The sequence below is a fragment of the Coregonus clupeaformis genome, unplaced genomic scaffold, assembly GCF_020615455.1.
Source record: "Coregonus clupeaformis isolate EN_2021a unplaced genomic scaffold, ASM2061545v1 scaf2184, whole genome shotgun sequence".
In the NCBI taxonomy this organism is placed as follows: domain Eukaryota; kingdom Metazoa; phylum Chordata; class Actinopteri; order Salmoniformes; family Salmonidae; genus Coregonus; species Coregonus clupeaformis.
This window is the reverse complement of record NW_025535638.1, coordinates 4,306-76,394: the sequence shown is the minus strand read 5'-3', so window position 1 is coordinate 76,394 and position 72,089 is coordinate 4,306. Positions and strand designations below refer to the sequence as shown.

General features: G+C 45.5%; 1 protein-coding gene across 1 annotated transcript; it reads right to left on the bottom strand.

The window, feature by feature from the left end:
- Positions 1-32,849: 32,849 nt before the first annotated feature.
- On the bottom strand, positions 32,850-45,601 carry LOC121545283. The gene is made up of 13 exons (XM_041855708.2): positions 45,475-45,601; positions 41,420-41,625; positions 41,063-41,200; positions 39,894-40,029; positions 38,971-39,679; positions 38,687-38,828; positions 38,010-38,153; positions 37,580-37,638; positions 37,050-37,240; positions 34,619-35,019; positions 34,023-34,122; positions 33,740-33,932; positions 32,850-33,495 (listed from the first exon to the last, which is right to left on the bottom strand). The coding sequence occupies exons 1-13, from the start codon at positions 45,598-45,600 to the stop codon at positions 33,365-33,367; spliced, it is 2,676 nt and encodes an 891-aa protein (XP_041711642.2). The 5' UTR covers position 45,601; the 3' UTR covers positions 32,850-33,364.
- Positions 45,602-72,089: the final 26,488 nt, after the last annotated feature.

Here is a 72,089-nt window from a genome sequence, read left to right as displayed (position 1 = left end):
TTAGTAACTCAGGTTTGCCTGTCGGAGGGAGCCGGGTGTTCTGCCAAAGATAGGTTGCTTAGTAACTCAGGTTTGCCTGTCGGAGGGAGCCGCGGGTGTTCTGCCAAAGATAGGTTGCTCCCCTGCTGATTTTGTATGGTAGGTTTATTTGAACAGTGAGAGACAGAATAACAACAAAAAAATCCAGAAAAACGCATGTCAAAAATGTTATAAATTGATTTGCATTTTAATGAGGGAAATAAGTATTTTACCCCTCTGCAAAACATGACTTAGTACTTGGTGGCAAAACCCTTGTTGGCAATCACAGAGGTCAGACGGTTCTTGTAGTTGGCCACCAGGTTTGCACACATCTCAGGAGGGATTTTGTCCCACTCCTCTTTGCAGATCTTCTCCAAGTCATTAAGGTTTCGAGCCTGACGTTTGGCAACTCGAACCTTCAGCTCCCTCCACAGATTTTCTATGGGATTAAGGTCTAGAGACTGGCTAGGCCACTCCAGGACCTTAATGTGCTTCTTCTTGAGCCACTCCTTTGTTGCCTTGGCCGTGTGTTTTGGGTCATTGTCATGCTGGAATACTCATCCACGACCCATTTTCAATGCCCTGGCTGAGGGAAGGAGGTTCTCACCCAAGATTTGACGGTACATGGCCCCGTCCATTGTCCCTTTGATGCGGTGAAGTTGTCCTGTCCCCTTAGCAGAAAAACACCCCCAAAGCATAATGTTTCCACCTCCATGTTTGACGGTGGGGATGGTGTTCTTGGGGTCATAGGCAGCATTCCTCCTCCTCCTCCAAACACGGCGAGTTGAGTTGATGCCAAAGAGCTCGATTCTGGTCTCATCTGACAACAACACTTTCACCCAGTTCTCCTCTGAATCATTCAGATGTTCATTGGCAAACTTCAGATGGGCCTGTGTGTTACCAAATGTTTTCTTGGTGACTATGGTCCCAGCTGCCTTGACAAGATTGACAAGATCCTCCCGTGTAGTTCTGGGCTGATTCCTCACCGTTCTCATGATCATTGCAACTCCACGAGGTGAGATTTTGCATGGAGCCCCAGGCCGAGGGAGATTGACAGTGCTTTTGTGTTTTTTTCCATTTGCGAATAATCACACCAACTGTTGTCACCTTCTCACCAAGCTGCTTGGCGATGGTCTTGTAGCCCATTCCAGCCTTGTGTAGGTCTACAATCTTGTCCCTGACATCCTTGGAGAGCTCTTTGGTCTTGGCCATGGTGGAGAGTTTGGAATCTGATTGATTGATTGCTTCTGGGGACAGGTGTCTTTTAAACGGTAACAAGCTGAGATTAGGAGCACTCCCTTTAAGAGTGTGCTCCTAATCTCAGCTCAGTTACCTGTATAAAAAGACACCTGGGAGCCAGAAATCATTCTGATTGAGAGGGGGTCAAATACTTATTTCCCTCATTAAAATGCAAATCAATTTATAACATTTTTGACATGCGTTTTTCTGGATTATTTTGTAGTTATTCTGTCTCTCTTTTTGTAGTTATTCTGTCTGCTAAATGACTAAAATGTACAGATTTCCTAGCTTTTCATTCAAAATCTCTCTCTCAAGCCACCAGTTCTGGTTACATTACGTGTTACTTCTGTTAACCCCATCACTGCTAAGAAATGTGTCATCAAACGTGCAACTTCCTTGTTCCATTAGTTCATTTTGCAACAGAGCCTCCCCTTCTCTTATTATCAGCTGATTATCAGTTGTCGTCAAACACGTGGGTCTCGAAACAAGATTCCCTTGCTCAATAGCGCGCAGCAAATCATACTAGATGAAAAGACAAATTGAGTACGAAATCCTGGCATAAAAAAAAAAAAAAAAAAACACTACATTTTCAAAATTTCACATACTATGCAGATTTTTTTTTTTCTTCCAATCTCTGTGTGTTGCTTTCTTTTACTGCTCTGTGGTGCCCCTGTGGTGCCCCTTGTGTGTCAGTTGTCAAAAGTGGTCTCTCTCCTCTTCGTACTAAAGACATGTGACCAAACTGGACACCAAGGCAAGCTCTCTTTTCTACATCACCAAAGGCAAAAAGCTTTGGTCAGACATGCTTTAATGTTCAGCACACCGGTGGATCTAGGCTAAGGCCCTGTGGTAACGGCCTAATGTGGGCTGAACTGATAAGCAGCATGTCTGTTTTCCTAAGCAGCGTGTCTGTCTGCCCAACGTCCATCCATCACTGCAGCACTAAGAGGCCTGAGCGCAGAGCGTGACAACAGCACAGCTGAATGCACCTTTTCATTTCTGGCCTAGCGCCGGGGGAAGAGAGAATATCAGTGAAGATTCTCTTTCTTACGCCTGTCAGCACGGCTTCCTAGAATATGATGAGAGCGTGTGTGTGGTGTGTGTGTGAGGGAAAGAGTGGGAGAACCTATCTGCCCCGAGTGTGTGTGTGTGTGTGTGTGGTGTGTGCATGTCTTTGTGTAGGGTGGCTCTGCCTGCCTGCATATCCTAACTCCCCCTGAGACACCCTCGGAGAGTGGGGGTCACGGCCAGAGTCTACCATTATCAACGGAGACCCTGGAGCCATTAGGATGAAGTGCCTTGCACATCAACTGACTGGGGATTCGAACTAGCGACCTTTCGATTACTTGCCAAGTGCTCTATACCAATATGACAGCTCCCTCCCTTATTCCAGTATGACAGCTCCCTCCCTCCCTCCCTCCAGTATGACAGAGAGAGTAACACTTCAGAGAGCGATCACAAGGACATGAGTGAAAACAGAACAGTCCCCTTAGCAGGCCCGTGTAAACCCAAACAGAACAGTCCCCTTAGCAGGCCTGTGTAAACCCAAACAGAACAGTCCCCTTAGCAGGCCCGTGTAAACCCAAACAGAACAGTCCCCTTAGCAGGCCTGTGTAAACCCAAACAGAACAGTCCCCTTAGCGGGCCTGTGTAAACCCAAACAGAACAGGCTCCTTAGCGGGCCTGTGTAAACCCAAACAGAACAGTCCCCTTAGCGGGCCTGTGTAAACCCAAACAGAACAGTCCCCTTAGCAGGCCTGTGTAAACCCAAACAGAACAGTCCCCTTAGCAGGCCTGTGTAAACCCAAACAGAACAGTCCCCTTAGCAGGCCTGTGTAAACCCAAACAGAACAGTCCCCTTAGCAGGCCTGTGTAAACCCAAACAGAACAGTCCCCTTAGCAGGCCTGTGTAAACCCAAACAGAACAGTCCCCTTAGCAGGCCTGTGTAAACCCAAACAGAACAGTCCCCTTAGCAGGCCTGTGTAAACCCAAACAGTGTAGACCGTAGAGTCATGGAAAACACACACCGCCATATTGGTCCGTGTCTGATGCGTCAGCCAGAGACAGGTGGCGTGGCACAGCCTTGTTTGTTTAAACACACGCAGGTAAACTCACTTTACATCACTTAGATGTTTACACCCCAACAACAACCTATGACTCACACTGACTGACTGACTGGGAGGAGGGAAGAAAGAGAGCGAGAGAGAAATACAAGAAATATATATTTATTGTCACATACACCAGATAGGTGCAGTGAAACCTGTTTTACAGGGTTGTTTTAAATCTGAAATCTTTATTCTTGCCAATTCACCCTCTGAACGGCACACATACACAATCCATGACTCAGGATTTAAAAATCCTTCTCTAACATGTCTCCTCCCCTTCATCTACACTGAAGTGGATTTAACAGGTGACATCAATAAGGGATCATGTCTTTCATCTGGATTCACCTGGTCCGTCTATGGCATGGAAAGAGCAGGTGTTCCTAATGCTTTCGTACACTCCGTGAGAGAGAGAGAGAGTAGCTACCGAATGTCATTTTTGATAAGTTTGCACATTGTGCAAATAGACAAACTTTTGACGCATGCTTGTCTGAAGGAAGAACAGTACTGGCTCTGGAGTAGCGTGTACACACACACACACACACACACACGCACACACACACACACACACACACACACACACACAACCCCTTCTCTATTAAATATGTAGAGCGGAGCGCGTGCATACATCCATTTGAATGAATGGGAGTATCCTCTCGCCCTCTCCGTCTCTGTGTCCGCTGTGCAGATGTACGGTCGGTAACAGAGAGGGGTATGAGGTTACCGCTGGTCGTCTCGTCTGTCAGCTGGTGAGCCCTCTACCAAGGGTTCATGGCACAAATGGGTGAGTCACATTGGTTGAACTGGAATTGCTAGGGGGGCTGGGCCCACGTGGGGGAAAATGTAAGGGAAAATGGCGCAGCAAAGCTTCCAGAAAGACAGTCGCTTTCAAACGAGGGATTTCATGGCTAATGGAGGTGAGACAGTAATTCTGCATGTACTACACACATTGACACATCCAGCCCAAAGCGGGAGATTCAAAAAATACTTAGTAGTCGCCAAAGTTCCGGAGCATGTCTTTAACGAACACTTAGGATGGTAGGGCACTTTTGTAAAACAAGTGCACATATAGAATACAATGTAATGCCAATGGTTTTGATAGCATGCTCCCAACTGCACTCTGCAATCTGAAGCCAATGAACCGTTTCCCCTAAACCACACAACTCCGGGCATTTGCGAGCCAAAGTACCCCAGACAATGGGGCTTCCGGATTTGGGAACACTAGGGCACTTGAGAAGTGCACATTGTAAGAGCGAGGGCACTTGGCTGAAGAGTGTGTTGAGCTGGAGCGTGGCCTATGTCATGTAGCATCTCCTTACTCTGCTATTTACTCTGCTGTTCCATCTGGTAAGAGGCTGCAGCAGCACTGGTCTGGCAGCCTCTACTCTGCTCTCTCTTACTCTGCTCTCTCTCACTCTACTCTCTCCCTCCCTCTCTCAGAGTCACTCAGATTTACATTTACATTACATTTTACATTTTAGTCATTTAGCAGACGCTCTTATCCAGAGCGACTTACAGTTAGTGAGTGCATAATTATTTTATTTTTTTTCATACCCCCCGTGGGAATCAAACCCACAACCCTGGCGTTGCAAACGCCATGCTCTACATCCCTGCCGGCCATTCCCTCCCCTACCCTAGACGACGCTGGGCCAATTATGCGCCGCCCCATGGGTCTCCCGGTCGCGGCCGGCTACCACAGAGCCTGGATTCGAACTGGGATCTCTAGTGGCACAGCTAGCACTGCGATGCAGTGCCTTAGACCACTGCGCCACTCTCTCAGTTTCTCTCCCTCTATCCAAGTCTCTCCAATCTCAGTTTCACTCCTTCAATGTTTTTGTACTTAGCCAGAGTCTGGCATCCTGGGAGATGAGGAGAACATTGGTGGAGCAACTCCCTGTATGTACAATGCCCAGGCAGGGTTGTATTTTCATACGTTGTGTCTATTTGTGGAATAGTGGGTTTAAGGTGGACTGGAACTAATTCTACACGCCATTCCACAGCCCTGTTTGTAAGAGGTGATCTAGATCAGTGGTTCTCAAACCTCTCCTCAGGAACCCCCAGCCGTTACATGTCAATTGTAGCTCAGTTGGATTCCCACGGGGGCCAGTATGAAAAATGTATGCACTCACTAACTGTAAGTCACTCTGGATAAGAGCATCTGCTAAAATGACTAAAATGTAATTGTGAAACGCCTGGGGGTTCCCCGAGGAGAGGTTTGAGAACCACTGATCTAGCCCTTTAAGTATTATAGCTACAGCGATGTGATGCCTGGGCTAGACGGCTCCACTGCTTCAAGGGGCCTTGAGGCCACCACACTGTGCACTGTGGTAAGCCACTCTCGGGTTAAGGAGCTTTACATCAGCCAACACACACACACACACACACTTACTTAATTAATTAGTGGAAAGAAACAAAGTGCAAACAGAGATGGGCCCAGGCTGTGAGTTGAAGTTCTGACGTGTCTCAGAAAAAAAAGCCTGTCGTTTCAGCTACAGAGCGCTATGTTTCAGCTACAGAGAGCTACGTTTCAGCTACAGAGAGCTACGTTTCAGCTACAGAGAGCTATGTTTCAGCTACAGAGAGCTACGTTTCAGCTACAGAGAGCTACGTTTCAGCTACAGAGAGCTACGTTTCAGCTACAGAGAGCTACGTTTCAGCTACAGAGAGCTACGTTTCAGCTACAGAGAGCTACGTTTCAGCTACAGAGAGCTACGTTTCGCTACAGAGGCTACGTTTCAGAGGAGAGGAGTCTCGTTCAACCCATTGCTAAACCCCCATACTAGTCCTTGACTCAGTCCAGTTCGAAACGGTGGATTATCTATCTGGAGGGCAAGGGCCCACTCTAATTTCCACTGATCAGAGCCCATCTGATATCAGAGATTAGCAGAGACCCCAAATCCTTAATCTGGGTTAGGGCAGGGAGGGAGGGCTGCCTAAAGGACACTACTGCTGCCTCATAGGCCTGTGTGATAGAGATGCTTTGTGCTAGGCAGGCAGCAAACAGTGCATTGCAGTAATGTGCAATGTTGACAGAGAGCCTGTGGACTGAGTCAGGAGCAAACATGCCAGTCTCACAGAGTCACAGGGTCCTAAAGGGGACCTGACCCAACCTGCCAAACGGGACCTGACCCAACCTGCCAAACGGGACCTGACCCAACCTGCCAAACGGGACCTGACCCAACCTGCCAAACGGGACCTGACCCAACCTGCCAAATGGGACCTGACCCAACCTGCCAAACGGGACCAGACCCAACCTGCCAAACGGGACCAGACCCAACCTGCCAAACGGGACCAGACCCAACCTGCCAAACGGGACCAGACCCAACCTGCCAGACCGGACCAGACCGTGACCACGAGTGGCCAAACCCAGAGTGGGAGGGACAAATAAGGAAACCGGTGCCAGGCACTGGGTCTCAAAGTCCATGCAGGGAAATTCAGTCTCAAACTTTCAGTCACAGATTTCCAAAACATAAGACTACACAACCATATACAAAACTCACGTCAGGAACTTTGGGTAGATTTTTTGGGGGTACTGTACACGCCCCTCTCAGGGTCCCCTCACGGGCTAGAAGAGCTATCGGTCACCCTGGCTACGCTCCACCAACTCCATACTTCCACCAGTGAAGGGGAAAAAAGGACTGAGTTTTCCCCTTGTCACATTTTCCATGGAACACCGAGTGAGGCTGGATTTATTCACACCAATCAATAGAATACTGCAACATCTCTCTCACTCCTAAACAACTTAAGAAACTCTACAAGATGCTAAAACAAGATGCTGTGGAACATAATAACCCTAAAAGGGACTTTGAAGAGTGGAAAGGAAAGCGAAAAAGGGAGAGAGAAAGAATGTGGGAAGAAAAAAAACGAGTTAGGCAGCGGCACACAAGGAGAAAAATTGAGATATTTTATAGAAGCACTCTAAAACAATACGCCATGGAAACAAATCACATTTGGAGTTGAGTGAGGCAAAGGAGTAGGGGAGGGAAAGAGGGAGAGAAAAGAGGTGGCGAGGGAGAAAAAGGATGGAAGAGTTAAAGGACACAGAGCAAGAGAGACGGGAAGAGAGAGACAATGAGCTATGAAACGACTCACTGCTCTCTGTTTGGTATGGGAATATGGGACTTTACTAAATCTCCATCTTTTAATAAGAGCTTTACTACAGTACTCTACTGGCCCACATCACAAGACCAGTAAGCTGTCCCTGCCTGTCTCTGGCCTCATCACGTGAAGAGGGCTCCTGCTTTCCCTACCCACACAAAGCAGCCACAGTGCCGAAACGTCATTCAGACCTCACCGCCTTCAGTCAGACCTCACCGCCTTCAGTCAGACCTCACCGCCTTCAGTCAGACCTCACCGCCTTCAGTCAGACCTCACCGCCTTCAGTCAGACCTCACCGCCTTCAGTCAGACCTCACCGCCTTCAGTCAGACCTCACCGCCGCCTTCATCGGTCTGTTTCTCTCTCCGTCTGATCATTTATCTTTCTCGTTTTCTTTCTTCATCTTGTCTGTTACCCCTCTTTCTTTCATTCTCCCTGGCTGTCTGTTTCCCCCCCTCTCTCTCCCCCTGGCTGTCTGTTTCCCCCTCTCTCTCCCCCTGGCTGTCTGTTCCCCCTCTCTCTCCCTGGCTGTCTGTTTCCCCCTCTCTCTCTCCCCTGGCCGTCTGTTTCCCCCTCTCTCCCCCTGGCCGTCTGTTTCCCCTCTCTCTCCCCCTGGCTGTCTGTTTCCCCTCTCTCTCCCTGGCTGTCTGTTTCCCCTCTCTCTCCCCCTGGCCGTCTGTTTCCCCCTCTCTCTCCCCCTGGCTGTCTGTTTCCCCCTCTCTCTCCCCCTGGCTGTCTGTTTCCCCCTCTCTCTCCCCCTGGCTGTCTGTTTCCCCCTCTCTCTCCCCCTGGCTGTCTGTTTCCCCCTCTCTCTCCCCCTGGCTGTCTGTTTCCCCCTCTCTCTCCCCCTGGCTGTCTGTTTCCCCCTCTCTCTCCCCCTGGCTGTCTGTTTCCCCCTCTCTCTCCCCCTGGCTGTCTGTTTCCCCCTCTCTCTCCCTGGGTCTCCGTTTCCCTCTCTCCCCCTGGCTGTCTGTTTCCCCCTCTCTCTCCCCCTGGCTGTCTGTTTCCCCCTCTCTCTCCCCCCTGGCTGTCTGTTTCCCCCTCTCTCTCCCCCTGGCTGTCTGTTTCCCCCTCTCTCTCCCCCTGGCTGTCTGTTTCCCCTCTCTCTCCCTGGGTCTCCGTTTCCCTCTCTCCCCCTGGCTGTCTGTTTCCCCTCTCTCTCCCTGGGTCTCCGTTTCCCTCTCTCCCCCTGGCTGTCTGTTTCCCCCTCTCTCTCCTGGGTCTCCGTTTCCCTCTCTCCCCCCTGGCTGTCTGTTTCCCCCTCTCTCTCCCCTGGGTGTCTGTTTCCCCCTCTCTCCCCCTGGGTGTCTGTTTCCCCCCTCTCTCCCCCTGGGTGTCTGTTTCCCCCTCTCTCTCTCCCCCTGGGTGTCTGTTTCCCCCTCTCTCTCCCCCTGGCTGTCTGTTTCCCCCTCTCTCTCCCCCTGGCTGTCTGTTTCCCCCTCTCTCTCCCCCTGGCTGTCTGTTTCCCCCTCTCTCTCCCCCTGGCTGTCTGTTCCCCCCCTCTCTCCCCCTGGCTGTCTGTTTCCCCTCCCTCTCCCCTGGCTGTCTGTTTCCCCTCTCTCTCCCCCTGGCTGTCTGTTTCCCCTCTCCTTCCCCCTGGCTGTCTGTTCCCCCTCTCTCTCCCCCTGGGTGTCTGTTTCCCCCTCTCTCTCCCCCTGGCTGTCTGTTTCCCCCTCTCCTTCCCCCTGGCTGTCTGTTTCCCCCTCTCCTTCCCCCTGGCTGTCTGTTCCCCCTCTCTCTCCCCCTGGCTGTCTGTTTCCCCCTCTCTCTCCCCCTGGCTGTCTGTTTCCCCCTCTCTCTCCCCCTGGCTGTCTGTTTCCCCTCTCTCTCTCCCTGGCTGTCTGTTTCCCCTCTCCTTCCCCCTGGCTGTCTGTTCCCCTCTCTCTCCCCCTGGCTGTCTGTTTCCCCCTTCTCTCTCCCTGGCTGTCTGTTTCCCCCTCTCCTTCCCCCTGGCTGTCTGTTCCCCCTCTCTCTCCCCCCTGGCTGTCTGTTTCCCCCCTCTCTCCCCCTGGCTGTCTGTTTCCCCCCTCTCTCCCTGGCTGTCTGTTTCCCCCTCTCCTTCCCCCTGGCTGTCTGTTCCCCCTCTCTCTCCCCCTGGCTGTCTGTTTCCCCCTCTCTCCCCCTGGCTGTCTGTTTCCCCCTCTCTCTCCCCCTGGCTGTCTGTTTCCCCCTCTCTCTCCCCCTGGCTGTCTGTTTCCCCTCTCCTTCCCCCTGGGTGTCTGTTTCCCCCTCTCTCCCTGGCTGTCTGTTTCCCCCTCTCTCCCCCTGGCTGTCTGTTTCCCCCCCTCTCTCCCCCTGGCTGTCTGTTTCCCCCTCTCTCTCCCCCTGGCTGTCTGTTTCCCCCTCTCTCTCCCCCTGGCTGTCTGTTTCCCCCCTCTCTCTCCCCCTGGCTGTCTGTTTCCCCCCCTCTCTCCCCCTGGGTGTCTGTTTCCCCCTCTCTCTCCCCCTGGGTGTCTGTTTCCCCCTCTCTCTCCCTGGGTGTCCATTTCCCCTCACTCTCCCTGGGTGTCCATTTCCCCCTCACTCTCCCTGGGTGTCCGTTTCCCCTCTCTCTCCTGGGTGTCTGTTTCCCCTCTCTCCCTGGCTGTCTGTTTCCCCTCTCTCTCCCTGGGTGTCTGTTTCCCCCTCTCCTTCCCCCTGGCTGTCTGTTTCCCCTCTCTCTCCCTGGCTGTCTGTTTCCCCTCTCTCTCCCTGGGTGTCTGTTTCCCCTCTCTCTCCCTGGCTGTCTGTTTCCCCTCTCTCTCCCTGGGTGTCCGTTTCCCTCACTCTCCCGCAGATTCTCTCTCTCTCTTTCAGAACCAGACACTATCACTCTTCCTCTAAACTGAAGTCACAAAAGCGACAGCCTGGGGCAACTCTTCTTCCTTCCGCTCTCTCCATCTCTGTACTTGAGTGGTGGTACACCATCCAGCAGAGCACCGCCTTTCTCCCCCCCCCCCCCATACTCCATCCTCTCTTTAAACTTCTGTCTCCTCCTCCCTTGTGTAGAGCCATAGAAACACCAGCAGGCCTCAACAGATTTCATTCACCACACACACACACACACACACAGAGACAGAGAGACAGAGAGACAGAGAGCGTGAGAGTTCACCGAAAAAGAAAGTTCCCCACTTCAACAAAACCACACTGTGCCTCAGATGGTACTGACCGCAACACGGCACAATCAGCCCAATTCCACCATATGGGGCATAACATTAGACTAAAACTGCTGGGGCTGAACACAACAGAACCACGGTGTCAGCAGTCTAAAACAGAAGGGATCAAAAATATATATTAATTTTTTTTTTTTTTTCGTGTGACTGAGTGTGTGTGGTCGTGTGAATGAATGGGCCATCCAGGTCAATGAGGTGAAACAGAACGGCAGTTGTAAATAAACTGGCAGAAATTACACACATCCACAAAGGGGAGAAGACAGTGAAGGGGAGAAGACAGTGAAGGGGAGAAGACAGTGAAGGGGAGAAGACAGTGAAGGGAGAAGACAGTGAAGGGAGAAGACAGTGAAGGGAGAGAAGACAGTGAAGGGGAGAAGACAGTGAAGGGGAGAAGACAGTGAAGGGGGAGAAGACAGTGAAGGGGAGAAGACAGTGAAGGGGAGAAGACAGTGAAGGGGAGAAGACAGTGAAGGGGAGAAGACAGTGAAGGGGAGAAGACAGTGAAGGGAGAAGACAGTGAAGGGAGAAGACAGTGAAGGGGAGAAGACAGTGAAGGGAGAAGACAGTGAAGGGGAGAAGACAGTGAAGGGGAGAAGACAGTGAAGGGAAAGACAGTGAAGGGGAGAAGACAGTGAAGGGGAGAAGACAGTGAAGGGGAGAAGACAGTGAAGGGAGAAGACAGTGAAGGGGAGAAGACAGTGAAGGGGAGAAGACAGTGAAGGGAGAAGACAGTGAAGGGGAGAAGACAGTGAAGGGAGAAGACAGTGAAGGGGAGAAGACAGTGAAGGGGAGAAGACAGTGAAGGGGAGAAGACAGTGAAGGGGAGAAGACAGTGAAGGGAGAAGACAGTGAAGGGAGAAGACAGTGAAGGGAGAAGACAGTGAAGGAGAAGACAGTGAAGGGGGGAAGACAGTGAAGGGAGGACGTGAAGGGGGGTAGACATGGAAGGGGGGGAGAGACAGTGAAGGGAGAGAGACAGTGAAGGAGGGAGGCAGTGGGGGGGAGAAGACAGTGAAGGGGAGAAGACAGGAAGGGGAGAAGACAGTGAAGGGGAGAAGACAGTGAAGGGAGAAGACAGTGAAGGGGAGAAGACAGTGAAGGGAGAAGACAGTGAAGGGAGAAGACAGTGAAGGGGAGAAGGCAGTGAAGGGAGAAGACAGTGAAGGGAGAAGACAGTGAAGGGGAGAAGACAGTGAAGGGAGAAGACAGTGAAGGGGAGAAGACAGTGAAGGGGAGAAGACAGTGAAGGGGAGAAGACAGTGAAGGGAGAAGACAGTGAAGGGAGAAGACAGTGAAGGGGAGAAGGCAGTGAAGGGAGAAGACAGTGAAGGGAGAAGACAGTGAAGGGGAGAAGACAGTGAAGGGAGAAGACAGTGAAGGGGAGAAGACAGTGAAGGGGAGAAGACAGTGAAGGGGAGAAGACAGTGAAGGGGAGAAGACAGTGAAGGGAGAAGACAGTGAAGGGAGAAGACAGTGAAGGGAGAAGACAGTGAAGGGGAGAAGACAGTGAAGGGAGAAGACAGTGAAGGGGAGAAGGCAGTGAAGGGGAGAAGACAGTGAAGGGAGAAGACAGTGAAGGGAGGATATATCTTGAGAGCAGTGTGCTGCCTGCTGTGTCTGACTGGGACAACGTGAGGAGAACAGGTCAAATACACCCTGGTCAAAGAGGGGGGAGACATACCAGTTACCACACCCACACCCACACCCACACCCACACACACACACACACACACACACACACACACACACACACACACACACACACACACACACACACACACACACACACACACACACACACACACACACACACACACACACACACACACACACACACACACACACACACACACACACACACACACACACACACACACACACACACACACACACACACACACACACACACACACACACACACACACACACACACTATACAACATAGAGCTCCATACTAGTGAGCACATTATGCACAGTAACACATCTGAAAGCACATCCCTCACACATGCAGACTACCTAGTGTGGCACCACCACACAGCAGTACAGTTCACTACTGACTGACTGGGGTGGCAGTACAGTTCACTACTGACTGACTGGGTTGACAGTACAGTTCACTACTGACTGACTGGGTTGGCAGTACAGTTCACTACTGACTGACTGGGGTGGCAGTACAGTTCACTACTGACTGACTGGGGTGGCAGTACAGTTCACTACTGACTGACTGGGGTTGGCAGTACAGTTCACTACTGACTGACTGGGGTGGCAGTACAGTTCACTACTGACTGACTGGGGTGGCAGTACAGTTCACTACTGACTGACTGGGGTGGCAGTACAGTTCACTACTGACTGACTGGGGTTGGCAGTACAGTTCACTACTGACTGACTGGGGTGGCAGTACAGTTCACTACTGACTGACTGGGTTGGCAGTACAGTTCACTACTGACTGACTGGGTTGGCAGTACAGTTCACTACTGACTGACTGGGTTGGCAGTACAGTTCACTACTGACTGACTGGGTTGGCAGTACAGTTCACTACTGACTGACTGGGTTGGCAGTACAGTTCACTACTGACTGACTGGGTTGGCAGTACAGTTCACTACTGACTGACTGGGGTGGCAGTACAGTTCACTACTGACTGACTGGGGTGGCAGTACAGTTCACTACTGACTGACTGGGTTGGCAGTACAGTTCACTACTGACTGACTGGGTTGGCAGTACAGTTCACTACTGACTGACTGGGTTGGCAGTACAGTTCACTACTGACTGACTGGGTTGGCAGTACAGTTCACTACTGACTGACTGGGGTGGCAGTACAGTTCACTACTGACTGACTGGGTTGGCAGTACAGTTCACTACTGACTGACTGGGTTGGCAGTACAGTTCACTACTGACTGACTGGGTTGGCAGTACAGTTCACTACTGACTGACTGGGTTGGCAGTACAGTTCACTACTGACTGACTGGGTTGGCAGTACAGTTCACTACTGACTGACTGGGTTGGCAGTACAGTTCACTACTGACTGACTGGGTTGGCAGTACAGTTCACTACTGACTGACTGGGTTGGCAGTACAGTTCACTACTGACTGACTGGGTTGACAGTACAGTTCACTACTGACTGGCTGGGTTGGCAGTACAGTTCACTACTGTGACTGGGTTGACAGTACAGTTCACTACTGACTGACTGACTGGGTTGACAGTACAGTTCACTACTGACTGACTGACTGGGTTGACAGTACAGTTCACTACTGACTGACTGACTGGGTTGACAGTACAGTTCACTACTGACTGACTGACTGGGTTGACAGTACAGTTAATTACTAACTGACAGGGTTGACAGTGAAGTTCACTACTAACTGACTGGGTTGACAGTACAGTTAATTACTAACTGACAGGGTTAAGGGGCTGTGGATGTGTGAGCATGCTGCCCTGGAATGTTTGTGCATTCCACAAGAGGTGCACACTATGGGGGTGGGGGAAAGGGGGAGATCTGAGGGATAGGTGCACTCTATGGGGGTGGGGGAAAGGGGGAGATCTGAGGGAGAGGTGCACTCTATGGGGGTGGGGGAAAGCGGGAGATCTGAGGGAGAGGTGCACTCTATGGAGGTGGGGGAAAGGGGGAGATCTGAGGGAGAGGTGCACTCTATGGGGGTGGGGGAAAGTGGGAGATCTGAGGGAGAGGTGCGTCCCTATTAGCAAGCAGGCTGATAACTTCCAGGTAAAACCACTCCCCACCCACCCAGTGATTCCCAAGACCAGACAGAGAGAGGTCCTTCTCAAAGTCTGCCTCCAGAACCAGTCTGTTTGTCTCTCTACACAGTGCATTGGAGGCACCTGTAATTAGTGCATGTATGGCCTGTTACCCCGGATTACCGTGAGTTAGATAGGTTAGCACCGCAGCAATGTCAATCTGAGGGACAGAGACTACCATCCTGTCTCTCTCACACACACACACGTCACCAGAGTCCCCCCTTTGTAAGTCAGTTATGCAGCCACTGAGTCCGGCCAAATGAAACAGCAACCCCAGGTTCCAACCCCCCCTCCACCCCATTCCATTAGCAAAAGAACTGCATCTCTTTAGAGTTCTGCATTCTAATGACAACTCAAGGCATCATCAATCCATTTCTCCCCCTGATCAAATGGTTAAAACACCCTGCTTTCTCTCCGGTGCACAAGGTGTGAGAGGGGTTAACAGGAAAGCGAGCCATGCGCTCCCAATGAAAAGTGTTCCGCTGTGTGCAGTCAGGCGACAGCTCCAAAAAGATAGGAGCTAAAATTAAATGAGGAAAAAGTTATAAAACTGGGCAAGGTACCGGAAACCAACACCTTTTGATGAGATTGTCATCATATTGTCCAGCTATGGATAATATCCCTTAGATAGCAACTCTTTCCCTCTACTGGATATAATTAATGTGTTAGGCTTACTTCCATTAAACTCCAGCTGTTAAGTATCTGATATCTTCTGGATTAGCGTCGCCCATCGTCTGGTGAGCCCAGAACCGCTTGTTTAATTGAACTCCAGGTCCTTATGCATTATTAACAGAGGACACCCAATCCCCTCAGGGCCTGGTTCAAAACATAAAACCATGAGGATGGGCCCTGCGAGAGGGCCTGAAACCTGAGCCTCCATCATATACACACAGAGACAGCCGGACGGACCGACCAGACGAGTACAAGGCTCAATGGAGAGAAAGTGTGTGTGTGTGTGTGTTTTATTTAACCAGGTAAGCCAGTGGAGAACAAGTTCTCATTTACAACTGCGACCTGGCCAAGATAAAGCAAAGCAGTGCGATAAAAACAACAACACAGAGTTACATATGGGGTAAAACAATACATAAAGTCAAAAAATACAACAGAAAATATATATACAGTGTGTGCAAATGTAGCAAGTTATGGAGGTAAGGCAATAAATAGGCTATAGTGCAAAATAATTACAATTAGTATTAACACTGGAATGATAGATGTGCAAAAGATGATGTGCAAATAGAGATACTGGGGTGCAAATGAACAAAATAAATAACAATATGGGGATGAGGTAGTTGGATGGGCTAATTACAGATGGGCTGTGTACAGGTGCAGTGATCGGTAAGCTGCTCTGACAACTGATGCTTAAAATTAGTGAGGGAGATAAGAGTCTCCAGCTTCAGAGAATCCTCCCATTTCCATTCCAAGATCACTTCAGGGAAGGAATTTCATTTGACAAATGTACTCAGCAGCCAAACCACAGACGTTCTTGAATTTACCAGAGCTATACAGCACACAAACTGAATTCTTCTCTGGTTGTGGTGGTTCCTGTTCATGACCGAACCAGTTCAGATACGCAATTGATATGAAACACTTTAGAACTGCTTTAGGGCATAATTTCAAAACCACACCACGGTTGTGTTTTCCTCCATGGCAGAAACCTTGGCGATTACATACATGTCACCGTCTGCAGGACTACTTCCATTAGGAATACAATGCCCTACATGGGTCTCATTGGTTCATACTCAGAAACCAATCTTCAGCACTCGTTTTATTGGGCCAGCCAGACAGGCCTAGCAGTGTGTATGTGTAATCCGTGAGGTCATCAGCGGCCGTTACAGCGGGAAGAGGAGGATGAATCCCGTCACAGATATTCTAGCACTGCGTGGCACAGTAACGGCCGCTAATCTGACGGACGGACAAGGGCTTTGTGTAACCTTGGAGGGCATCCAGGATGACAACAGAAGGATAAAACTCAAGCGTTTTACACTGGCTGGTTGAGTGACTACAGGGTCCCTGCGGAGTCTCAATCACTAAGGCCATCTGCTGAGGGAAAAGGCCTTTCATCCCATAGCTAAACCCACACACCCTCCAAAACGCAGCTACTGTGGGCTTCTACAGTAGCTTCACTCTCCGCCTGTGGGGGAAGAGCACTGAAGCAAGATAGAATAGTTATCTTTTTACCACAGTCGTCTAGATGATTTAAATGGTATATCAGGCCTTAAAATCATGTGATTTCACCATATTTCTAAAATAACTAATAAAAAACACTGGTTGAGAGAGTGGAGGTTCAGTCTTCGGCAAGACAGAACAGTGTAAACCTAATCCGTGTATCCTGTACATGACCGCCAGCTTCAGCAGCGTCACTATCATCAGTAGCATCAGCTTCAGCAGCGTCACTATCATCAGTAGCATCAGCAGCCTCACTATCATCAGCAGCATCACTAGCATCAGCAGCATCAGCAGCCTCACTATCATCAGTAGCATCAGCAGCCTCACTATCATCAGCAGCATCACTAGCATCAGCAGCATCAGCAGAGCCACTATCTTCAGCAGCACCAGCTTCAGGTCTCTTACCTGGGGCAGGGCGGTGTTAAGCTGCCTCTGCAGCGAGTCCCTCTCGTGGCTGACCTCGTGCAGCTTGCCCTGGGTCAGGCCTAGGTTCTCCTGGGTCTCCCTCAGCGTGTCCAGCAGCCGGTCGCGCTCCTCCAGCATGGACACCATCAGAGACTCAAAGTGTCCCTCCGAGTCTGAATGCAGAGGCGAGCCAGACCCCCGCCGGCCGGCCGAAGGCCCCTCCGACTCGCTGATGGTGGGCATCACCTCGCACATCATCTAGGAGAGAGAAAGGGTAGAAGGAAGAGAGAAGGAGAGAAAATATGTCAGAGAAGGAAGTCGCCAACACATACAAGGACAACGCCACAGGGCTCAATAGTGGCTTGATCCTTACATCAGAGTTGAATGACATCACACATTAGGATAAATTACAACTTCACTAAGCGGCGATCTCCATGGAAAAAACTTTATGGACACTAAACATGAAACAGCAAGGTAATCATGTATTTTCTTCATGCATGCTTGACTGGGGTAATCAAGTTCATCCACAACCAAGAGTATATAAAAACAGTCAGGGTGGGCTGGACACAACAACCTGCCAGCACCGCCATGATGGGCCGCAAGGCTCTGGACCTCACACTTGCGTTAAGTTCAAAATTCTGACAGGTACTGACATTTCTGTGTGGTGCCGTCTCTGGTGTTCTGTGTGACAGTGTTTGCAGAGTTTCTATGGAGTTTGTCTCTCTCAGACTACAAATACACAATTACACAGCCCATCAACAGAAACACACCCCCTGGCCTAGCCAACAAGATAAAGATCAGATGCAACGTGCCGACGGCACTCTCGCCATCTCCCCATCTGCACTCAACACATCAGCACCTTGAGCTAAGCGGCTGTCTGAAGGGTACAGGCAGGCACGCGTGGAGAGAACATTCATTTGCAGTGAGAAAACAGAACACAGCAGGGAAGGCCTACACATGAGAAGAACCTCCTCACACAATCAGGCCTAATATTGCACTAACTGGATACTGCAATGTGCTGATTTAGTAATTAAACTACCTTGTAGGCCCGCTGTAAACCACTGTATTAAACAAGCAAGAGGAGAACTCAGTCAAAGCACCCTTTTCTGCCATCTGTTTGTTAAGCACAATTCCATTGATATAACAATACATCTAATTATAATTATAATAATTCACGCCATTTAGCAGACGCCATTATCCAAAGCAACTTACAGTCATGCTGCACACATTTTACATATGGGTGGCCCTAGCGGGATTCGAACCCACTATCCTGGCGTTGCAAGTGCCATGTTCTAACGACTGAGAAATGGCTTCTTCATCATGGCCCTGGTCCACAGAGTCAGTAGACTGAGAAATGGCTTCTTCATCATGGCCCTGGTCCACAGAGTCAGTAGACTGAGAAATGGCTTCTTCATCAAATCAAAATGCATTGATCACATACACATATTTACATTTACATTTTAGTCATTTAGCAGACGCTCTTATCCAGAGTGCATACATTATTTTATTTTTCATACTGGCCCCCCGTGGGAATCGAACCCACAACCCTGGCGTTGCAAACGCCATGCTCTACCAACTGAGCTACATCCCATTTAGCAGATGTTATTGCGGGTGTAGCAAAATGCTTGTATTCCTTGCTCCAACAATACAGTAATATCTAACAATTCACAAATCTAAAAGTAAAAGAATGGAATTAAGAAATATATATACAGTGGGGAAAAAAAGTATTTAGTCAGCCACCAATTGTGCAAGTTCTCCCACTTAAAAAGATGAGAGAGGCCTGTAATTTTCATCATAGGTACACGTCAACTATGACAGACAAATTGAGAATTTTTTTCTCCAGAAAATCACATTGTAGGATTTTTAATGAATTTATTTGCAAATTATGGTGGAAAATAAGTATTTGGTCACCTACAAACAAGCAAGATTTCTGGCTCTCACAGACCTGTAACTTCTTCTTTAAAAGGCTCCTCTGTCCTCCACTTGTTACCTGTATTAATGGCACCTGTTTGAACTTGTTATCAGTATAAAAGACACCTGTCCACAACCTCAAACAGTCACACTCCAAACTCCACTATGGCCAAGACCAAAGAGCTGTCAAAGGACACCAGAAACAAAATTGTAGACCTGCACCAGGCTGGGAAGACTGAATCTGCAATAGGTAAGCAGCTTGGTTTGAAGAAATCAACTGTGGGAGCAATTATTAGGAAATGGAAGACATACAAGACCACTGATAATCTCCCTCGATCTGGGGCTCCACGCAAGATCTCACCCCGTGGGGTCAAAATGATCACAAGAACGGTGAGCAAAAATCCCAGAACCACACGGGGGGACCTAGTGAATGACCTGCAGAGAGCTGGGACCAAAGTAACAAAGCCTACCATCAGTAACACACTACGCCGCCAGGGACTCAAATCCTGCAGTGCCAGACGTGTCCCCCTGCTTAAGCCAGTACATGTCCAGGCCCGTCTGAAGTTTGCTAGAGTGCATTTGGATGATCCAGAAGAGGATTGGGAGAATTTAATATGGCCAGATGACACCAAAATAGAACTTTTTGGTAAAAACTCAACTTGTCGTGTTTGGAGGACAAAGAATGCTGTGTTGCATCCAAAGAACACCATACCTACTGTGAAGCATGGGGGTGGAAACATCATGCTTTGGGGCTTTTTTTCTGCAAAGGGACCAGGACGACTGATCCGTGTAAAGGAAATAATTAATGGGGTCATGTATCGTGAGATTTTGAGTGAAAACCTCCTTCCATCAGCAAGAGCATTGAAGATGAAACGTGGCTAGGTCTTTCAGCATGACAATGATCCCAAACACACCGCCCGGGCAACGAAGGAGTGGCTTCGTAAGAAGCCTTTTAAGGTCCTGGAGTGGCCTAGCCAGTCTACAGATCTCAACCCCATAGAAAATCTTTGGAGGGAGTTGAAAGTCTGTGTTGCCCAGCGACAGCCCCAAAACATCACTGCTCTAGAGGAGATTTGCATGGAGGAATGGGCCAAAATACCAGCAACAGTGTGTGAAAACCTTGTGAAGACTTACAGAAAACGTTTGACCTGTGTCATTGCCAACAAAGGGTATATAACAAAGTATTGAGAAACTTTTGTTATTGACCAAACACTTATTTTCCACCATAATTTGCTAATAAATTCATTAAAAATCCTACAATGTGATTTTCTGGATTTTTTTTCCTCATTTTGTCTGTCATAGTTGACGTGTACCTATGATGAGAATTACAGGCCTCTCTCATCTTTTTAAGTGGGAGAACTTGCACAATTGGTGGCTGACTAAATACTTTTTTCCCCCACTGTATATCATCATGGCCCTGGTCCACAGAGAGTCAGTATACTGAGTAATGGCTTCTTCATCATGGCCCTGGTCTGCAGAGAGTCAGTATACTGAGTAATGGCTTCTTCATCATGGCCCTGGTCCGCAGAGAGTCAGTATACTGAGTAATATCTTCTTCATCATGGCCCTGGTCCGCAGAGAGTCAGTATACGCTGCTAGAACATGTCATAAGGAGGGGGTCCTTCATGCTTTCCAAGGGCCAATTCCTAACTCGAGATTTGTGCTTGAGGTTTGCACCAAAGCCTGTGGCGTATCAGATGATGAAGCCAGACCACTGAGTGCCCTTCCATTGACCAGACACTAAGAAGACCAATGTACACAAACACATGTAGGCCTAGTCTACACACACAATCACTCTGGATATATGCGTGTGCGTCTGTGTACAGTACACACTAGCATGTGGAATGTTCTAGACCTAGGGAATATGGTTTTCCATTGTAAAGGGCAGGCATAATATGCTGGGGATGCAGGCCTGACTGAGTGGTTGACTTCATCCACTGGCTCCACAACAGGGGGCTCAACACTGGCGATTAGGCTCCGTAAACAGGCCTCCAGATGGGCAAGCCCAGAATCATGTGAGTTAAAAAAAAATTTTTAACTAAAAGGAACTGCAGCTAATGAATTGGAACAAACTGCATTTTTAACTGGGTGGCCGGGGAGGGCTAGGGTTTTCCTTTCTGCTTCCACAGTCTTCAACTCCAAGGCACTTGCTTTCAGAAGCCATTGTGTTCAGTTCAGGGACCTGCGCAGTGCCACTGTACCTTCAATGTCTTTAGGAGCTTGGTTTACAATGCAGGCCCGCCATTGAGCCAAAACCATCCAAATCCCACACATATCTAGGAGATAAATATTCATATTGGCTGCTGCCAAATGTAACCTAATTTCGCCTAGGCAAATGGACAGCAGCGCTGCATAAGGAGGTCAAACCAACAAATCACCACAATGGAGTTTATAAGGGGGAGGGGCCCTGCTGAAGTGCAGGAGACAGATTGACAGATGGTAGCCACACTCTGTGGTGTAGCTACCTCAACATAACAACAACAACAACAACAACAACTGCACCTTCTCTGTGTCCATTATGTCAGTAGGCTTCAAAGTATGGCAGTTCAGTTGTAGATATCTCAACGCAGTGAGGGATAGTAGACCTACATCACCAAGTAACGTTACAGTAGGCTGAAGTCCCTATACGCATCCATTGAACAAAGCGTACACAGAATTCGTACTGGATGGGCTGCTAACATAGACCGCTGCTACATGTAGGCTGAAGTCCAAAGAGAGAGACAATAGGGTCAAAGTCTGGTAACAGAAATGTGTAAACCATTACACCAAGGTCACGGGGAAGGCGTAACGCTAATACCTTCTGTCTGGAATGTGACTGTTTTTGATAAACAAACTATCTGCCAAGGAGCGTGTGTTGGTGCTGTAGGGCCAGTGTAGAGCAGACCTAACTACCGAACTCTTTCAAACTCAAGGCTGAAGGCTAATGGCATACAATAGGAGTACGGGCACCTAGCTAACTAGATCAATCAATTGACAGTTATCGAAAAGGACTACGAGGAACTTACTTTTAGTAAGTCACTGCCAAATGCACTCATTTACAGAGCTGTGAACCAAATGGCCTTAACATATGACATATGCCTGGTAGAAAGTTAGTAAAGCTGGCACAATAAAAAGGTTATACATTGTTGCAAATAAATCAATGGTTAGCTACCTTCGCAAAGTAGGCGAAATTCCTTTGTGATGTCCACTTTTCTTTTTATGTTGCCGAGTTTTCTTCAACTTAATTTCAGGCCAGTTCGTCCAACTAACGCAACGGTACAATTTTATGAATAATCCAAGCCAGTCAAAACATTAAATCCATCGACATGGTGAAAACCATCCAGGCTGAAAGGTCCCCGACCGCGAACAAGAAAGGAATTCCAAAGGCCGCACTGCCAGACTCACATCAGAGGGCAATACTCCAAACCTAGCTAGCTAGTTAACTAACGGTAGTTACTTCTGCATTACACAAGATAAAAGTGGGTCAAACTGATTATTAGTATTTGCACATATAATACACATGCAGTTATTAACTCATTCTAACCTTTGTATACTTTGTTCAAGAAAAAAAAAGTGTAGTTAGCCAGCTAGGAAACACTATTTACAACGAACAAAAGTGGAAACAGATGTAGCTAGATGGCTAGCTAACGTTAGCAATATAATGGCCAGAGCTAGCTAGGTAGCCGGTTATGATAGCTCATTAGACTGCAACTAAAAAGTGAAATGTTACTGTCCAAGAAAATACCAGACAACGCATATTAAGTGTTCATAATCCAACTCCAACAGTGAAATTCAAAAATTAAAATGAAGTCAAAAGAAAAATCTAATATCCAAAGCACATTTTCTCTGGTGTATTTTTTTTGCCAGCTAACGTTAGCTTAGCTTCCCGTCGATGAGCCGCGTCACCACATCACAGCCTGGCAAAGAAGACTGTGCAATCCAAGAGAGGAGATCGCGGAAACTTTAAACTCCTTGGATTGGTCTCGAAACACACTTGATAAATATGTATCCACGGCCAATTTGTCCATGGGTTACCAAAGTATCAAATAAAACAGGTTTCCGTCCGAATGCAAGCTTTTAATCCAGTGTTCTTTGGTCGTCCAGCTCGACAGGAGCTGTCCCTCTCCCGGTCCGCACAGGATTCGCTTCTTGTTGTCTATCGTTTCCTGCTCTCCTGAAGAGGAAAAAAAGCTGTGCGTCCGCACGCTGGTGACGTCCGAACGGTGGAAAGCACGTCGCTAGGGCAAGCTACGGTCCGTGACCGAGGTTGCAACTCATTCAATCAGACGTAAGATTTACAGTATATTATCTTGGTGTGTTTTTAGGTCAATGTGATTAGCCTATGTGTGGTGGAATAATGGCAGCATTTTCCCTCTTGTCACTTGATTTTTCAAATTCATAATGGTAGAGATTTAGTTATGATAGATGCACTTGTCTTTGAAATATCACACACACACACACACACACAGCATTCCAGAGACACTCCACAGGATGTCTTCATTAAAGTCATTATGCCCTCCATGTACAGTATGAGACAAATATTGCCAATTTCAAAGTGAATACTTTAAATGCTTATTATCCTCAGCATCCGGTCTGACCTGAATAATTTAATATAGAGACCTTCTGGAAATTTCCAGTCAATCAAGTGAATAGCCCTTTTGCTTCAGGGACCTGTAATATAGGCAGTAATTAGTCAACATAATCATCCTGAGCTCCCACATCCTCTCCAGATTTTGAGAGCGAGGGGGAAAGAGAGAGGGAGAAGGCAAGAGAGAGAAAATGTGAGGGTGGGTTTTGCCTAAATTAGGTATGGTGCCTCAGGATGGTCCTGTTACACTACAGCAGTAGAATGGCGCTGTTAGACTACATCAGTAGGATGGTCCTGTTAGACTACAGGATGGTCCTGTTAGACTACAGGATGGTCCTGTTAGACTACAGCAGTAGGATGGTCCTGTTAGACTACAGGATGGTCCTGTTAGACTACAGCCGTAGGATGGTCCTGTTAGACTACAGGATGGTCCTGTTAGACTACAGCAGTAGGATGGTCCTGTTAGACTACAGCAGTAGGATGGTCCTGTTAGACTACAGGATGGTCCTGTTAGACTACAGGAGGGTCCTGTTAGACTACAGGATGGTCCTGTTAGACTACAGGATGGTCCTGTTAGACTACAGCAGTAGGATGGTCCTGTTAGACTACAGCAGTAGGATGGTCCTGTTAGACTACAGCAGTAGGATGGTCCTGTTAGACTACAGCAGTAGGATGGTCCTGTTAGACTACAGCAGTAGGATGGTCCTGTTAGACTACAGCAGTAGGATGGTCCTGTTAGACTACAGGATGGTCCTGTTAGACTACAGCAGTAGGATGGTCCTGTTAGACTACAGGATGGTCCTGTTAGACTACAGCAGTAGGATGGTCCTGTTAGACTACAGGATGGTCCTGTTACACTACAGCAGTAGGATGGTCCTGTTAGACTACAGGATGGTCCTGTTAGACTAACAGGATGGTCCTGTTAGACTACAGCTGATGGTCCTGTTAGACTACAGCAGTAGGATGGTCCTGTTAGACTACAGGATGGTCCTGTTAGACTACAGCAGTAGGATGGTCCTGTTAGACTACAGCAGTAGGATGGTCCTGTTAGACTACAGCAGTAGGATGGTCCTGTTAGACTACAGCAGTAGGATGGTCCTGTTAGACTACAGGATGGTCCTGTTAGACTACAGCAGTAGGATGGTCCTGTTAGACTACAGCAGTAGGATGGTCCTGTTAGACTACAGGATGGTCCTGTTAGACTACAGCAGTAGGATGGTCCTGTTAGACTACAGCAGTAGGATGGTCCTGTTAGACTACAGGATGGTCCTGTTAGACTACAGCAGTAGGATGGTCCTGTTAGACTACAGGAAGGTCCTGTTAGACTACAGCAGTAGGATGGTCCTGTTAGACTACAGCAGTAGTATGGTCCTGTTAGACTACAGGATGGTCCTGTTAGACTACAGCAGTAGGATGGTCCTGTTAGACTACAGGATGGTCCTGTTAGACTACAGCAGTAGGATGGTCCTGTTAGACTACAGCAGTAGTATGGTCCTGTTAGACTACAGGATGGTCCTGTTAGACTACAGCAGTAGGATGGTCCTGTTAGACTACAGGATGGTCCTGTTAGACTACAGCAGTAGGATGGTCCTGTTAGACTACAGCAGTAGGATGGTCCTGTTAGACTACAGCAGTAGAATGGTCCTGTTAGACTACAGGATGGTCCTGTTAGACTACAGCAGTAGTATGGTCCTGTTAGACTACAGCAGTAGGATGGTCCTGTTAGACTACAGGATGGTCCTGTTAGACTACAGCAGTAGGATGGTCCTGTTAGACTACAGCAGTAGGATGGTCCTGTTAGACTACAGCAGTAGGATGGTCCTGTTAGACTACAGCCCCAGTAGGATGGTCCTGTTAGACTACAGGATGGTCCTGTTAGACTACAGGATGGTCCTGTTAGACTACAGCAGTAGGATGGTCCTGTTAGACTACAGCAGTAGGATGGTCCTGTTAGACTACAGGATGGTCCTGTTAGACTACAGCAGTAGGATGGTCCTGTTAGACTACAGGATGGTCCTGTTAGACTACAGCAGTAGGATGGTCCTGTTAGACTACAGGATGGTCCTGTTAGACTACAGGATGGTCCTGTTAGACTACAGCAGTAGGATGGTCCTGTTAGACTACAGGATGGTCCTGTTAGACTACAGGATGGTCCTGTTAGACTACAGCAAGATGGTCCTGTTAGACTACAGCAGTAGGATGGTCCTGTTAGACTACAGCAGTAGGATGGTCCTGTTAGACTACAGGATGGTCCTGTTAGACTACAGCAGTAGGATGGTCCTGTTAGACTACAGCAGTAGAGTGGTCCTGTTAGACTACAGCAGTAGGATGGTCCTGTTAGACTACAGGATGGTCCTGTTAGACTACAGCAAGATGGTCCTGTTAGACTACAGCAGTAGGATGGTCCTGTTAGACTACAGGATGGTCTTCTGTTAGACTACAGCAGTAGGATGGTCCTGTTAGACTACAGCAGTAGGATGGTCCTGTTAGACTACAGCGATGGTCCTGTTAGACTACAGGATGGTCCTGTTAGACTACAGCAGTAGGATGGTCCTGTTAGACTACAGATAGGATGGTCCTGTTAGACTACAGGATGGTCCTGTTAGACTACAGCAGTAGGATGGTCCTGTTAGACTACAGAGATGGTCCTGTTAGACTACAGCAGTAGGATGGTCCTGTTAGACTACAGCAGTAGAATGGTCCTGTTAGACTACAGCTAGGATGGTCCTGTTAGACTACAGGATGGTCCTGTTAGACTACAGCAGTAGGATGGTCCTGTTAGATCTACAGCAGTAGGATGGTCCTGTTAGACTACAGGATGGTCCTGTTAGACTACAGCAGTAGGATGGTCCTGTTAGACTACAGGATGGTCCTGTTAGACTACAGGATGGTCCTGTTAGACTACAGCAGTAGAATGGTCCTGTTAGACTACAGCAGTGGGATGGTCCTGTTAGACTACAGGATGGTCCTGTTAGACTACAGCAGGAGTAATGGGACCCAATCCCTTCTCATAATGGTGGTATTGGGGGATGATGGGAACGCTAAACAGACAGTCACACTCTTATAACATAGCAGGGTGTTGTGGAACTGCAAAGTGACATCCATCAGATCTGGTTCCCTGATCATCCATCATCGCTTCCAGTTCCATTTCACATTTTATAGATTTTTTAAAATGTTTTATGTTTGTACTTATATACACAATTCAGCTTTTAGCTGTCATGTATGCAAAATAAAATAAAATAAAACTAAAAATACAGTTGACCGTGTGCTAGACTGTCCTGCCTGTGAACTAAAATGGGTATGGACCATTTATGTTGTGTATGAGGTAACCGGTTAACCGACCCTTTGAGACTTGAGGAAGGTACCCAGCACTCTACCTGTACGGTGACGCTGATGACAGGTCTAATGAGGTGTGTGTCTCTACCATCTTATCAATCACTCTCCCCCTCTACCCATCTCCCCTTATCCTAGTCCTTCTCATTCACTTTGTTCTATCTGCTCCAGGAAAGCCTTGGGGGTAAATGAATGCGCCTGTCTCCCCTCTCGTGTTTCACATAGGCCTACAACCCAACCCCACCCCTGTCTGCCACCCCTGCCTGCCAGTCAGCGACCCCCAGGACAGCCGTGTGTTTCCGTAACTCTTGACCTCTGCGCTTTACCCAGTCCCTTTCCTGCCCATTTCAACACTTTAAAAATAGATGGCCACCAATGACCACCACTTCCTCCCCAAGCTCTGACAGCTGACACACCCTACAGGAATGTGCCATGATCATGGCATGGCCGCCCAACTAGACTGCTGTGGACCAACTGTAAACAGGGCCATAAACTGTGTGTGTGTGTGTGCGCGTGCGCGTGCGTGATTGCTACAAATTAACCTCCTAAAGCCTGTGAAGAAGAGATCGTCCTTGACCTCCAGGCATAGCCTCCTGTAGGGCCTCCTGTAGCTCAGTTGGTAGAGCATGGCGCTTGCAATGCCAGGGTTGTGGGTTCGATTCCCACGGGGGGCCAGTATGAAAAATGTATGCACTCACTAACTGTAAGTCGCTCTGGATAAGAGCGTCTGCTAAATGACTAAAATGTTAAATGTATAGCCGCGGGAAGTACGGGTGCTGAAGGTGCTGCAGCACCCCCTGAGCGTGGATACTGGTCGGGTGAGGTTGTGTTTCTCTAGCGGGAGGTAAGCTTGGCTTCTTATATGGTGTCGAGTAAAGCTTAAACCATGTATTTAGATTGTAGGTAGTTATTGTAGGTTATTGTAGGTAATTATTGTATTCGGCTGAGCCCGGTGAAGCACGAGGCTAGCTAACTCACTACCTGGACCAATAAAGCTAGCTAGCTAGCGGGTAGCTACTGGTAACTATTAGCAACTGTGGATAGTTGTTTCCAATGTTATTTCACGCTTAAGAGTACCTGTAATTATGCCAGCTAGCTACCTACCATTCAGCTGTTTTTCTAACCTCATTATCTGAAGCGTTAACATTAGATAGTTAGTAGCTACTGTACTCGAAATGTAACTAGCTTGTTGCTACCTGGATAGCTAACTAAACAATAGCTGGAATGACCTAGCTGTAATATTTGGAGACGCTTTCTCTCCGTTGGGACAGACGCGAACTGGCTGAATCGATTCAGTGGCTAGCTTTGCACTTAACTGGCTAACAGTAGCTACTAAGGGTAAGTTATAACCTACATTTATTTTTGTTTTGTTTTTACATACTGGTAACCAGAGTCGTTCAAGGGAATTCGGGACATGGGTGACTAGTTAACGTTAGCTTGGCTCTCTGTGTGTTTTGTGCCGTGGGAGGAGGGGTTGGTTCGTTGGCAGAGAGCAATGGCTAGCTAGTATGCTAACTATTCTAGATAACTAACTGGCTGAATAAGTTGACGACGTACACACTCAAACTGTCAACTAACCCAAAACTTTACACAACGTTAAACACGGACACAAATGATCTGTTTGGCGTGTTAACACACTGGTGGTTTGTTGTAACCGAGTATTGGTGCTAAACCGTGTTATTGGAGGCTGGCATGCTAGTTGGCTATGGCGTCATAGGATTCGGTGCCCTGGACGGTTTTCACGGAAGAATACTGTACCAAGTTAGCTAGCTGAATAAACTAAGTTAGAGTCTATTCCTAGAAAACATTGAACCGCTGTAGTTTACAACAATTATAATTTCTAAAGTGGAAGTTGGGAGAGTTATATTTGAGTGTTTCAGTGAAACGTAAGTGAGGGAGGCCCCGCTCTCTCACTTTCTCAGATGTTTAGTTCATTTCATTCTGATCTCCTTTGCATTATTGTAGCCTTTTTCTGTAGCCTGGCAACTATGTGTCTGTCTATCCCTGTTCTCTCCTCTCTGCACAGGCCATACAAACGCTTCACACCGCGTGGCTGCTGCTACTCTAATCTGGTGGTCCCTGCGCGCACGACCCACGTGGAGTTCCAGGTCTCCGGCAGCCTCTGGAACTGCTGTTCTGTGGCCAACAAGGCAGAGTTCATCTCAGCCTATGCTACCCTCCAGTCCCTCGACTTCTTGGCGCTGACGGAAACATGGATTACCACAGAAAACACTGCTACTCTTACTGCTCTCTCCTCGTCTGACCATGTGTTCTCGCATACCCCGAGAGCATCTGGTCAGCGCGGCGGTGGCACAGGAATCCTCATCTCTCCCAAGTGGACATTCTCTCTTTTTCCCCTGGCCCATCTGTCTATCTCCTCATTTGAATTCCATGCTGTCACAGTCACTAGCCCATTCAAGCTTAACATCCTTGTCATTTATCGCCCTCCAGGTTCCCTTGGAGAGTTCATCAATGAGCTTGACGCCTTGATAAGTTCCTTTCTTGAGGATGGCTCACCCCTCACAGTTCTGGATGACTTTAACCTCCCTACGTCTGCCTTTGACTCATTTCTCTCTGCCTCCTTCTTTCCACTCCCTTCCTCTTTTGACCTCACCCTCTCACCGTCCCCCCCTACTCACAAGGCAGGCAATACACTTGACTTCATCTTTACTAGATGTTGCTCTTCTACTAATCTCACTGCAACTCCTCTCCATGTCTCCGACCACTACTTTGTATCCTTTTCTCTCTCGCTCTCCTCCAACACTACTCACTCTGCCCCTACTCAGATGGTAATGTGCCGTCACAACCTTCGCTCTCTCTCTCCCGCTACTCTCCTCTTCCATCCTATCATCTCTTCCCTCTGCTAAATCCTTCTCCCTCCGATCTCCTGATTCTGCCTCCTCAACTCTCCTCTCCTCCCTTTCTGCATATTTTGACTCTCTATGTCCCCTATCCTCCCAGCCGGCTCGGTCCTCCCCTCCTGCTCCATGGCTTGACGACTCATTGCGAGCACACAGAAGAGGGCCCCGTAGCAGCCGAGCGGAAATGGAGGAAAACTAGACTCCCTGCGGACCTGTCATCTTTTCACTCCCTCCTCTCTACATTCTCTTCCTCTGTTTCCGCTGCTAAAGCCACTTTCTACCACTCTACATTTCAAGCCTCTGCCTCTAACCCTAGGAAGCTCTTTGCCACCTTCTCCTCCCTGCTGAATCCTCCTCCTCCTCCCCCTCCCTCCTCCCTCTCTGTGGATGACTTCGTCAACCATTTTGAAAAGAAGGCTGACGACATCCGATCCTCATTTATTAAGTCAAATGACACCGCTGGTCCTGCTCACACTGCCCTACCCTATGCTTTGACTTCTTTCTCCCCTCTCTCTCCAGATGAAATCTTGCGATTTGTGAAGGCCAGCCGCCCAACAACCTGCCCACTTGACCCTATCCCCTCCTCTCTTCTCCAGACCATTTCCGGAGACCTTCTCCCTTACCTCACCTCGCTCATCAACTCATCCTTGACCGCTGGCCATGTCCCTTCCGTCTTCAAGAGAGCGAGAGTTTCACCCCTCCTCAAAAAACCTACACTCGATCCCTCCGATGTCAACAACTACAGACCAGTATCCCTTCTTTCTTTTCTCTCCAAAACTCTTGAGCGTGCCGTCTCTAGCCAACTCTCCTGCTATCTCTCTCAGAATGCCCTTCTTGATCCAAGCCAGTCAGGTTTCAAGACTGGTCATTCAACTGAGACTGCTCTTCTCTGTGTCACGGAGGCTCTCCGCACTGCTAAAGCTAACTCTCTCTCCTCTGCTCTTATCCTTCTAGACCTATCCGCTGCCTTTAATACTGTGAACCATCAGATCCTCCTCTCCACCCTCTCCGAGTTGGGCATCTCCGGCGCTGCTCACTCTTGGATTGCGTCCTACCTGACAGGTCGCTCCTACCAGGTGGCGTGGCAAGAATCTGTCTCCGCACCACGTGCTCTCACCACTGGTGTCCCCCAGGGCTCAGTTCTAGGCCCTCTCCTATTCTCACTATACACCAAGTCACTTGGCTCTGTCATATCCTCACATGGTCTCTCCTATCATTGCTACGCAGACGACACACAATTCATTTTCTCCTTTCCTCCTTCTGATAACCAGGTGGCGAATTGCATCTCTGCATGTCTGACAGACATATCAGTGTGGATGTCGGATCACCACCTCAAGCTGAACCTTGGCAAGACGGAGCTGCTCTTCCTCCCGGGGAAAAACTGCCCGCTCCATGATCTCGCCATCACGGTTGACAACTCCATTGTGTTCTCCTCCCAGAGTGCAAAGAACCTTGGCATGACCCTGGACAACACCCTGTCGTTCTCCGCTAACATCAAAGCGGTGACCCGATCCTGCAGGTTCATGCTCTACAACATTCGCAGAGTACGACCCTACCTCACACAGAAAGCGGCACAGGTCCTAATCCAGGCACTTGTCATCTCCCGTCTGGATTACTGCAACTCGCTGTTGGCTGGGCACCCTGCCTGTGCCATTAAACCCCTACAACTCATCCAGAACGCTGCAGCCCGTCTGGTGTTCAACTTTCCCAAGTTCTCTCATGTCACCCCGCTCCTCCGCACACTCCACTGGCTTCCAGTTGAGGCTCGCATCTACTACAAGACCATGGTGCTTGCCTACGGAGCTGTGAGGGGAACGGCACCTCCTTACCTTCAGGCTCTGATCAGACCCTACACCCAAACGAGGGCACTACGTTCATCCACCTCTGGCCTGCTAGCTCCCCTACCTTTACGGAAGCACAGTTCCTGCTCAGCCCAGTCAAAGCTATTCGCTGCTCTGGCACCCCAATGGTGGAACAAGCTCCCCCATGACGCCAGGACAGTGGAGTCACTGACCACCTTCCGGAGACACTTGAAACCCTACCTCTTTAAGGAATACCTGGAATAGTATAAAGTAATCCTTCTTCCCCCACCCCCCATAAAAAAAAAAAGGTGGTTGTCCCACTGGCTATCATAAGTTGAATGCACCAATTTGTAAGTCGCTCTGGATAAGAACGTCTGCTAAATGATGTAAATGTAAATGTGAATGTGGTGAGATGGTAAAACAAGGGATCGCTGGTGATGATGATGTGTGTGTGGCTTTGGTCTGTCAGTCAGTGGATTATCACTGACCCCATTATGAAGTACTTCATTAATCTGCAACAAAAATGTATGTTACACATTTTCTGTAGCTATGGCAAACTAGACAAGACATTATGCTTGAATTTAATACTACATACTACAATCGATACTGTTATTCTGGGTGATAATAATCCTGGATTTAACTAATATTTGACCACAGGAGGGCAGTGTAAATCAACATACTTATACTACAGTACTTTATTCAACGCTGAACTGTGTCAACCACAGGAGATTGGTGGCGCCTTAATTGGGAAGGACAGGCTTGTGGTAATGGCTGAAGCGGAATAAGAGGGAACGGTATCAAATACATCAGACACAAGGTTTCCTTGAGTTTGATGCCATTCCATTCGCTCCGTTCCAGCCATTACTATGAGCCGTTCTCCCCTCAGAAGCCTCCACTGGCGTCAACTTATTTATAGTTGAGTTTTATTCCAGTACACATGGCAGCTTAAAGCTGAATTGTGTATATAACAAGAAATTCAATCATTTAAAAAAAATCGACACATTATTTCTTTGCATTAGGCCTATAGGTCTACATTTCCTCAACAGAATGTTAATCAAAGCACTTTGGGTTCACTGATGGCCATATGTAACAGGGCAGCCATGTTGGATCACGCAGAATGTTAATCAAAGCACTCCTGCTCCACTGATGGCCATATGTAACAGGGCAGCCATGTTGGATCACGCAGAATGTTAATCAAAGCACTCCTGCTCCACTGATGGCCATATGTAACAGGGCAGCCATGTTGGATCATGCAGAATGTTAATCAAAGCACTCCTGCTCCACTGATGGCCATATGTAACAGGGCAGCCATGTTGGATCATGTGAGGAGGCACAAGGGGCATTTGTTTGCTGTGGATCCAGGGAAAATCATGCACACTATTTTAGATACACAAAGATGCTATGTACATTGTATGTAAATGTTTAATGTGTAAGATACCATGGCTAAATTAATACACATACATTCATTTATCAAAAGGACCATTTTATAGTAATTCATTACATCATATAGACGAAACATTTATTTTAACCAGGGTCCCATTTTGATGTAACACAATCATAACAAATAAACGTAATTGATCCCTGGTTCAACAGACCCTGGCCTATATAGAAAGCCTTTCCAGAACATGTCAACTCCCAGTATTACATTACTATCCCCACATCCCAATACAGATAATAATAAGAACCAGGCATTTAACTGTTAAAACAAGTCGTAGGAGCCATTTGGGCCTACTTATATGGTTGTTGTGTGGTTAATAGGTTTTCTGTCTTTGTATATTGCACGTCATCTGTACACTAGAGGGCACTGCAAAGTACGTTTTTTACGGATTAATGTATATTCTTGTATTGATCCCAAGAGACGTTTCATTGTAAAAGTCAGAGACCACTTTTCAAATGATCTATATTTCCCACCATCCTTCTTTATATAGTGCAGGCTACATGTGAAAGGACGGCTGCCATCGGACTAAGTCTCAAATGCTGTCAGGGGTTGGTATTTAACCCCTGATGTTTTGGCCTTGTAGAGCATCACTCCGCACAGCATGGCAACGGTTGCTACGATACACCCAGCCATCAACACCATGTTCATGTTGGTCACTGGAGAAAAAACAAGAAAACACGTAAATGCCTTTTTTTTTAACACAAAAATACTTTGTGATACAAAAAACACCTTTTTATCCAGAGATTTATCTTGAGATGCTATTGCTTATGCCTGTTGAAAAATGTTGACTGCAGAGGTCTTTCCTAAATCATGGATGAGAACTTCAGCAATATACCGTCTCTTCAATAACTCAAAGAACAACGTTTTGATTTCTAGCTTATCTACAGCTACAGCCGTTACCTGAGCTCTCTGAACTCCTTCTCAGGCGCAAAGGACCCTGGGAGATGTGGTGCTTGGCCGTTTGCATGGCGGCCTCTCTCTTGCGGTGGTGGTGGCCATCAGGCTGGGGGGAGGTGGAGTTGACGCAGCCCTGGGCACACCGGGTGTTGGGGTTCCCAGCCTCACACAGGATCACTGAACAGCTGATGTACACCTGTAGCCAGAGGGTTTAAAGGTCACTGAACTAAGAAGATATCAGCCTTGATACGACCCTTGAATGATCCAGCAATCTGTCCCCATGTACCTGGTCGTGCAGTCCGATGAATTTGAAAGCTTCCATTCCGAACTGGAAATGCCTCTGGTGACGGGGTGAGAAGATTTGAACCGTCTCGTCCACATTGCACCTGGTAAAAAAAACAGACAGGTAAAACCTAGAGTACAGTAAATATGTAAAGTACATACAGTAAGTGCAGTAAAACAATCTTTTAGTCTAGAATATTCCACAGCCTTTATACAAATGTCTCAAATCTGTCATTTCTATTATACATCTCACAGTACTGACAAGTGTCCACCATGAGGTTGATGAATGCCTTAGCGTTTATATTTTAATAACACTTTTTTGGTTACTACATGATTCCATGTGTTATTTCATAGTTTTGATGTCTTCACTATTATTCTACTATGTAGAAAATAGTAAAAATTAAGAAAAAGCCTTGAATGAGTAGGTGTGTCCAAACCTTTGACTGGTACTGTACATGTTTCCTTTCTCTAATCACCATTACTATTGTCATTATTTTTTAGCGTTATTGTTGATGTCTTTATCTCACTTTGCTTTTACCAACAGTGGCCTTGCCACTCATGCTAATAAAGCTGAATCTGAATCTGTGTGCTCAATCTCACCCGTTTTCTATGATGGAGTAGGTGGGGTGGTAGTTGGGGTTGTCGTACGGCGTCGCTCTGCAGGACTCCACGAAGAGCTCAGTGTTATTCACAGTGGACACGGCCTCGATGTCCATGTAGACCATCTGCTTCACCACCACGTCTAACGGGTAGTCACGGGGATCCACCATATTGGTGAACTGGCTGGTCTGGTAGAACTCAAACTGGTAGGTGAACGTGCCGAAGCCTTTCTCCACGACCGTGACGCTGTCCCTGTGTGCCGTGAAGCCCAGAGACACGTTGCCGCGTTTGGCGTACTGGCAGTAGAACTGGATCTCCACCTGGTGGTGCCTGGTGATGATATCGTTGGGGTTGTCGAAGGTGGTGATTTCGTTCTTGAAGATGAGGTTGTCGTCGTCCTCCTGGATTGAGAGAGATGGAGAGGGAAATCATCTAGACAGTTACATTTTGTGGTCACTGCCAGCACTGAACTCTACACACATCAATAAGATCAAATCGGCAATCGTTTCAGTTCCTATGTTGCTGTGAAACTCTTTGGGTTATGGGAGAGCATGTTGGTTTCTCTTTAGATGCAAAACTGTTCTGAGGGCAGATCTTCCCACAGGCAGCATAAGCCACCCTTCACCAAAACATTCCATCTTGACCCTTCCTCTGAGGAAACCAATTCAAGATCAGTCAGCCTAGTTGGTGCCTTGGGGTGAATATCCCCTCGAACAGGTTCAATATAGAGAACTCAGACCCAGGAGTGAATGGGTCTCACACAAAGAGAAATACTGTACATACAGTGAGGGAAAAAAGTATTTGATCCCCTGCTAATTTTGTACGTTTGCCCACTGACAAAGACATGATCAGTCTATAATTTTAATGGTAGGTTTATTTGAACAGTGAGAGACAGAATAACAACAAAAAAATCCTGAAAAAACGCATGTCAAAAATGTTATAAATTGATTTGCATTTTAATGAGGGAAATAAATATTTGACCCCTCTGCAAAACATGACTTAGTACTTGGTGGCAAAACCCTTGTTGGCAATCACAGAGGTCAGACGTTTCTTGTAGTTGGCCACCAGGTTTGCACACATCTCAGGAGGGATTTTGTTCCACTCCTCTTTGCAGATTTTCTCCAAGTCATTAAGGTTTTGAGGCTGACGTTTGGCAACTCGAACCTTCAGCTCCCTCCACAGATGTTCTATGGGATTAAGGTTTGGAGACTGGCTTGTCCACTCCAGGACCTTAATGTGCTTCTTCTTGAGCCACTCCTTTGTTGCCTTGGCTGTGTGTTTTGGGTCATTGTCATGCTGGAATAACCATCCACGACCCATTTTCAATGCCCTGGCTGAGGGAAGGAGGTTCTCACCCAAGATTTGACGGTACATGGCCCCGTCCATCGTCCCTTTGATGCGGTGAAGTTGTCCTGTCCCCTTAGCAGAAAAACATCCCCAAAGCATAATGTTTCCACCTCCATGTTTGACGGTGGGGATGGTGTTCTTGGGGTCATAGGCAGCGTTCCTCCTCCTCCAAACACGGCGAGTTGAGTTGATGCCAAAGAGCTCCATTTTGGTCTCATCTGACCATAACACTTTCACCCAGTTCTCCTCTGAATCATTCAGATGTTAATTGGCAAACTTCAGACGGGCCTGTATATGTGCTTTCTTGAGCAGGGGACCTTGCGGGCGCTGCAGGATTTCAGTCCTTCACGGCGTAGTGTGTCACCAATTGTTTTCTTGGTGACTATGGTCCCAGCTGCCTTGAGATCATTGACAAGATCCTCTCGTGTAGTTCTGGGCTGATTCCTCACCGTTCTCATGATCATTGCAACTCCACGAGGTGAGATCTTGCATGGAGCCCCAGGCCGAGGGAGATTGACAGTTCTTTTGTGTTTCTTCCATTTGCGAATAATCACACCAACTGTTGTCACCTTCTCACCAAGCTGCTTGGCGATGGTCTTGTAGCCCATTCCAGCCTTGTGTAGGTCTACAATTTTGTCTCTGACATCCGTGGAGAGCTCTTTGGTCTTGGCCATGGTGGAGAGTTTGGAATCTGATTGATTGATTGCTTCTGTGGACAGGTGTCTTTTATACAGGTAACAAGCTGAGATTAGGAGCATTCCCTTTAAAAGTGTGCTCCTAATCTCAGCTCGTTACCTGTATAAAAGACACCTGGGAGCCAGAAATCTTTCTGATTGAGAGGGGGTCAAATACTTATTTCCCTCATTAAAATGCAAATCAATTTATAACATTTTTGACATGCGTTTTTCTGGATTGTTTTGTTGTTACTCTGTCTCTCACTGTTCAAATAAACCTACCATTAAAATTATAGACTGATAATTTCTTTGTCAGTGGGCAAACGTACAAAATCAGCAGGGGATCAAATACTTTTTTTCCCTCACTGTATGTCATCCCAATATAATATTTGACACCTCGGAGGTCTCACCTCTATCTGAGTGCCACAGGCATTGAGGGGGATGACTCCAATGATGTGTGTGCTGTTGGAGAGGCGTTGCAGGTCGCAGGCAGAGTTACTGGGATCGTTGAGGCGGAGATGGTCCTCATGAATTCCAGTAACAGAGGACTTCTCCACTTCTACTGTCATCTTGGTCTCGTCACACACCACCTTGGCTTTGACTGTCATGGGAGATATTTTGTTATTGTTGTATTTCCTCCTATCAAAACAATGTGACTGTGAACCATGATTTGAGTTGGTTGGAGTCATTTTGAGTTTAATTTGTATCTTTCCGTCACGTTTGGTGATTTCAGATGTGTAGTCTATATATAGTATGTATCATACAGTATTCACAGCTTCATCTGTTATCAATCATACAATCACACACCAAAGCATTTTGTCCAATCATACACCACAGCATATTGTCCAATCCCACACCACAGCATATTGTCCAATCACACACCACAGCATATTGTCCAATCACACACCACAGCATATTGATGGTGGAAGAATCTACAAACCATTTCTGCGTCCGACCTCCACTACAACACATCTCATCTCAGACTGATAGACGCTAGATCTGAAAGTATTAGAGAAGATCAGGGTAAACAACGGCACATTGTAATATTTTTATTACATGTATTATTAGTCTCTCTCTCATGTGCGTTGGGAAATTACATTTGATAAAAAGAGGAAACTCCAGAGGGAAGTAGCAGAACGTACAGGAAGTAGCAGAATATACAGGAAGTAGCAGAACGTACAGGAAGTAGCAGAACGTACAGGAAGTAGCAGAACGTACAGGAAGTAGCAGAATGTACAGGAAGTAGCAGAACGTACAGGAAGTAGCAGAACGTACAGGAAGTAGCAGAACGTACAGGAAGTAGCAGAACATACAGAAAGTAGCAGAGCAGTTCTGGTGATGTTTCTAGCATTATAAAACATAAGACCTACCCGGATAGCCCCTCAGTGATGAAGCAAATGGGGAAATACTCCCCCAGATTGTCCCGGATGGGTGTCCACCGGATGACAAACTCCCCTTGGGTAGTCATGTGATTGGTGATGTTCAGAGGTCCACTGACGATGACATCATTAATCCTAGAAAGGAGGCAAAATGGACAAGGTAAATGCTAAGTGGGATCCTTGGACTGACCCTACCCTGAATCCTAACCCTAACCTGAACCCCCTACCCTACCCTACCTAACCCTAACCTTAACCATTTTAAATCGCAACTTATGTGGGGTGACGTCAGAGTCAGACGTCACAAGCATCCCCCTTAGCAAAGAGACAACAGCACCAATCCAAATCAATCACAGAAAATACATTTACTCTTAATTGAAAAACGTTTAGTTTTCTTAGACCTTTTGGTGAACTTATACAGTAGACTGCCTTAGGACAAATAATTGATTGCAGAATAAAATATTTGTAATCACTGAAATAGTTACAAAGTACTACAGGCGATAACGTTTTTAGTTACAGCCAGGACGCACTGTTACAGCCAGGATGCACTGTTACAGCCAGGACGCACTGTTACAGCCAGGACGCACTGTTCCAGCCATGAGTGCATGCACTAGAAATATAATCCTGGGTATAATACTGTATCATAAACTTTCATGGATGTTGTCCCTTACGTTGAGTATATAGCCTCGGCCTTGATCCTGATCTCCAGCTCTTTGTTGACCTCGGCGTGGAGATGCTCTCCGTTGTGTGGTGTCGGATGCAGGAACCTGGGCAGGTACATTCCCTCATCGCAAGAGGGAGCAGGAGAGTCCACTGAATTGGAAAAGAACAAACGTACACAAGTAAAGGCCAATACTACACAAATAAATGCCATGTTTGTTGTTGTTTGTAGAATAAATATGTCCATCCATCCATCCAATGCATTCTTAACCATCAGAAGAGGAGTGTTTCTCACCCAGAAGAGAGAACTGCAGAGGGAGTTTGCTGAGGGGAGCAGTGGAGGGATACAGGCTTCCTGGGGTGGAAGGGGTCCAGGGGGTGGTGGTAGTGGGCCTGGTGGTGGTGGTGGTAGTGGGCCAGGTGGTGGTGGTGACTGCTGTGGTTGTTGATTGGGGAATGATGTTGGGTTGGTTCCACCACCAAGGAGAAGGAGTCGTGGTGGGTTGGTTCCACCACCAAGGAGAAGGAGGAGTCGTGGTGGGTTGGTTCCACCACCAAGGAGAAGAAGGAGTCGTGGTGGGTTGGTTCCACCACCAAGGAGAAGAAGGAGTCGTGGTGGGTTGGTTCCACCACCAAGGAGAAGAAGGAGTCGTGGTGGGTTGGTTCCACCACCAAGGAGAAGGAGTCGTGGTGGGTTGGTTCCACCCAGGAGTGGTGTTGGGTTGGTTCCACCCAGGAGTGGTGGTGGGTTGGTTCCACCCAGGAGTGGTGGTGGGTTGGTTCCACCCAGGAGTGGTGGTGGGTTGGTTCCACCACCAGGGATAGGAGACGGTTGTTTGGTAGATGGAGCGTCGGCGTCTCCCTGCATGAAGCGGAGTTCTGGAGGAACTAGAGCCATCGGTGTAAGACAGGGTGATGTGTTGGTTGGGGAAGTCCTCTACAACTAGTTCAAACCCGTAGACGCCGCTCGCCGAAGTGTAACCGTATCGTAAGGAGCAAGATCCCTAACAGAGTGAAGAGGTTAGAACACAAAAGGAATCGCTGGTTAAGACCAAATACAATATGCCAATATTGTGCAATCACATTATAGATTGAATGCAAATGAGTTGTGGTTTATGTTGTAATGTTTTGGTCACACCGTGACAGCCCAGCACATTGTGGAGCGTATCAACAATCACATTAGATTCAAAGGGGTTGAAAATAACTGCTCACACCAACCTGATCCAGGTAGAAGCCTGAGGGCTGGTCACACCTATCGCACTCAGGTCTGACCAATCCGTATCTGCATCTGACACGATCACCGTCAGGGTCAAAGGCCATGAGGTTGTAGGATCTCTGACAGTTCTGGGGAACACTACAATGACATGAGTCAGAAATACAACATGTGAAATGAGTAAACTCCAGGGGCTCTATTTTAACAAACCTAACACAATGATCGGTCTGGGCGCTGGCAGTTGGTTCGGAGGCGTGTCAGACATAGTTTAGCTATTTTCACCACCACTATTATTGGCGCAGTTGCTGGCAGTGGCGCAAAAGGGCTTGGCTTTGATGAATAAACCAGTTGTGGGTGTGTCGAGGCTTGGCTCCTCACTGGCCAATCAGAACGTGTTCCATGGCTAAATATGTGGTTGCTTCAAGTTGTGTATTTAGGGTGTTTTATGTATTTATTGCGTTGTCATCAACTTCAATTCGAATGTTAGTCCGTTACAGCCTAGTTCGTTAAATAGCCTGCCCCATATTTGCAAAAAATAGTATGTTGAACATGTTTGCAGTCCACATTGTTCTAATTGCATTGCTTCAATATGGAAATGACCATAGGCTATAGCATGTGTACTGATATAGGGGCTACTGTAAATTGCAGTCTGGACATGGACATGCCAAACATAGTCAATAAGCAAGATCAAATTCACTAGGCTATTGATAAGGCCTAAAAATACAGTGTATAATTCTAATAAAAACAAAACAACAACAGTGGGCGTGTCTAAATTTATAATATCTGGCTAATGATAGGTGGCCTGGAGAAAAAAAGAATGGACCGGTGTGGGGGCTGCCCCTAGACACACACCTCAAATATTGCCACCCCTCCCACTTTAGCGCAAGTAAGCTGAAGTTAGACAGGTAAATTGCCGAACCTGGTGTCAGGGCTGGAAAATGCTGGTGTGCTATTTTTTACATAACGAAATTGCAAACTAACTTGAGTTTGATTCTGGCGCCTTCTTACCGCCAGCCAAAAATGGAGCCATATGTCTAAACAAGGGAATTAGGATTTCAATAACCTATGCAAATGACCTAAAATAATCGTGTACATTCTGCACTATTCTTAGTTATATCCAAAGAAAACCTGATCAGTTCAAAGAGGTACTGTATATGGAGTCAGAAAGTTTTACCGTATGAAAGGAAGAATGGCTGTGACTGGAGATCTGTTGGGTTCACCAGTATCCGATCTTGATCCCAGATCCACTTGTGTTTCCAGGCTCCAAGATCCAAGACCGTTTACTGTGGGGATCCAACAGCAGCTGTTTTGTCTATTACAACAACAAAACATATTTAGATAAGTGGTCACTTGGGCTGGAATGTTACCAAACCCACCATAGCAATATCCTTTACCTAGTGTCTTTGACATGGTCTTTGAAAAAAACCTAAATGAGGGAGTCTACCTTGTAGAAGTAGGTTTGAACAGTATAGCCAAAACCATTTTACCAGATTTCAATAAATTGAATATATCTCTTTCATAACAAACTTACATCAATTGAAAAGCTTTATCACTGGGAATATTTCTGGTTTCGACCGTTTCAGTTTCACACCACTGGTTGTAGTAAGCACTCCGCCCTCTGCTGCTGGTGTCAATTGTGCCTCTCACATTTTCGATAGAAGAGCCGCAGTTCCCTGAGGAACAATACCAGTAAGCGTAATCACACCAATCATGGGTATTCTTGTAGCGGAAATCCACCTGGAGAACAGAAAGTTACATTGTAATGGGGCAATAAAACATAATTAGACTGATGAAGTCTAATTAAACGGATGTTTTGAAACAGCTTTGCCAGAACAACTGTTTCAATCTCACGAAGAATCATTTCAATATGTTCAACAGAGACTGTTATAGCATTTTATCTGTGATAACTGGCAGATGATAACAGATTGGCACTTACTCACTGCAGTTGGAGATTTGCACCATATTCGTTGTTTGCCTTTTAATATTCTGATATTAATGATAAATACAAACAAACCAAACAGCAAAGGGAATACATACAAAACACTCAAACTAACCAAACAGCAGCAGCGCCATATTGGATGAAGTGGGTTGTTTTTACAGCCAAGTTGTGGGCATGTAATTCTATATATATTTTCAAAGACAACATTATATGTGCGTGAAGTACTCGCTGGGACTTCTTCCCCGGGCGCCCAATGCGGCAGCCTCACGCACGTCTGATTCAGAGGGGTTGGGTTAAAAGTGGAAGTCAAGTTCCGGTTGGACCTTGTGTGCAATTGACGATAAAAATAAATGTAATGTTTAAGAGCTTGTCTCAATAAAGGATAACAGGGGAAAATACTTTCACAAATTTGGATCCACGGTTCTGTCATTCTTGTTTAATTCTCTAATGACAAAAAGTCTGCAACCTGTTTTAACCACGATTGAAAGGTGGGTGGTTTGTCATTTTTTCCAAAATACAAGAATACATTTATTTGCAAAGTAGGATAGTTTTCAGCAACCTTAGCCTGTCTGAGTCAAGCGTGACATTTGGCATGTAATTAAGGAGGTAAAGGCTTGGAGATTGTTCTAATTCCATGTCTAAAATGATCTGAGTGGCTGTATGTATAGCGCGCCAGAAATCCACTAATTTACTGCAATGCCAGAATAGGTGCAAAAAGGTTCCTTTCTCTGTCCTACACATGCACCATATTTGTTAAGTGTTTATACCAGTGAAACATTTGCACCTGTTAATTTCAGACTGAATCAAACGTAACAAATGGAAAAACAGACACATTAAGAAAAAATGACTTTAAGACAGTTTCGTGTTTTCTTTGATTCCCTTCTGAAAATACCAGGTGCTCATTTTACATTGATGCAAAAGCTTAATAAATCTCAAATGTATTTTTTCTATAGCCTCTTATGTCTCAATAATTTGATAACAAAACGTTGCATTCCATTAATTGAAACATAAATACTCATACGCTAAATAAAACAATAAATGGTGATTGAATATAATTTATCTAAATTCACAATTATTGCATGCACCCTTATTAATATACCGTAATACAATAAATTGTATTGGAATAGATGCGATGTCATTCAACATTTCTAAAGATTCCAACCATATGCTAATACAGTAAAGAATCAAATCAAAAATTGTAATTGTCACGTGCGCCGAATGCAACAGGTATATTAGTCCTTAGGGTGAAATGCTGACTGACGAGCCCTTAACCACCAACGCAGTTAAAAAAAAGTAAGAACAATTTGCTAAATAAACTTAAGGAAAAATAGTAACACAATACAATAACAATAACGAGGCTATATACAGTGGGGGAAAAAAGTATTTAGTCAGCCACCAATTGTGCAAGTTCTCCCACTTAAAAAGATGAGAGAGGCCTGTAATTTTCATCATAGGTACACGTCAACTATGACAGACAAATGGAGAAAAAAAAATCCAGAAAATCACATTGTAGGATTTTTAATGAATTTATTTGCAAATTATGGTGGAAAATAAGTATTTGGTCACCTACAAACAAGCAAGATTTCTGGCTCTCACAGACCTGTAACTTCTTCTTTAAGAGGCTCCTCTGTCCTCCACTCGTTACCTGTATTAATGGCACCTGTTTGAACTTGTTATCAGTATAAAAGACACCTGTCCACAACCTCAAACAGTCACACTCCAAACTCCACAATGGCCAAGACCAAAGAGCTGTCAAAGGACACCAGAAACAAAATTGTAGACCTGCACCAGGCCGGGAAGACTGAATCTGCAATAGGTAAGTAAGCAGCTTGGTTTGAAGAAATCAACTGTGGGAGCAATTATTAGGAAATGGAATACATACAAGACCACTGATAATCTCCCTCGATCTGGGGCTCCACGCAAGATCTCACCCCGTGGGGTCAAAATGATCACAAGAACGGTAAGCAAAAATCCCAGAACCACACGGGGGGACCTAGTGAATGACCTGCAGAGAGCTGGGACCAAAGTAACAAAGCCTACCATCAGTAACACACTACGCCGCCAGGGACTCAAATCCTGAGTGTCCCCCTACTTAAGCCAGTACATGTCCAGGCCCGTCTGAAGTTTGCTAGAGTGCATTTGGATGATCCAGAAGAGGATTGGGAGAATGTCATATGGTCAGATGAAACCAAAATAGAAATTTTTGGGAAAAACTCAACTCGTCGTGTTTGGAGGACAAAGAATGCTGAGTTGCATCCAAAGAACACCATACCTACTGTGAAGCATGGGGGTGGAAACATCATGCTTTGGGGCTGTTTTTCTGCAAAGGGACCAGGACGACTGATCCGTGTAAAGGAAAGAATGAATGGGGCCATGTATCGTGAGATTTTGAGTGAAAACCTCCTTCCATCAGCAAGGGCATTGAAGATGAAATGTGGCTGGGTCTTTCAGCATGACAATGATCCCAAACACACCGCCCGGGCAACGAAGGAGTGGCTTCGTAAGAAGCATTTCAAGGTCCTGGAGTGGCCTAGCCAGTCTCCAGATCTCAACCCCATAGAAAATCTTTGGAGGGAGTTGAAAGTCTGTGTTGCCCAGCTACAGCCCCAAAACATCACTGCTCTAGAGGAGATCTGCATGGAGGAATGGGCCAAAATACCAGCAACAGTTTGTGAAAACCTTGTGAAGACTTACAGAAAACGTTTGACCTGTGTCATTGCCAACAAAGGGTATATAACAAAGTATTGAGAAACTTTTGTTATTGACCAAATACTTATTTTCCACCATAATTTGCAAATAAATTCATAAAAAATCCTACAATGTGATTTTCTGGATTTTTTTTCCTCATTTTGTCTGTCATAGTTGACGTGTACCTATGATGAAAATTACAGGCCTCTCTCATCTTTTTAAGTGGGAGAACATGCACAATTGGTGGCTGACTAAATACTTTTTTTCCCCACTGTACAAGGAGTACCACCGAGTCAATGTGCTGGGGTACTGGGTAGTGGAGGTAATTGAGGTAATATGTACATGTAGTTATAATAATAATAATAATAATAATAATAATAATAATAATAATAATAAGCCATTTAGCAGACGCTTTTATCCAAAGCGACTTACAGTCAGTTAGTAGGGGTAAAGTGACTATGCATAGATAATAAACAGAGAGTAGCAGCTTATGTGAAGAGTGTAAAGGTATGTGTGTGTGTGTGTGTGTGTGTGTGTGTGTGTGTGTTGGAGTGTCAGTGTAGTATGTGTGAGTGTGTGGTTAGAGTCCAGTAAGTGTACATCGAGCCTGTGTAAGAGAATAAATCATAATAAAATAAGGGGGTCAATGTAAATAGTCCGGGTAGCCATTTGATGAACTGTTCAGCAGTCTTATGGCTTGGGGGTAGAAGCTGTTAAGGAGCCTTTTGGTCCCGGACTTGGTGCTTTGGTACCCAAGAAGAGAGAACAGTCTATGACTTGGGTCGCTGAATAATTGGGTCACTAAGGCTGCGTTTACACAAGCAGCCAAATTCTGATATTTTGCCACTAATTAGTCTTTTTTGATCAATCAGATCAGATCGTTTGCCAATAATTGGGCAAAATATCAGAATTGGGCTGCCTGTGTAAACGCAGCCAATGATCCCTTAAATATCTCTCACCTTGAATGTTCCGTCAGCGTTCCTCCCTTTGGGGGTGAAGGACATGGAGCCTCCATAGAAGTGTCCCGCTGATGCCAGGGAGACCAGTAGCAGCAGATGCAGCAACACCGGTGTGTAAGGGGGCATGATTCCTGGATCTCTCTGGAGGATCCCTCTCTACCTATCTGCCCCAGCATCCAACCTCCATACCTTTATACCACCTCAGACACGCCATCCATTCAGGAGGAATGTCACAGCAGATGGCAAACGTTGTTTCATTTGTCACACCCTGAACATGTTCTCTGTATTAGTGGTGTAACTGGTTTTATTGAACTGGGAAACGAAGGTTAAAATACATTTTTTTCATAATACCCTGAAACGAAAGGGGGAAAAAAAGTCCTGAGTTATAGTAATTCTGCATATCTTGAACTTTTCTCTGATAATCTCTGACATTGGCCTGATTTACATTTCAATTTTAGTCATTTATCAGATGCTCTTATCCAGAGCGACTTACAGTTAGTGAGTGCATACATTATATATTTTTTTTATTTTTTCATACTGGCCCCCCCCCCCCGTGGGAATCGAACCCACAACCCTGGCGTTGCAAACGCCATGCTCTACCAAAATCCCCTGCCGGCCATTCCCTCCCCTACCCTGGACAACGCTGGGCCAATTGTGCGCCGCCCCATGGGTCTCCCGGTCGCGGCCGGCTACGACAGAGCCTGGATTCGAACCAGGATCTCTAGTGGCACAGCTAGCACTGCGATGCAGTGCCTTATCCAGAGCCACTTACAGGAGCAATTAGGGTTAATTGCCTTGCTCATGGGCACATCGACAGATTGTTCACCTCGTCGGCCAGTAAGCATTTGCACCAGTACTATGCATTTGTTATGACACATGAAAGGTATTTAAATAAAAATGTACAAATAATGAGCCTAAATTATCAAGATTAAGAAAGATTAAGGTTAATACATGTATTTCACACCTGAATGTTGTTCCATTTCAATTACATGTATTTCACAACTATTGCTGTTACCACTGTAGATAATGGTGAGTTTATTGATTAATGAGTAGGTTTTCATTATGTGTTTGGTTTGGGTTGTTGTGTCTGTGGGGCGAATGGCCACAGCAATTCAAAATGTATGGTACACAATGCATGCTGATCATAAATGGTGCAAAACTTGCTTATGAAAAATATAATGCATTGGTCCTGCTACAGATTACTTAGGAAATACATCCTTCATTCCCTCCTTGGGTAGGCTGGATAGGTGAAAACAGTGACCCACTACGCTTTCACCAATCCAATCCATATTCACCAATGTTATTGCTCCTTGTGGTGTTCTTATTCTGTTTCCATGCCTGTTACCACGGTGACGATCACACAAACAAAAAAAAGGATGCTTTTCATGGTAATTTGTCAATCCCCTTTAAACCAATGTGTGAGTCAAAAGTATGTTTTTACACTTCCGCTCTGTCCCTGTCAGATGTTTGTATATCTGTTTTCACATCGTTTAACTGGCACGGGTGGGTTGGAGTCCACCTGACTAACAGTATGAAGATGACAGGTGGATTATCATCTGAGCTCTTGTCAAACATCAGTCAAGGTGAAAAATGCTTATTGAATGAAATAATATGTTGGGTAAACAATAGCTCAAAGATGATCTGATCATGCCCTGCCCTAGATGCCCCATTGTTTTCATTAGATTTATGATGCTTCAGGAATGTTCCACAGAACTCAAGGATTTCTGCTGGCAAGTCATTGAACTTGTTTGAGATGAAACCGACAGCATCCAGACAAAGGGCTTCCAAGGAGATGCTTAATCTGAGTTGGACAATACAATCTCAAAATAAACCCTTACATAACCACTTTACCGTACAATGATAATTCTAAATACTTACAATAATAATATTGTCACGCCCTGGCTCTGGGGACTCTAATATGTTGAGCCAGGGTGTGTAAAGTATATGTGTTTTGTTCTAGGTTTCACATTCTAGTATTGTTTGTCTATGTTGGCCAGTGTGGTTCTCAATCAGAGGCAACGTGATTCAGCTGTTGCTTGTTGTCTCTGATTGAGAACCATACTTTAGCAGCCTGTTTCCCCACAGAGTTTGTGGGATCTTGTTTCTAGTCTGTTGTGTTAGACCGTGAACTGTCACGTTATCGTTTTGTTGTTTTTTGATCGTGTCTCTAATAAAGAGTATGTTTGCCTGCAACGCTGCGCCTTGGTCCTCATCTCTGTTAGACGATCGTGACAAATACTACATACTTACAATAATAATACTACATACTTACAATAATAATACTACATACTTACAATAGCAAAGGTTGGGCTGAATGATAGAGACAGCAACTCAACCATACAGTCTGTGTTTTATAAAGATATTGAAGTAGGAACTCATTCCTTCATACTACAGATTGCTAAACGGAGGTAAATACACCTGTCTCCTTATATCTGAGTTAATTCAGTAATTTTTCCACATTGACACAGATCATCACCAATCGCCCAAACACTGATTGTCATGTGGACTTCAGTTGAAATAACAAGGCTGTCACTCTGAACCAAAAACTGTGCCTGTAAACTGGTTAAGCTTCATTCAATCAATCATTAGTTTGTGCCATACAGTGGTGATTGTCCCAAGGGTCAGTTCTGCCTTCCAGTAGACTAGGTGAAGCTCATGAATAAGGAAGTGTTTTATAGCACACAGTCATTCAAGGTATTAATCTGCAGACAATAGGGACCGATCAGATTTACTAGAGGGAAGGATTAGAGACTTGAACACCAGGAACGCTGTCAATTCTATTGCTTTTAAGCTTTGTTATGCAACTGAGACTGGTCTACTGCATAGGGATATGTGGTTTGTATGGTTTCTGTGTTTCTAAGGTAAACGTGAAATATCCTGTTCATTTGTGTATCTTGTTCTCCCAAGGGGAGACGCTAAAGGGAGTGGAGAACAGACCTGGGTCAAATACAGCAGGTCTGGAGGTGTGCTTCATTTAGCTTGACCAGCATACAGGTGTGGGCAGTTTGGCACTATTCCATTGGTTCCATTGTACCAAGTCATTCTACGTTAGATTTGATTTGCTGCCATTCGCTGCACATGTGTCAGCATCCTTGCATTTCAATGAATAAGCAGAAATCATCTAGATTCCTAATTTCCCCCTATTGAATTATTGATCAATGAAGCACTGAACAATTCGTTGATAGTAATTAGAAACGTATTGTCTTTGTACTGGTTGAAGTGTATGTTCAGTTATCTTAATAATCATTTGTGCTTACTGTGTATTTTTCCTATGCAATTTCTAATTGTAAAGCAAAGTTTTTGCATGCTGTTGTTTTTTGGGTCTAGAAAACTAGGAAACTGTGTTGCTAGAAGGGATGTTAGCAAAGTATTGGTATCTGTTGTGATGAAACTGTGTTGCTAGAAGGGATGTTAGCAAAGTATTGGTATCTGTTGTGATGAAACTGTGTTGCTAGAAGGGATGTTAGCAAAGTATTGGTATCTGTTGTGATGAAACTGTTGTGCTAGAAGGGATGTTAGCAAAGTATTGGTATATGTTGTGATGAAACTGTGTTGCTAGAAGGGATGTTAGCAAAGTATTGGTATCTGTTGTGATGAAACTGTGTTGCTAGAAGGGATGTTAGCAAAGTATTGGTATCTGTTGTGATGAAACTGTGTTGCTAGAAGGGATGTTAGCAAAGTATTGGTATCTGTTGTGATGAAACTGTGGTGCTAGAAGGGATGTTAGCAAAGTATTGGTATCTGTTGTGATGAAACTGTGTTGCTAGAAGGGATGTTAGCAAAGTATTGGTATCTGTTGTGATTTCATCTTCCATATTAGAGGAGCTGTAAGGCAGAGATTGAATGGGAAAGAAGACTACATTAACTGCGCTATGTAAATCCCAGAAGGAAATACGGTTCAGGAATTAATCAACTGTTAAATAATAATACAGAATAATGTACTGTCTGTATTGTGATCGCTATAGGAGAGAGAGAGGGATAGAGAGAGAGAGAGAGACAGAAAGAGAGAGACAGAGACAGAGTGTCACGGAATCAGCCGAGGCTGCTCCTCCTCCTTGCTCGGGCAGGCTTCGGCGTTCGTCGTCCCCGGAGTACTAGCTGCCACCGATCTATGTCTCGGTGTTTGACTTGTTTTGTCTGATTGTGTACACCTGTTCCCCATTATGTTGTATTGTATTCCCTATTTAACCCTCTGTCGTTCATTGTGTGTTGTGTGTTATTGTATTCGTCATCGGCAGTGTTCGTGTGCGGGTTGTTTTTCCTCCTTGTGTGGAGATTGTTTTCTTCTCTGGTTACTTTCGAGTAAAGTACGTTTCCAGTAAGCTCTGTGTCCTGCGTTTGACTTCGCCTACCGCATTTCACCGTCGCATTCTGACAGAATAACACACCAAGATGGAGTCAGCAGGATCGGCGGCGCCAAGGGGAGCACTGGAGGAGCGTGTAACCCACCAAGAGGCCATGATCCAGCACCTGGGCACCACCATCCAAGGGGTGATGGACACCTTGAGGCGATGGGAGAGTGGAGGTTTGCCCACACCTCCTCCTACGATACCACCACCATCAGCCATATCCATCGTTCCATCTCCGGAGTCCAGTGGGATTCGGCTCTCGCTCCCGAGGGCTTATGATGGCACCGCGGCCGGGTGTCAGGGTTTCCTACTCCAGGTTGAACTCTACCTAGCAACCATTCACCCGGCGCCCTCGGGATACGAGAGCGTGTCCGCCCTCATCTCCTGTCTGTCCGGCAAGGCGCTGGAATGGGCCAACGCCGAATAGGGTGGGATAGACGCCGCTACGGTCAGCTATGCAGAGTTCACCCGCCGCTTCCGGGTAGTATTCGATCATCCCCCAGAGGGTAAAGCGGCGGGTGAGCGTCTATTCCACCTTAGACAGGGGAGGAGGAGCGCGCAGGAGTTCGCGCTGGACTTCCGGACGCTAGCTGCCAACACGGGATGGAATGAGAGGGCCCTCATCGACCACTACAGATGCAGCCTGAGGGAGGACGTGCGTCGGGAATTGGCCTGCAGGGACACCAACCTCAGCTTTGATCAACTGGTGGACATGTCGATTCGCCTGGATACCCTGTTGGCTACCCGCGGACGTCCGGATTCGGGGCCGTCCATTCCATCCCCCAGCACTTCCGAGCCGACCCCTTTGGAGCTCGGGGGTGCTGGTGCTAGGGAGACCAGGAGGGAGACCAGGAGGGAGGCCGACCCCTGCACCAACTGTGGCCGTAGAGGACACACTGCTGGTCGGTGCTGGGGAGGATCTCCTAGGAATCGAGGCAGTGGGCGACGCACTGATGAGTCATTCCAGGTGAGTAGGCACCCAACTCACCCAGAGCTCTCTGCTGATCATATGTGTATTCAAGTGGTGTTTCCCGAGGTTTCTCCTCACTCCCCGCATAAGGCGCTAGTAGATTCAGGCGCAGCGGGGAATTTTATCCATCGCCAGTTCACCTATAAGTTAGGGATTCCTATCGTATCTGTTGATGTGCCCTTCCCTATTCATGCCCTAGATAGCCGCCCGTTGGGGTCAGGATTGATTAGGGAGGTCACGGCGCCTCTCCGGATGAAAACGCAGGAGGGTCATGAGGAGATTTGTATTTGATTGATTCTCCTGCGTTTCCTGTGGTGTTGGGGCTTCCCTGGTTAACAGCTCATGACCCCAACATTTCATGGCAGCAGAGAGCTCTCCAGGGATGGTCTGTTCAGTGCTGCTATTCCAGTTTCAACTGTTCTGCCTGCGGCTACGAAACCCCTACCTGTCCCAGACCTGCTGTTTTCAACTCTAAATGATCGGCTATGAAAAGCCAACTGAGAGACCTGAGCCCTAGGACCATACGTCGGGACTACCGGCCGTGGTGACTCCTTGCTGTCCCCAGTCCGCCTGGCCTTGCTGCTATTCCAGTTTAAACTGTTCTGCCTGCGGTTATGGAACCCCCTACCTGTCCCAGACCTGCTGTTTTAAACTCTAATGATCGGCTATGAAAAGCCAACTGAGATTTATTCCTGATTATTATTTGACCATGCTTGTCACTTATGAACATTTTTGAACATCTTGGCATGGTTCTGTTATAATCTCCACCCGGCACAGCCAGAAGAGGACTGGCCACCCCTCATAGCCTGGTTCCTCTCTAGGTTTCTTCCTAGGTTTTGCCTTTCTAGGGAGTTTTTCCTAGCCACCGTGCTTCTACACCTGCATTACTAGCTGTTTGGGGTTTTAGGCTGGGTTTCTGTACAGCACTTCGAGATATTAGCTGATGTAAGAAGGGCTATATAAAATAAAATTGATTGATTGATTGATTGTACTGGGCGGTGTAGGCGTTTCCATAGGGGCAACGACGGTGGAAAGCCCGAACCAAGTTCCCGCCTTGCACATTCCACCTGAGTATGCCAATTTGGCTCTCGCCTTCAGTAAGAAGAAGGCGACTAAATTACCACCTCATCGACAGGGGGATTGTGCGATAGACCTCCAGGTAGGCGCTGCGCTTCCACGTAGTCACGTGTATCCTCTGTCTCAGGAGGAGACGGCCGCTATGGAGACCTACGTCACCGAATCTTTGAGACAGGGTTACATACGGCCGTCTACTTCCCCTGCGTCCTCGAGTTTCTTTTTTGTGAAGAAGAAGGATGGGGGTTTACGCCCGTGTATTGATTACCGTGGTCTAAATCAGATCACCATCAAATAAAGCTATCCTCTCCCTCTGATTGCTAGTATGACGGAGTCATTACACGGGGCGCGATTCTTCACAAAATTGGATCTCAGGAGCGCGTACAACCTGGTGCGCATTAGGGAGGGAGATGAGTGGAAGACAGCATTCAGTACCACCTCGGGTCACTATGAGTACCTCGTCATGCCATACGGGTTAATGAATGCTCCTTCAGTCTTCCAATCATTTGTGGGACGAGATTTTCCGGGACTTGCATGGACAGGGTGTTGTGGTATATATTGATGAGATCCTAATATACTCCGCTACACGAGCCGAGCATGTGTCCCTGGTGCGTCGAGTACTTGGTAGACTGTTGGAGCATGACCTGTATGCGAAGGCGGAGAAATGTCTGTTCTTCCAGGAGTCCATCTCCTTCCTGGGACATCGGTTGTCTGCGTCAGGGGTAGAGATGGAGATTGACCGCATTTCTGCCGTGCGTAATTGGCAGACTCCCACCACGGTAAAGGAGGTGCAGCGCTTCTTGGGTTTGCCAATTACTACCGGAGGTTTATCCGGGGCTTTGGACAGGTAGCAGCTCCCATTACCTCTCTGCTAAAGGGGGGTCCGGTGCGCCTGCAGTGGTCAGCTGAGGCGGACAGGGCGTTTAAACGTCTGAAGGCGCATCCGGATCCCTCTTTGGCATTTCAGGTGGAGGTGGACGCTTCCGAGGCTGGGATCGGCGCTGTGCTGTCTCAGCGCTCGGGTACGCCACCTAAACTCCACCCCTGTGCTTTCTATTCTAAGAAGCTCAGTCCGGCGGAGCGCAATTATGACGTGGGGGATAGGGAGCTGCTGGCTGTGGTTCAAGCCCTGAAGGTGTGGAGACATTGGCTTGAGGGGGCTAAACACCCTTTTCTCATTCTGACTGACCATCGTAACCTGGAGTACATCCGGGCAGTGAGGAGGCTGAATCCTCGCCAGGCAAGGTGGTCAATGTCTTGTTTAGTGGCACCGGTGGTGTGGGAGGTGGATGCGGAAATCGAGCGGGCGTTACGTTCCGACCCTACTCCTCCACAGTGTCCAGAGGGTCGGAGGTACGTGCCGCTCGAGGTTCGCGACCGTTTCATATACTGGGCTCACACGTCACCCTCCTCTGGTCATCCGGGTATTGGTCGGACAGTGCACTGCCTTAGTGAGAAGTACTGGTGGCCAACCTTAGCTAAGGACGTGAGGGTTTATGTTTCCTCCTGCTCGGTGTGCGCCCAGTGTAAGGCACCTAGACACCTGCCCAGGGGGAAGTTACAACCCCTACCCGTTCCACAACGGCCGTGGTCTCATCTATCGGTGGATTTTGTCACGGACCTTCCTCCCTCCCAGGGGAACACTACGATCTTGGTCGTTGTGGATCGGTTTTCTAAAGCCTGCCGTCTCATTCCCCCTGCCAGGTCTCCCTACTGCCCTACAAACTGCTGAGGCCCTGTTTACACACGTCTTCCGGCACTATGGGATGCCTGAGGATATAGTGTCTGATCGGGGTCCCCAGTTCACCTCTAGAGTCTGGAGGGCATTTATGGAACGTCTGGGGGGTCTCGATTAGCCTTACCTCAGGTTTTCACCCCGAGAGTAATGGGCAGGTGGAGAGAGTTAACCAGGATGTGGGTAGGTTTCTGAGGTCATATTGCCAGGACCGGCAAGAGGAGTGGTCGGGATATATTCCCTGGGCAGAGATAGCCCAAAACTCCCTCCGCCATTCGTCCACTAACCTTACGCCTTTCCAGTGTGTGTTAGGTTATCAGCCGGTTCTGGCACCTTGGCATCAGAGCCAGACCGAAGCCCCTGCGGTGGACGAGTGGTTTCGGCGCTCAGAAGAAACTTGGAACGCTGCGCATGTCCATCTGCAGCAGGCCATCAGGCGGCAAAAGGCGAGCGCCGATCGCCACCGCAGTGAGGCTCCGGTGTATGCACCGGGAGACCGGGTCTGGCTCTCGACCCGAAACCTGCCCCTTCGCCTGCCCTGCCGGAAGCTGGGTCGGCGGTTTGTGGGGCCCTTTAAAGTCCTGAGGAGATTGAACGAGGTATGTTATAGGTTACAACTGCCCATTAATTACCGCATTAACCCCTCGTTCCATGTGTCTCTCCTCAGGCCGGTGGTGGCTGGTCCACTCCAAGAGAGTGAGGTACGAGAGGCTCCTCCGCCCCCGTTGGACATCGAGGGGGCTCCGGCGTACTCAGTCCGTTCCATTTTGGATTCGAGGCGTCGGACGGGGTGCCTGCAGTATCTCGTGGAGTGGGAGCGGTACTGAGTACTCCTGGGTCCCCAGGAGGGACATTCTAGATCCCTCCATGTTGAGGGACTTCCACCGGAGTCATCCGACTCGCCCTGCTCCGCGTCCTCCTGGCCGTCCCCGAGGCCGGGGTCGGCGCACGGCTGGAGCCGCGCGTCAAGGGGGGGGGTACTGTCACGGAATCAGCCGAGGCAGCTCCTCCTCCTTGCTCGGGCAGGCTTCGGCGTTCGTCGTCCCCGGAGTACTAGCTGCCACCGATCTATGTCTCGGTGTTTGACTTGTTTTGTCTGATTGTGGAGGAACGGATCAGACAGCGAGAGAGAGAGGACAGAGAGAGAGACAGAGAGAGAGGGGGACAGAGAGGAACAGAGAGAGTAGAGGAAGAGTGAACAACACATTCTTACTGAGGGGTTTTGAGTTTTTTAGTCTACGGAAACTGCCCCACCACTAGACAGTACTATACAAGTAGAAAGAACTAATGATGCTACTACATAAGCTGAATGACAGGTGTTTTAACAATCAACAGGTTTAGAAACAGGACATACTGCATTGTTGATAGAGTGAAAACGTTGTGCTCACTGTGCTCAATGAAGGACAAAACCACATTTTATTTACTGGCAGACCATTTTTTATTTTATTTTACAAGGAAACAGTTACAAAAGAGAACAATTAATTGTCTGCCACTAAATCAAAATAGGTAGATGAATCAGAAACCAAAGAGGAGCTGCGGACTGTAGAGAACAACCCAGCCAGTGTGTTCACCACGGCAGTCCACCTGTCCCTGGTCTAGATCAGTCCTACATAGGGCGTTGTTTGTAACATGCTTTATTTGGTCAAAAATATGAATTTGAAGCATCAAAATGCAAACAATCTCACCCATTTATCATTTCATTCCTTCATACAGCATCTTGTTGTTGTTTATTACCACTGATCCTGAGAGGAAAAAGAAGAAACCCGCTAGTATCACTGCTCTCTGGTATCACTGTTCTCTAGTATCACTGCTCTCTAGTATAACTGCTCTCTAGTATCACTGCTCTCTAGTATCACTGTTCTCTAGTATCACTGCTCTAGCTAGTATCACTGCTCTCTAGTATCACTGCTCTAGCTAGTATCACTGCTCTCTAGTATGACTGCTCTCTAGTATCACTGTTCTCTAGTATCACTACTCTCTAGTATCACTGCTCTCTAGTATCACTACTCTCTAGTATCACTGCTCTCTAGTATCACTGTTCTCTAGTATCACTGCTCTCTAGTATCACTGTTCTCTAGTATCACTGCTCTCTAGTATCACTGCTCTCTAGTATCACTGTTCTCTAGTATCACTGCTCTAGCTAGTATCACTGCTCTCTAGTATGACTGCTCTCTAGTATCACTGCTCTCTAGTATCACTGCTCTAGCTAGTATCACTGCTCTCTAGTATCACTACTCTCTAGTATCACTGCTCTAGCTAGTATCACTGCTCTCTAGTATCACTGCTCTCTAGTATCACTGCTCTCTAGTATCACTGTTCTCTAGTATCACTGCTCTAGCTAGTATCACTGCTCTCTAGTATCACTACTCTCTAGTATCACTGCTCTAGCTAGTATCACTGCTCTCTAGTATCACTGCTCTCTAGTATCACTGCTCTCTAGTATGACTGCTCTCTAGTATCACTGCTCTCTAGTATCACTGCTCTAGCTAGTATCACTGCTCTCTAGTATCACTGCTCTCTAGTATCACTGCTCTCTAGTATCACTACTCTCTAGTATGACTGCTCTCTAGTATCACTGTTCTCTAGTATCACTGCTCTCTAGTATCACTACTCTCTAGCATCACTGCTCTAGCTAGTATCACTGCTCTGTAGTATCAATGTTCTCCAGTATCACTGTTCTCTAGTATCACTGCTCTAGCTGGTATCACTGCTCTCTAGTATCACTGTTCTTTAGTATCACTGTTCTCTAGTATCACTGCTCTAGCTAGTATCACTGCTCTCTAGTATCACTGCTCTAGCTAGTATCACTGCTCTCTAGTATCACTGCTCTAGCTGGTATCACTGCTCTCTAGTATCACTGTTCTTTAGTATCACTGTTCTCTAGTATCACTGCTCTAGCTAGTATCACTGCACTCTAGTCTCACTGCTCTCTAGTATCACTGCTCTCAAGTATCACTGCTCTAGCTAGTATCACTGCTCTAGCTAGTATCACTGCTCTCTAGTATCACTGCTCTCTAGTATTACTGCTCTAGCTAGTATCACTGCTCTCTAGTATCACTGCTTTCTAGTATCACTGCTCTCTAGTATCACTGCTCTCTAGTATCACTGCTCTCTAGTATCACTGCTCTAGCTAGTTTCACTGCTCTCTAGTATCACTGCTCTAGCTAGTATCACTGCTCTCTAGTATCACTGCTCTAGCTAGTATCACTGCTCTCTATTCTCACTGCTCTAGCTAGTATCACTGCTCTCCAGTATCACTGCTCTAGCTAGTATCACTGCTCTCTAGTATCACTGCTCTAGCTAGTATCACTGCTCTCTAGTATCACTGCTCTAGCTAGTATCACTGCTCTCTAGGATCACTGCTCTCTAGTATTACTGCTCTAGCTAGTATCACTGCTCTCTAGTATCACTGCTCTAGCTAGTATCACTGCTCTCTAGTATCACTGCTCTAGCTGGTATCACTGCTCTCTAGTATCACTGTTCTTTAGTATCACTGTTCTCTAGTATCACTGCTCTCAAGTATCACTGCTCTAGCTAGTATCACTGCTCTCTAGTATCACTGCTCTCTAGTATCACTGCTCTCTAGTATCACTGCTCTAGCTAGTATCACTGCTCTAGCTAGTATCACTGCTCTCTAGTATCACTGCTCTAGCTAGTATCACTGCTCTCTAGTATCACTTCTCTAGCTAGTATCACTGTTCTCTAGTATCACTGCTCTCTAGTATTACTGCTCTAGCTAGTATCACTGCTCTCTAGTATCACTGCTCTCTAGTATCACTGCTCTCTAGTATCACTGCTCTAGCTAGTATCACTGCTCTAGCTAGTATCACTGCTCTCTAGTATCACTGCTCTCTAGTATCACTGCTCTCTAGTATCACTGCTCTAGCTAGTATCACTGCTCTCTAGTATCACTGCTCTAGCTAGTATCACTGCTCTCTAGTATCACTGCTCTAGCTAGTATCACTGCTCTCTAGTATCACTGCTCTCTAGTATCACTGCTCTAGCTAGTATCACTGCTCTCTAGTATCACTGCTCTCTAGTATCACTGCTCTAGCTAGTATCACTGCTCTCTAGTATCACTGCTCTAGCTAGTATCACTGCTCTAGCTAGTATCACTGCTCTAGCTAGTATCACTGCTCTCTAGTATCACTGCTCTCTAGTATCACTGCTCTCTAGTATCACTGCTCTAGCTAGTATCACTGCTCTCTATTATCACTGCTCTAGCTAGTATCACTGCTCTAGCTAGTATCACTGCTCTCTAGTATCACTGCTCTCTAGTATCACTGCTCTAGCTAGTATCACTGCTCTCTAGTATCACTGCTCTAGCTAGTATCACTGCTTTCTAGTATCACTGCTCTCTAGTATCACTGCTCTAGCTAGTATCACTGCTCTAGCTATATCACTGCTCTGTAGTATCACTGCTCTAGCTAGTATCACTGTTCTCTAGTATCACTGCTCTCTAGTATCACTGCTCTCTAGTATCACTGCTCTAGCTAGTATCACTGCTCTCTAGTATCACTGCTCTCTAGTATCACTGCTCTGTAGTATCACTGCTCTCTAGTATCACTGCTCTCTAGTATCACTGCTCTCTAGTATCACTGCTCTCTAGTATCACTGCTCTCTAGTATCACTGCTCTCTAGTATCACTGCTCTCTAGTATCACTGCTCTCTAGTATCACTGCTCTCTAGTATCACTGCTCTCTAGTATCACTGCTCTCTAGTATCACTACTCTCTAGTATCACTGCTCTAGCTAGTATCACTGCTCTCTAGTATCACTGCTCTCTAGTATCACTGTTCTCTAGTATCACTGCTTTCTAGTATCACTCCTCTCTAGTATCACTCCTCTCTAGTATCACTGCTCTAGCTAGTATCACTGCTCTCTAGTATCACTGCTCTCTAGTATCACTCCTCTCTAGTATCACTGCTCTAGCTAGTATCACTGCTCTCTAGTATCACTGCTCTCTAGTATGACTGCTCTCTAGTATCACTGCTCTAGCTAGTATCACTGCTCTCTAGTATCACTGCTCTAGTATCACTGCTCTCTAGTATCACTGCTCTCTAGTATCACTGCTCTAGCTAGTATCACTGCTCTCTAGTATCACTGCTCTCTAGTATCACTGCTCTCTAGTATCACTGCTCTCTAGTATCACTGCTCTCTAGTATCACTGCTCTCTAGTATCACTGCTCTCTAGTATCACTGCTCTAGCTAGTATCACTGCTCTCTAGTATCACTGCTCTCTAGTATCACTGTTCTCTAATATCACTGCTCTCTAGTATCACTACTCTCAAGTATCACTTCTCTAGCTAGTATCACTGTTCTCTAGTATCACTGCTCTCTAGTATCACTGCTCTAGCTAGTATCACTGCTCTCTAGTATCACTACTCTTGCTAGCATCGCTGCTCTCTAGTATCACTGCTCTCTAGTATCACTGCTCTCTAGTATCACTGTTCTCTAGTATCACTGCTCTCTAGTATCACTGTTCTCTAGTATCACTGCTCTCTAGTATCACTGCTCTCTAGTATCACTGTTCTCTAGTATCTCTGTTCTAGCTAGTATCACTGCTCTCTAGTATCACTGCTCTCTAGTATCACTGCTCTCTAGTATCACTGCTCTCTAGTATCACTACTCTTGCTAGCATCGCTGCTCTCTAGTATCACTGCTCTCTAGTATCTCTGTTCTAGCTAGTATCACTGCTCTCTAGTATCACTGTTCTCTAGTATCACTGCTCTCTAGTATCACTACTCTAGCTAGTATCACTGCTCTCTAGTATCAGTGCTCTTGCTAGTATCACTGTTCTCTAGTATCTCTGTTCTAGCTAGTATCACTGCTCTCTAGTATCACTGCTCTCTAGTATCACTGCTCTCTAGTATCACTGCTCTCTAGTATCACTGCTCTCTAGTATCACTGCTCTCTAGTATCACTGCTCTCTAGTATCACTGCTCTCTAGTATCACTGCTCTCTAGTATCACTGCTCCTAGTATCACTGCTCCCTAGTATCACTGCTCTCTAGTATCTCTGTTCTAGCTAGTATCACTGCTCTCTAGTATCACTGCTCTCTAGTATCACTACTCTTGCTAGCATCGCTGCTCTCTAGTATCACTGCTCTCTAGTATCACTGCTCTCTAGTATCACTGCTCTCTAGTATCACTGCTCCCTAGTATCACTGCTCCCTAGTATCACTGCTCTCTAGTATCTCTGTTCTAGCTAGTATCACTGCTCTCTAGTATCACTGCTCTCTAGTATCACTGTTCTCTAGTATCACTGCTCTCTAGTATCACTGCTCTCTAGTATCACTACTCTTGCTAGCATCGCTGCTCTCTAGTATCACTGTTCTCTAGTATCACTGCTCTCTAGTATCACTACTCTAGCTAGTATCACTGCTCTCTAGTATCAGTGCTCTTGCTAGTATCACTGCTCTCTAGTATCACTGCTCTCTAGTATCACTGCTCTCTAGTATCACTGCTCCCTAGTATCGCTGCTCTCTAGTATCACTGCTCTCTAGTATCACTGCTCTCTAGTATCACTGCTCTCTAGTATCACTGCTCCCTAGTATCACTGCTCTCTAGTATCACTGCTCTCTAGTATCACTGCTCTCTAGTATCACTGCTCTCTAGTATCACTGCTCTCTAGTATCACTACTCTTGCTAGCATCGCTGCTCTCTAGTATCACTGCTCTCTAGTATCACTGCTCTCTAGTATCACTGTTCTCTAGTATCACTGCTCTCTAGTATCACTGTTCTCTAGTATCACTGCTCTCTAGTATCACTGTTCTCTAGTATCACTGCTCTCTAGTATCACTGCTCTCTAGTATCACTGCTCTCTAGTATCACTACTCTTGCTAGCATCGCTGCTCTCTAGTATGACTGCTCTCTAGTATCACTGCTCTCTAGTATCACTGCTCTCTAGTATCACTGCTCTCTAGTATCACTGCTCTCTAGTATCACTACTCTTGCTAGCATCGCTGCTCTCTAGTATCACTGCTCTCTAGTATCACTGCTCTCTAGTATCACTGCTCCCTAGCATCGCTGCTCTCTAGTATCACTGCTCTCTAGTATCACTGCTCTCTAGTATCACTGTTCTCTAGTATCACTGCTCTCTAGTATCAGTGCTCTTGCTAGTATCACTGTTCTCTAGTATCTCTGTTCTAGCTAGTATCACTGCTCTCTAGTATCACTGCTCTCTAGTATCACTGTTCTCTAGTATCACTGCTCTCTAGTATCACTACTCTAGCTAGTATCACTGCTCTCTAGTATCACTGCTCTCTAGTATCACTGCTCTCTAGTATCACTACTCTCTAGTATCACTACTCTAGCTAGTATCACTGCTCTCTAGTATCACTGTTCTCTAGTATCACTGCTCTCTAGTATCAGTGCTCTTGCTAGTATCACTGTTCTCTAGTATCTCTGTTCTAGCTAGTATCACTGCTCTCTAGTATCACTGCTCTCTAGTATCACTGTTCTCTAGTATCTCTGTTCTAGCTAGTATCACTGCTCTCTAGTATCACTGCTCTCTAGTATCACTGTTCTCTAGTATCTCTGTTCTAGCTAGTATCACTACTCTCTAGTATCACTACTCTAGCTAGTATCACTGCTCTCTAGTATCACTACTCTCTAGTATCACTACTCTCTAGTATCACTGCTCTCTAGTATCACTGCTCTAGCTAGTATCACTGCTCTCTAGTATCACTGCTCTAGCTAGTATCACTGCTCTCTAGTATCACTGCTCTAGCTAGTATCACTGCTCTCTAGTATCACTGCTCTAGCTAGTATCACTGCTCTCTAGTATCACTGCTCTCTAGTATCACTGCTCTAGCTAGTATCACTGCTCTCTAGTATCACTGCTCTCTAGTATCACTACCCTTGCTAGCATCGCTGTTCTCTAGTATCACTGCTCTTTATGAAGCTTTACGTATCGTTTTCAAGGCGTTCATCAGAGCTTTTGAGAGTGTTTTTCATTTGCACCCCTGTGTAGACATTGCTCCACCCACATCCGTTCAATGCATCGAATGGGGTTGGAGTCGAGGGAAAATAAACAGGCGTTACCAAATATAAAAATGTACATTTAATTAGTATTCTAATCAAGTGTACATAAAGCATATTAAACACGTATGTAAAACCACACGTTTTCATAAATCATTGGGTACAGTGCAAGAAAAAACATCAAGAGTCGTCTGAAGCGGTGGCATTAGTTCATGTTCTCATTTACAACACAACATACATAACGGGCATTTCATCATTAAGACCTTTTGGGAATAATGTCTAGAGGCTGAAAATCCCCAAACATTCTCTTTTGCTCATAGTATTATTTATATCCCCTCCACCATATGATATATCTTGACTTTCTCTCTGCCACAAAATCTGAAAGGTAGAAATGTCACGCTTTTGGTCATTAAAATGTAATGCGACTGGATAATCCCTGTCGTGATAAAACGTTTATGTTCACTAATTCTCTGTTTGAGAGAACGAGAGGTTTTACCTACGTAACACAGCCCACATGGACATTGAATTGTACCACTGATCCTTAAGAGAATTTTGACCCATTTCCAGAAATTAATGGCTGACCAATTCAAGAGAGTGGATCGTGTCTACACGGTAACGTAAAGTTACAAATCATACTAAATGGGGGGGGGGGGATACAGAAAAACCTCCCAACTCATTTGAATTGCCCTGAGATCAGGTTGTTCAGGAGCTGGACCTCCAAAAGTTAAAGGAAATGATGGAGAGCTTCATCGCTAAAGGTAACTTTGTTAATATTATGGTGTACTAAATGTGTACAATTATATAAAAAAAACACTTGCATTCATTGTGGTCCTATATTGTAGTTTTAATGTTTTGCCCTAACGAACTCGACCCAGGTAGGCCTACAAATTCCAGATATACGAGCAATTCTCTCACGAAAAAAGCCTATGCGGATTCAATCGCCTCATAGCCAACATGACAAGCTTTGACTGCAATAATTCACACTTCAAAACCTTTTCTATTATTGGATGCACAAGGAAGAACCTGTTCCAGTGTGCTGTCAAAATACCTGTTCGTGTTAGAGATGTCAATCGTTTGAATCTATTGACATCGTTTACGGGAAACGGTATTTCGGCAGCGTTTACTGGAACAGGTATTGTTCACTCACTTAAATGTTATACAATCAGTTGGAATGTTATACAATCAGTTGCTTGCGACCATAACATGCTATGCAACAAGTCACATGGAAACAAAATATTTATATTCTGGACAGTCCTGTCTGTTTGCCCTAACATTCCACTCCTTGCCACTCATTGGCATACCATACATGTTCGGCATTACAAGTAGTCCCTCCAGAATTTCGCGTCATTCTTTGTGATATATGCTGCGTCAAATCTTACATTTTGCAGGACAATTTGCAATAATTTTTGTCCAATTTGTTACGGAAATTTGCTAACGGGGGATTTTTTTTGTTGACATGATCAGACAGTTTTATGCAGAATGTCAAAATCCTGGAGGGACGGGTCAAGGAGTGGCCAATCTAACTCCTAATGCTAATTGCCAAGCAGAGACGCACCGGGTCCCATTTTTACAGTCTTTGATATGACTCTGCCGGGGATCGAACTCCCAACCTTCCAATGTCAGGGCGGACACTCCAATCGCAGTACAGAAGTACTGTAACAGTAACAGTGCCGCACACTTTCCCGTCAATGCTTTCAATCTCTAGAGTGTATGCCGGTATCTAATGTGTGGTCCTCTGTAGCTCAACTGGTAGAGCACGGCGCTTGTAACGCCAAGAGTGAGTCCATGCAACTTATTATGTGACTTGTTGAGCACATCTTTACTCCTGAACGTATTTAAGCATGCCATAACAAAGGGGTTGAATACTTACTTATAGACATTTAATCTTTACATTTATAATTAATTAGTAAAAAAATTGTTTGAACATAATTCCACTTTGACATTATAGGGTATTGTGTGTTGGACAGTGACACACAATCTCAAATGTAATCAATTTTAAATTTAGGCTGTAACACAACAAAATGTGGAAAAAGTACAGGGGTGTGAATACTTTCTGAAGATACAGTATGTGAAACTATCTACAATCCCTGATGCCATCAAAGTGTGAAATAGCCCCTGTGTGACTTTGAGAGATTTCATGTCAAAACGTCAATTTTACATTTTAGTCATTTAGCAGACGCTCTTATCCAGAGCGACTTACAGGAGCAATTAGGGTTAAGTGCCTTGCTCAAGAGCACATCAACAGATTTTTCACCTAGTCAGCTCGGGGATTAGAACCAGCGACCTTTCAGTTACTGGCACAACGCTCTTAACCACTAAGCTACCTGCTGCGTCAATGTGTCATTGGTTGAAACAATGCCTGATAGGCTTCCTGTATTCTGCTATCAATTAATCTCTTCCTCAGTGTATTACTATCTCTGTATTATGAAGAGTTTTCAGAAAAGCTTGGCACAAAGGCACTTAGTTTTGGTTTGGTGTGTACTCATACATAAGGGTGTGACTGACAGGTAAGGGTGTGACTGACCGGTTAGGGTGTGACTGACAGGTAAGGGTGTGACTGACAGGTAGTGTACACGGTAGTAGGTGTGACTGACCGGTTAGGGTGTGACTGACAGGTGGACGGTGTATGGAGATGGAATGATACTGTGGTAAAATACAGCATGTGAGATGAATTCACCACAGACAGGGGTGCTTGTTTCTGTTCTACTTTAGAACATGCAACCATTCAGAACTGGAGATAACATGCTGCCTATATTTTTGGGGCCGGTTTCCCAGACCCAGATTAAGCATAGTCCTTGATTAAGCCTAGTCCTTGAGTCCTTATTCTTAATGGAACATCTCCATAGAAAGGGCTTTTAGGCCAGGACAAAGGCTAATTTAGGTCTGGGGGACCAGGGAAGAGATGAGTGGTGTGTGGTCAGTTTAGATTTGTGTCTTTTGTAAAGAAAAGTAGCTATGAAGTCTATATACCTTTAGAAAGTGTTCACACCCCTTGACTTTGTCCACATTTTGTTGTGTTACAGCCTGAATTGAAAATGGATAGAACAATTATTTTGTGTCACTGGCCTACACACAATTCCCCAATTATGTCAAAGTGGAATATGTAGTTAGAAATGTTTACTAATTAATAAAAAATGAAAAGCTGAAATGTCTTGAGTCCATAAGTATTTAACCCCTTTCTTATGGTAAGCCTAAAGAAGTTAATGAGTAAAAATGTGCTTAACAAGTCACATAATAAGTTGCATGGACTTACTCCGTGTGCAATAATAGTGTTTATCATGATTTTGGAATACTACCTCATCTCTGTACCCCACACATATAATTATCTGTAAGGTCCCTCAGTTGAGCTGTGATTTTTTACATTATTTTTTCTCCCCGATTTCGATCTTGTCTCATCGCTGCAACTCCCCAACGGGCTCGGGGGGGCGAAGGTCGAGTCACGCGTCCTCCGAAACATGACCCGCCAAACCGCGCTTCTTAACACCCGCCCGCTTAACCCGGAAGCCAGCTGCACCAATGTGTCGGAGGAAACGCCGTTCAACTGACGACCGAATTCAGCCTGCAGGCACCCAGCCCGCCACAAGGAGTCGCTAGAGCACGATGAGCCAAGTAAAGCCCCCCCGGCCAAACCCTCCCCTAACCCGGACGACGCTGGGCCAATTGTGCGCCGCCCTATGGGACTCCCGATCACAGCCGGTTGTGACACAGCCTGGGATCGAACCCGGGTCTGTAGTGACACCTTAGACCGCTGCACCACTCGGGAGGCCCCGAGCAGTGAATTTCAAACACAGAGAAGGGAGGTTTTACAATGACGAAAACAATTATATGGCAAGACTTGAAAATGGCTATGATCAACATACAACTTGACAGAGCTTAAATAATTTGTGTATATACTTATGTAAATGAAATATTTCTGTATTTAATTTTCAACATATTTTCAAACATTTCGTAAAAACATGTTTTCACTTTGTCATTATGGGGTATTGTGTGTAGATGGGTGAGAAAATCTATTGAATCCATTTTGAATTCAGGCTGTAACAACAACAACATGTGGAATAAGTCAAGGGGTATGAATACTTTGTGAAGGCACTGTAGTATAGTGGGGACTGTCTAATGCCGCTGTATCATGCAGAGATGTTCATATCAGGCTTTACCTGGGTGCTAACTCACTGTTTGGAGACAGAACACTGTGGAGTGGAGGCTATATTCTAGAACCTTTCAAACTCCAACTCTGGACCTCCAAATCAGTTCCACTGCATGTTTTCGTTGTTCCCCTCTAATCAGGGACTGATTTAGACCTGGGACACCAGGTGGGTGCAATTCATTATCAGGTAGAACAGATAATGTCCTTCTCTCTCCCTGTCTCTCTCACTCTCTCAATTCAATTCAATATACTTTATTGACATGGCAAGTTAAATTACTTACATTGTCAAAGTATACATATAACAAAAAATGGTGGGACCAAAAGCAATAAGGCATCAATAATAATAGTAGTAGTAGTAGTACTCTCAATTCAATTCAATTTAAGGGGCTTTGTTGGCATGGGAAACATATGTTTACATTGCCAAAGCAAGTGAATTAGATAATAAACAAAAGTGAAATAAACAATAAAAAATTAACAGTAAATATTACACTCACAAAAGTTCCAAAATAAAATACATTTCAAATGTCATATTATGTATATATACAGTGTTGTAATGATGTGCAAATAGTTAAAGTACAAAAGGGAAAATAAATCAACATAAATATGGGTTGTATTTACAATGGTGTTTGTTCTTCACTGGTTTCCCTTTTCTTGTGGCAACAGGTAACAAATCTTGCTGCTTTGATTGCACTCTCTCTCTCTCTCTGTCTCTCTCTCTCTCCTATAGCCATCACAATACAGACAGTACATTATTATGTGTTATTATTTAACAGTTGATTAATTCCTGAACCGTATTTCCTTCTGGGATTTACATAGCACAGTTAATGTAGTCTTCTTTCCCATTCAATCTCTGCCTTGCAGCTCCTGTACTATGGTAGATGAAATCACGACAGATACCAATACTTTGCTAACATCCCTTCTAGCAACACAGTTTCCTAGTTTTCCAGACCAAAAAAAACAACAGCATGCAAAAACGCTGCTTTACAATTAGAAATTGCATAGGAAAAATACACAGTTAGCACAAATGATTATTAAGATAACTGAACATACACTTCAACCAGTACGGAGACAATACGTTTCTAATTAATATCAACTAATTGTTCAGTGCTTCATTGATCAATAATTCAATAGGGGGAAATTAGGAATCTAGATGATTTCTGCTTATTCATTGAAATGCAAGGATGCTGACACATGTGCAGCGAATGGCAGCAAATCAAACCTAACGTAGAATGACTTGGTACAATGGAACCAATGGAATAGTCCCAATAGTGCCAAACTGCCCACACCTGCATGCTGGTCAAGCTAAATGAAGCACACCTCCAGACCTGCTGTATTTGACCCAGGTCTGTTCTCCACTCCCTTTACCGTCTCCCCTTGGGAGAACAAGATACACAAATGAACAGGATATTTCACGTTTACCTTAGAAACACAGAAACCATACCAACTCACATCTCCCTATGCAGTAGACCAGTCTCAATTGCATAACAAAGCTTAAAAGCAATATAATTGACAGCGTTCCTGGTGTTCAAGTCTCTAATCCTTCCCTCCAGTAAATCTGATCGGTCCCTATTGTCTGCAGATTAATACCTTGAATGACTGTGTGCTATAAAACACTTCCTTATTCACGAGCTTCACCTAGTCTACTGGAAGGCAGAACTGTCCCTGGGGAACAACATTAGGACAAACAACGCACTGGGCACGATATGTAATTTCAACAAGGACATTTTGGGTAATATTTGGTTTAGACATTGATCAATGAGATTTCAACCTTTTATTCACCCACTCAAAAATACAGCCAGAAGTCTGTTGAATTCCCTATGTGTTATCAATGTGCTTTTAACCATCTAAAAGCAGTTGTCATCTGAATGTGTTATCACTGCGCTTTCAACCATTTTTTAAAAGCAGTTTCAATGGGAGTTCAAATGGGAATACAATGTCATAAAAATGTGGGTCGACAAATAATTATTAATATCTGAACCAAAAATCTAAGTTAAAGAATAGGACTAAATCAAATCAGACTTTAAATGCACTTTAAATCAAGTTTGACTTCAATAAGTTATATTCTTTAACTTAGATTTTTGGTTCAGATGGGGACGTGAATCCAACATATTAATTATTAACTAGAGAATTCCATTTGAAATCAACGAAAGTTTGAAACCCTAGGTATGTATTGTCTATTTTTAGTTGAACCCTGGATTGAACTGAAACAATAGCTGTTAATTACTTCAGAAAGTATTCACACCCCTCGACTTTTTCCACATTTTGTTGTGTTACAGCCTGAATTTAAAATGGATTAAATTGAGATGTTATGTCACTGGCCTACACACAATATCCCATAATGTCAAAGTGGATTGTCTTTAGACATTTTTACCAATTAAATAAAAATGATAAGCTGAAATGTCTTACGGCAATAAGTATTCAACACCTTTCTTATGGCAAGCCTAAAGAAGTTCATGAGTAAAACTTGGCTTAACAAGTCACATAAGTTGCACTCCGTGTGCAATAATAGTGTTTAACATTATTTTTGAATGACCCCACACATACAATTATCTGTAAAGTCCCTTAGTAGAGCAGTGAATTTCAAAGACAGATTCAACCACAAAGACCAGGGAGGTTTTCCAATGCCTCGCTAAGAAGGGCTCCTATTGGTAATAGAAAAAGCAGACATTGAATATCCCTTTGAGCATGATTAAGTTATTAATTACACTTTGGATGGTGTATCAATACACCCAGTCACTACAAAGATACAGCTGCCCTTCCTAACTCAGTTGCCGGAGAAGAAGGAAACCACTCAGGGATTTCACCAATGGTGACTTTAAAACAGTTACAGAGTTTAATGGCTGTGATAGGAAAAAACTGAGGATGGATCAACAACATTGTAGTTACTCCGCAATACTAACCTAAATGACAGAGTGAAAAGAAGGAAGCCTGTATATAATAAAAATATTCAAAAACCATGCATCCTGTTTGCAATAAGGCACTAAAGTAAAACAGCAACAAATGTGGCCAATAAATTAACTTTATGTCCTGAATACAAAGTGTTATGTTTGGGTCAAATCCAACACACATTACTGAGTACCACTCTTCATATTTTCAAGCTTGGTGGTGGTTGCATCATGTTATGGGTATGCTTGCCATTGTCAAGGACTAGGGAGATTTTTAGGATAAAAATAAACAGAATAGAGCTAAGCACAGGCAAAATCCTAGAGGAAAACCTGTTTCAGTCTGCTTTCCAACAGACACTGGGAGACAAATTCACCTTTCAGCAGGAAAATAACCTAAAACACAAGGCCAAATATACACTGGAGTTGCTTACCAAGACGATCTTCAGTGTTCCTGAGTGGCCTAGGGACAGTTTTGACTTAAAGTGGCTTGAAAATCTATGGCAAAACTTGAAAAATGGCTGTCTAGCAATGATCAATATCCAACTTGACAGAGCTTGAAGAATTTTTAAAAAGAATAATGTGCAAATATTGTACAATCCAGGTGTGCAAAGCTCTTTTAAGAGACTTACCCAGAAAGACTCACAACTGTAATTGCAGCCAAAGGTAATTCTAACATGTATTGACTCAGGGGTGTGAATCCTTATGTAAATGAGATATCTGTATTTCATTTTATGCAAATTTGCTCAACTCTCTAAAAACATGTTTTCACTTTTTCATTATGGGGTATTGCATGTACATGGGTGAGAGAGAAATCTATTGAATCCATTTTGAATTCAGGCTGTAACACAACAAGATGTGGAATAAGGCAAAGGGGTATGAATACTTTCTGAAGGCCCTGTTACTTTCAACACTAAAGTAGAAGCATTTAAAGTCCGATATGCTGTCCTTTTCTTATTTGCCTGCATGTTGTCCTCCTACGATGGTCCATCCTTTTGAGTGAAGGGTGAATCTCCTCTTCAGAGCTATTCTACCCTCAAAACTCCCCACTCAAGTGCTCACATTACTGCGGGTGTAGCCTAACTATGTATCCATGTTTCTATTTTTGTAAAAGTTTTGGTGAATTAGTGTTTATTCCAGTGGCACTTTTAACATAGTCATTTGAATGATAGTATTTACAGTATTAGCAGACCAGTGGTGGAAAAAGTACCCAAAAGTCATACTTGAGTCAAAGTATAGATACCTTAATAGAAATTGTGAAAGTCCCCAGCAAAATACAACTTGAGTAAAAGTCTAAAAGTATTTGGTTTTAAATATACTTAAGTATCAAAAGTAAATGTAATTGCTAAAATATACTTAAGTATCAAAAGTAAAAGTATAAATCATTTCAAATTCCTTATATTAAGCAAACCAGATGGCACAATTGTCTTATTTTTTAAATTTACTGATAGCCAGAATCACCCTCCAACATTCAGACATAATTTACAAACAAAGTAATTGTGTTTAGTGAGTCCGCCAGATCAGAGGCAGTAGGGATGACCAGGGATGTTCTCTTGATAAGTTTGTGAATTTGCCAATTTTCCTGTCCTGATAAGCATTCAAAATGTAACAAGTCTTTTGGGTGTCATGGAAAATGTATGGAGTAGAAAGTACATTGTTTTCTTTAAGAATGTAGTGGGGTTAAAGTAAACGTAGACAAAAATATAAATAGTTAAGTAAAGTGCAGATACCCCCCAAAAAACGACTTAAGTTGTACTTTAAAGTATTTTTACTTACGCACTTCACACCACTGTAGCAGACTCAGAAACAAACCAATGGTGAGAGCGGCAGGTAGTAGAGGTCATGACATAAACAAACAATTTGAGAGCTTTGGACTCTAAGGTTCTATCTGCAAAAAAGATGGAGATTATTGGCTTTACATTTTCCTCATTGGTTTGAATGGTGTCAGCAGTTTTTTTAAATTGTATTATTTTGAACTGAACATGAATTGGGGGTATTTCAAGTAATATATAGGTGGAGGACATTGAACAGAACAAGGCTATGTCAATAACTCCATTTTGACAATAATGCAGATTGAACCAAGCTCTCGAAATGGAACTCATTCAGTTGTCACGATCGTCGGATAAAGAGTCCCTAGAGCCAGGGCGTGACATCAGTGTGGGCCAAACGCTCATAAAGGGTAGATCACTTCTCTATAATTACACTAACAGCCTGGTAACTGAGGGTTATTAAACCTGCCATTACAATAATGATGATTATATACAAGTCATTCCCTAATTTTCCTATCTGTCAATTGTAAACAAGAGCTTAATAGGTGTTGGATGTCTGATGACATATTCAGTATATGATATTGACATATGTGCATCTATCTAGAACAGGTAGAAGAGGTGGTTCTGCATAGTTAAACATGCTAAATGGAGAAGACCAGGCAAAGCTTCGACAGAAGAGGTGGTTCTGCATAGTTAAACATGCTAAATAGGGAAGACCAGGCAAAGCTTCGACAGAAAAGGTGGTTCTGCATAGTTAAATATGCTAAATGGAGAAGACCAGGCAAAGCTTCGACAGAAGAGGTGGTTCTGCATATTTAAACATGCTAAATGGAGAAGACCAGGCAAAGCTTTGACAGAAGAGGTGGTTCTGCATATTTAAACATGCTAAATGGAGAAGACCTGGCAAAGCTTTGACAGAAGAGGTGGTTCTGCATATTTAAACATGCTAAATGGAGAAGACCAGGCAAAGCTTTGACAGAAGAGGTGGTTCTGCATAGTTAAACATGCTAAATGGAGAAGACCAGGCAAAGCTTCGACAGAAGAGGTGGTTCTGCATAGTTAAACATGCTAAATGGAGAAGACCAGGCAAAGCTTTGACAGAAGAGGTGGTTCTGCATAGTTAAACATGCTAAATGGAGAAGACCAGGCAAAGCTTTGACAGAAGAAGTGGTTCTGCATAGTTAAACATGCTAAATGGAGAAGACCAGGCACCCTGCCCCTGTTTCGGTAAAAAGCTGAGGGACGGGGCTGGAGAAATGTAACCACCCTCAAATTCATATACGGCACAATAGCTGCAAGGATCCATAGCTAAGAAACATGTTTTGAGGCTATATCGTTTGTTTACATTTACTTTGTTTACAAACATTGAAGTAAAACAAGCTTATATTTTGGGTTCTTGAACTAAGCTCATGAGGCATTTATAAATATTCTTCAAGAATCAATGGGTACATATCATTAATTTATTAGTAACAAAATAATTGCCCCTTTAAAGGAGTTAATCATGTTTGAATGAGTGGTGAGTGTTGAGGAAGAGAACAGTAAGAGAGGACTTTTGCCTAAAATGTATTTAATCAATACAGACTTATTTGCATAACAGGATTGTCATTATCATTATTTTTTTTCCATTTTCTTGATTCAGGAGTTGATCCAACCTCTAAAAAAAACTAGATGTCTAGCATGTTGAAATTGTTTTGAAAAATAAAAAAAGAAG

Coding starts and splice junctions, on each gene's coding strand:
- LOC121545283 (XM_041855708.2), bottom strand. CDS start 45,600: ATGCCCCCTTACACACCGGTGTTGCTGCATCTGCTGCTACTGGTCTCC. Junction 38,154..38,686: donor GCCGAGGCTATATACTCAAC/GTAAGGGACAAC, acceptor CCTCCTTTCTAG/GATTAATGATGTCATCGTCA. Junction 34,123..34,618: donor TACTCCATCATAGAAAACGG/GTGAGATTGAGC, acceptor TTTTTTTACCAG/GTGCAATGTGGACGAGACGG.